Below are 72089 nucleotides of genomic sequence, written 5' to 3' on the forward strand. Positions count from 1 at the left end.
GTGTGTGTGTGTGTGTGTGTGTGTGTGAGTGTGAGTGAGTGAGTGTGTGTTTGTATATATGTGGCCCTGTGATGGACTGGTGACCTGTCCAGGGTGTACCCCAGCCTTTCACCCAAAGAGAGCTGGGTTAGGCTCCATTAGATCCCTGTGACCCTAAATAGGAATCAGCAGATATAGATAATAGATGGATGATATCCCGTGAAATTGTACAATGTTTTATTTTGATATTTACTAATGCTTCAACACTCATCTCGACCAAAGATGGCAATAGCAGTGAAAAAATTTAAATCTAATCTCACAGATTTATTCACACAAACTTAAAATGGGGTCCACAATGAACATTTTAGCTGCTAAACAACATGGCAGCAAGCCACTGTGTGCTTGATAGCGTGGTGATGTTAAAGAGGCTATAGCCAGTATTTTTATAGTAAAAATCTATCACATAAGTTGAAAAGATTGTGATCATGTGAAAGGGGCAGCTCACAGTAATGAACCTACAGAAAAAGATTAGCTGAATCTGATGCGCAACTCTGCTTTACAGGGTTTTACAGCAAGTTTCAGTTCATTGTTTAGCTGTATGAACTACACTTCTAACATTTTGAGTCACTCCCATTGCTTTTATAGCTTAGTTTTAACTGTAGCAGGCAGCTGTTTTCAGCTAAAATGCAACCAGTTGTGCAAATAGTTGAGCATTTAACAGCTAAAGAGCCAGATATTTCCACATAGTTTCCTAACAATCAATATTGGTCTTACACTCGTTAGGTGGATAGAAACATAACTCCAAATGAAAACTAACATTGTACCGTCACTATTATAGGTTTGCTACATCAGCTTAAAATGTGATGATATGCTGTGTTCACAACTCGTGGAAACATCTGTTATCACATGTTTGACATTTAGGCACCACTGTGCCTAAGTTCAGCCTCACAGAGCTGCTAACAAGATTTTTAATCTTGTTTAGCAGTATTTAGCATCTAAACACTGTGCACGCACAAAGCTTCACTTTACAATTACATTTTTTAAATATTTTTTTCAATTGAAAAAATTAGTTTGACTTTTTTTTTTTTTTAAACCTTGTTTGGCAGCAAATAATTGTTTTTCTGTAAAGGATATATTTATAATAACAGCTAAGTGACCACAGTGTCACGTCATAAGATTGGCACATAAAGCACAACATGCACCCAGAGGAGAGAGCATGTCTTTATTAAAAGTACAAGAGAGTATCTTAGAGGTTTGTGTTCCCTGGATACACCACATCTATTTATTATCAGTCCCCTCGCTGTGACCCTACCTTTTATTTTTGCATGCTGATTCATCTGCTGTTCATCTCTGAAAACCACACTAGATCTCTAGGTTTACAGTGCCACACTACTTGGACGAGAGGGAGCGTCTGAAATTGAATTGGGAGTAGGTGCGAGGATGTGGCACAAAATCTGTACGTGCTTAAATAGTTTATGTAGGAGTTTATGTAGGCTACCGTAAAGGATTTTCAAACATCACTATTTGTGGCTGGTGTCTATGTCCCTTCAAGCTTAAAGGAAGTATACAGGGGTACTTTTCTTCACCTTTTCAACTAATGGCTATTTTTTTAATCCATCACCCTCAAATGACATCTCATTAGACATGTGAAGATGTGTCATCTCCATAAAATCAAATATTTGGGTTATTTCTGGTGTTGAACTGACTGAATCTTTTGCTGAATTGGCACAGCATCAACAATGGCTGCCATTCAGAGTGTATGTATATGAATACGGCAATATTCAGCATGCTTGAACCCTCCTGGGTCTTTTAGTGAGAAAGATGATGCAACAGACATGCCCACAGAACCACTTGGGAATCTGGGTGGAAATATCAAAACTGGCCAGAGAAACACATGGAAGAGTAGGGTAGGGGTGAGCTTTTCAGGGATAGTGGCTAGCTGTGCATGTGTTTGTTGCTTGTGGGGGTGGCGGGGGCAGGGTCAAATGCAGTCGCTTGATATCTATATCCTAGCAACTGAGAATGAGTGATATCTTGTACAACTGCAGCTGGGGATTGGTCAGAGAGCTGGCAGAAGCCCCTCCTATTTGTAGGGTAGCCTAAAAAAAAATACCTAAATTCAAAACATCTCTCAAACTTTCTCCACTACTGCACTGTAGCCTCCAGCACTTTAATCCAGACCTATTAGTTTATTTATTTGTATTAAATTATTTTCATAACTTATATTTATTTAATGTAGTTCATGCACAGACATTGATACGTGTGCTTTTATGACAAGCTGATTATTTTGAAGATTTCAGCAAAGTGAAGTTTGGCATGACAGCATGAATTCACCTTACACAGCTGTGCAGTGTTACCCAGAGTTTACCTTTCATCGGTAAGTACCTATATATTGTATAAACTGGCGAATTAGTGTTCATTCCTATAATGATAGGCTCTATTTAATGAATATGGACTTTGAAAAATTTGTATTGAATCTTAGAACATCTTAGATAGAATATATTGCATGGATTACATTTGACATGAGGTACACATATCCAAATAGCGTATTTAGTTAACTAGTTTATATTTATTATTATTTTTTCAAGCATTAACAAAACCAAAATGGCCATTTAGACCATTGCTGTCTGAAGGTCCAAAGTGACCTGAGAACAGTTGTGTCTGCCTAGATTGTCAGCTGCTGCTCTGTCCTGATGTATTTATAAGTGTGGGATACTTATAGCAACAATGCATGCGAAAGGGGCCTTTGGGGCTGAAGTGGCAGACTGACGACATGACATCCCCAGTAGTTGCTACTTCTGATATTTATTGTAGAAGACATTTGGTCGTGTCAGTGCAAACACGTGTAATTCATAAATTTATGATTTTTTTGCAGGTGCTTAACCCAGAATGAAAGATAAAAAAATTACCATTTAATCAGATGCATTTCATTCAATCACAATCACAGCAAAATACTGGATATTGTAAATCTCATATATGTGTCTGGTATAGGTCTACTAAATTCATGATGATAATATGATGCCAGGAAATTGTAGTGCTTCTTTGGCATCTGAAGTTATGAACTAGTATAATTTACTGTATAGCACAGGTAAAAGAATACACACACAAAATGTGCTGGGATTGACACACAAAATGGCCTAGAGAAAGACTATCTATCTATCTATCTATCTATCTATCTATCTATCTATCTATCTATCTATCTATCTATCTATCTATCTATCTATCTATCTATCTATCTATCTATCTATCTATCTATCTATCTATCTATCTATCTATCTATCTATCTATCTATCTATCATCATTAAACATTAGTTCACTCAGGATCATACTCACATATTGCTGACATTTAGTTTTAATATTTTTTAAATAATGACTCAATAATATTACTAATTTAGATAGCCTACTGCAGTAATTGCCATACACCAATATACTACAACAAAATATAACAAAATGTACTGTCTTTTTCATCAACCACATTTCATCTGAATGTCTTTATATTAAATTTATTATTTTCTTATTTTTTGCATATAGTTTAACTTTTAGTTTGTTTGTGTGCATGTGTGTGTATTTCGGGCTTTCATTAACTTTTATAAAATGCCAAATTGTTCTTGTAATTGTGTTTAATAATGGGGTGTTTTAAAATCATTAGTGTCCATTACATTTTGCAGCTATGAAATGGAAAGTTTAGCCTCTGTGGTCTACAATAATTAATTTATTGGGCATTGATAACTACATGTTAAAAACTTTATCTATCTATCTATCTATCTATCTATCTATCTATCTATCTATCTATCTATCTATCTATCTATCTATCTATCTATCTATCTATCTATCTATCTATCTATCTATCTATCTATCTAATCTATCTATCTAATCTATCTATCTATCTATCTATCTATCTATCTATCTATCTATCTATCTATCTATCTATCTATCTATCTATCTATCTATCTATCTATCTATCTATCTATCTATCTATCTATCTATCTATCTATCTATCTATCTATCTATCTAATCTATCTATCTAATCTATCTATCTATCTATCTATCTATCCTTTGAGCAAGGAATGTTTTGGTTCAAGTATAAAGGTATCTTTTTGACCCTCTGATGCTCCTCTATTGTTTTCTTTGCATTCCAAGACAAAGGACTTTGCGTCTGTCCTTTCGCCCCAGAGGATTTGACTTCAGACTATTTCACTTATAAGAGGAAGAGAAACTCTGTGTGTGTGGGGTGGAGGGAATGTTGTTTTGCAGTCATGTCCCTCGTCCAGCCGGGGCTGACAGATGAGAGGGAGGGGGTCTTAGGTCTTTGAACAAGTGATTAATAAAGACACTGGAGAAGGGCCCCAATTGGCTGGGCTGTTTGTTTTGATTGCATTTTCATCGGTCGGTGTGCCCAAAGAGACAATGGCCATCCTGGTTTAGTGCTGACCTCTGCCCCAGTCCCGTCTGGAGGCACTGCGCTGTCTTTAAGTGGATGCTGAACAGCCTTTGCCTAAGGCTAACTGAAAAACTCTCTGAGTAACCAGACACCCAAAAAAGACAAACAAAAGTCAGAACAGGGATAAACCTATTTATCTGAATGGTGGTTCAGTAATATAAAGCTCTTTAAACTGTGAAGAAAGATGCAAATAATCAGATTCTTCTTAAAATTAACTTTGAAGACTAAAGATAATGTGTGCAATGATATACTTCTAATTGCTATCTGCCTATGATGTCTGTGATTTTAAAAATTCATTCGCATGATTTTGTTGTTTCTGCAGCGACAACCATTATTTAAAAAAAAATGTTGATATTGCATGTGGATTTTTTTTTCTACTGCGACTTTCCTTGTCCTTCACTTAGAAAACTGATGTAAGAGTGAAATTAAACTGGTCTGAGAAGGTTTAGTATGCCATACTGTATCAAATATTTAAGAAATATACATACTTTATGCTAGCTTTTGAAGACTTTACTATTGATGACAATCTAGACAAAACAGAATAATCAAATAACTTTATAATAATTCCAGTGAATTATAATCAGTTTTAGTGCGTCAGTAATGAAAAAAAAATTGTGTGTGCTTTATGAATTTGATGAATAGTAATGTAGTATTAAACTGCATCATAGATATATAGGAACTTTTTGGATTTAAAATAAAATAAATAAAAATCACCATCATCTGCCAAATTCCCGCGAGACTGTGGTTACCATGACAATCGGCAAAGGTCTCGAAAAACAGCCTTGAGTGGACTGAGACATGATTTATTAGCTACGACCGTGCAGGTAATATGTTAGTTTTTTTTACAGAATATTTGAGGATGAATTAAACTCCAGTGAGCACAGCTCATTCTGCGGGAGAGATTTGGTTTAGGGCAGAAACTAACACGATGAAGGGAACGGAGAGATAAAACTGCTGATAGCTTTGCTAGGAAGCTTACCGAACGTTAGCTAGCAGTGTCGTAATGGAATTAGCTAGCTAGGTAGGCTAATTCTTGCTAAGTAGGCTGGAATTAAGATAATGCCAGTTAGCTAATTTACGTTAACCTTATATCTTAAATAACATAGCTCAATATAGTCACATTAGTAACTCAGTGACTTGGTTCACTTGTTTTTCACAATACTTAGAAGCAACTTTATGATTTAACTCTAAGTATGTGCTTGACGTGTGGTTGACAATGCACATAAAAATAATTTACCTGTCAAGTTTACAACTCAAACGAGCTCTAGTGTAGCTTTTAGCACAGAAAGTAGCTAGTGAACGTTACGTTTTAAGCATCCATTGCTTCAAGATGAGGCTAATAGCTATGGCAAAACTCTCTAAACTGACTACTAGATTTTAAATGGAGCCAGACGGAATGGTCTGTTATTGTTATGGACCACATCCACATTTTCATATTTGAAAACTTAATTGAGTTGAAAACTTATATATCTTAACTTCTCAGCCCTCCCTCCTACATAAGTCAAATTATTTGGTTTATTAGATATGACTGTGTTTATAAGTCAGGTATTAATATCATTCATCACGCAGTGTTGGGGAATTCCAAAACCTAAAATAGTGCCAGCTTCAGATTATGCCCCCCTCCCAAGCCCATCCAGCTGTACACATACCAAAAGTTGCAGCAGTCCTATCATATAGACTGTTGGGGGAATTCCGCCTGTCTCAGACTGCAGCGTGCGCCACTTCAGCAGGAACAATGGCAGGCTGAGCTCTAAAGCAGGTGTAACGTTACAGGGTAGCGGGTCAAAGTGCCTCTGTCTGAATGGTACATAATCACCATTATGTGTAGTACAAATATTCTGTATTATGCAGGCTGACTTCTTCACAATAGAAGTGCTCTTCATGAATGGCTGCCAGCAGGACTCCTCCTCCTCCTCTTTTTCTCCTCTGGCTGGGTGGCCAAGTCTCAGCTCTGCACATCAGCATTTATGATGAATATTTTCCTCACACTGCAACTTCTAAAGCTTTCAAAATAGCTATGCCTTTTCTAAAATGCCAACAGTACTGATCATTTTGAATATAGTCAGTAAAATTATTGTAAAATGTCCTTGCAGGCTCAGGGACCCTTCATCTTGTTTGTCCTGGAGAGAGAGCTCATTCCTCACTGCCATGTCCCAGAATCAGTCAGCACCAACAACTGACTTCTTCAGCCAAGATGTATTCAATCAACTCTTTGATATGCTGGACCAGTAAGTGAATACTGCTAAAAAAACATTGTGATCTAAATGTAACAAAGCCCAGATTTTAGTGTGCTGCAAAAATGTGCACAGTTTTCAGTGTTACCTATGTCTATCATGTTTTAGATCGGCAATTCATTCAGTCCAGCCAATTGAGCTGAATTTCACAGACAGTCCAACAGATGGATCTGCAGGAAACACCATTCAGATCAGTATGGACTGCATAACAATGCATGAGCCAGATGAGACTCTTTCTGTAAGTACGTAGGATTGCTGTTGAGATAAAAACTATATTTTTTACTTTTTAGTTTTGTTTTTCACTTTCAAATTGTTTCTCAGATTTACCATGACCAGTCAGAGAAATAAGTACAAGGCATGATATTCACAATCATGCTCACGACCTCATTTAGTTAAGCCTTTAATTTTCTATTCATTGCAAACTGAGAAATATCCTTTTGTTTGTTTAATTAAACAAAAAACTCCAAAACACACAAGTTGCCACAAAACCATACCAAATGCCCTGTAATCAGAGGAAATCTTAACATCTCTTTAGAACATATGGTTTCATTTTATGGTTTTATTTTGTACACTTGGTTTCTGATTAATAAATGTTGTGTCTGAGATTATTTTCACTCTTGAGTTTATGGGAGTTCCAGCGGTGAACGTCCAAAGTACTTTCTGTTCTATATTAACAATGGGCTTTCCCCAACACAGCTGTAATAATGTGATGCAGAGCAGCTCAAGAACCAGAGAATAAGGCCAGTTTATCTGTTTTTTGTCTGAGATGTTGTCTGTGAAGTGATGATATTATCTCGTTTTGCATGAGTCGTGTTTGACCTGGGTGGCCCCCCCTGAGAGTCTTTTGATGTTAGAATGTGCGTTAAGCCAGTCTTATAAATGACTGACTGAGTGAATTTGTTTTTCTGTGATTTATTTAAGACCAGGATGATTTAAAGCATGGATTGTGAGCTTGCTTTTTGTCACACATAATAATGAAGTAAAGTAAAACTGAAAAATTCTTCTTGGTATTAGATGAGAATGTAGTGTATGAACTCCCTTGTGTTTGACCTGTAGTGAGGGACATATCTTTGTCAGTTCTGCTACTGAAAATGATGTGCATGTTCTCCTCCCAGGATAGGAATGCTGTTGTCCAGCCAGGATGGAAAAAAGAGCAAATTAAAATTTTGTTCAAGGAGCTGAGTAATGTTACCCTGTATATTCCCCAAGGGGGCTTGTGCTCTCTTGAACTGGTGATTAATGGCCCCACCCCCACCACCCACTTTCCTCTGCACCAAAGAGGGGTGCGGTGTGGTGATTGGCATGCCAGCAACTCAGGCAGCATCCGTGTGGGTCTAAAAAGCTTGTTGCAATGGCTGTTTGCCAATCACCAAGCCCCTATCTTTATTACTAAGTCAAGTGTCTGTTTTAATGAAAAGCCATGGTGGGCAAACCCACCTCCACCTTCCCACCCCTTTCTACCCATGTAGAGGTGTGCCTTTTTCATGAGTCATTAGAATACTGCTCACTGTTTAGTGCCTTGGGGGACTTATTGTGTAGGGTTTATGTTTAATCTGAAATTCCTTTTTCTTCTGGATTTTTTTTTTCTGTAGCTGCAGGGCAACAATTTAACACAGCACCTGCCTCTCCTGCAGAGGTCCCAGCTCTCATCTATCAGTACGTGTCTTGTCTATGTAAAGTGGGGGTGGTAACAAGCGTTGAGGAGAAGAGCAAGAAGAGGGTAGAATAACATGAAGGAATGTAGCAGAAATAGTGGCTGGAGAAATGCTATATCCTATCCCAAACAGCTGATTTTACACCCAGATAATGCTCTGATCAGCTGTGCGTGGACGACACAGTGTTGAGCAGAGGGAAAGAGGCCCTTTTCAGACAGGGGATAGAGTTTAAACAACTTTACAGCAGAGTAGCTCAGTTGACACACGGCTTCTCTCAGATCTAATTACATGTTTGTGTTTAGACTCGTACTTTTTTTCACCACACCTCTGGTATCTTACGTGATAGCTGTTGCCCCATAGTTCAGTGTCAGAGCAGTTTTCTCTGCTGTTTCCTAAATTTAATAAAATTTCTTTAATCCTAATCCTCTCATCAGAAAAGGAAGGTGCAATTATTTCCAGGAATTTAGTTCAATTCAATTCAGTTCAGTTCAGTCACGGGATCTGCAGGAGCTTATCCCAGTTCTTTTCGAGTGAAAGGCAGGGGTACACCCTGCACAGGTCACCATCACAGGGCCACATATATACAAACAACCACACACGCTCACACTCACTCCTATGGGCAGTTTAGAATTACCACTCAACCTGACATACATGTTTTTGGACTATGGGAGGAGAACATGCAAACTCCACACAGAAAAGCCCCTGCTGGGTTTCCAACCAGGAACCTTCTTGCTGTGAGCCATGCTTCCCTCAATTTAATTCAATTTATTAGTTTATTGTCATTGTTACAGAATAACAAAATAATGATGGTGCAAACACAGACCCTGGCATATAGTGCAACCCTTGAAAACCTAGAAAAAATCAATCAAGATCCAGGAAGAAACTATTCCAGCTGTGAAAGCTTCAACCTGCTGTGACTGTGCGTATCTTTACTATAAAACAAAGCAGTATAAAGTTATTATAGGATATTTCTTTTTTGTCAGCTTGATGAGTCATAACATTCTCCTTACCTGAAAAATATCTTCTGACCTCCTGCACTACATGTTTTTCTTAAAGGTTCAGTAACAAGATGCACAAATATATGCTTAATATCAGGTGGGCTTGCTGTATTTAATCCAAAGTAAATCTGTGCATTCAGTACTAAACATAATAAGCTCTTCTTTTATTAATGTTCCACCAGTCTGCCTGCAGCACACAAAGCAGTGCTTTTGTTAATGCATAAACAGTGTTTATCATGGTCCGCATGAATAGCTGTTGAGTCAGTAAGTCAGTATGAGATGTGGTCTGCCTGTGGATGTGGGGATGTGACAGCAAGAGCCCCTATTGCCCTTATTGCTTGTATTTTTTTTCCGACGTCTTTCTTACATTTTAAGGCTTAACACTACTATTATACACCGGTATTACATCACGCCAGGCTCAACTGAAAAACGTGTGGGTCACACCCTTTAAGGGAAAACGCATGAATAAATTCTCCAGCAGTAATGCTATTAAGGAGTTTGGCCAAAAACCTCAGATCTATATTGATTTTTGAAAAATATCTGATTTTATACCAGAATTTTCAAACATTAGCAGGAATGTGAGAATTGAGACAAATAGTAGTTTTAAAAACTCTTCAGCTGTACTGAAAAATTCAAGTTTTTCATATTTTTGCTATTTTGCTTTGAAGTATGCAGGGTCACATCATTTTAGCGGTATTTAATATCAGAAATTACAAGAAAATGTTAAAGTACTCCATCATGATGGGGCAGGCTTTGGTTAGAATATTTATTAAAATATATTTTTGTTTGTTTTCTGGGTTTAATTTTTTTCTTTTTTGACCAAATAGTTGTAGGAATTATAGAACCCCAGAATCTGAACTAGGAATTGGGAACTAGTCATTTTTGTGCTTTCATATTTAAATTTTCAGTGCAACTCAAGAGCCATGACGATGAGGCAAATTAGACTAATAACACATTAAGAAGCAGTGACTTTGTTTGAGATGTAATTTTAGCATGGAACTCCACACAATGCCATTGTGTTATTTAAAATTGACTGTGAAGTGAAAGTGATATTCAAAAGGATGTTGGAAAGCAGACATGCAGAGAGTGAAACCTGTTTCCAAAATAGTGGTGATTTGTAATTTGGTTTTATTAAAGTATGTAAAGATAGTAAAACAAAATGTATTTTTTTTCTAGCCATTTACACATTAGCAACATTAAGCAAACTCTCCAACTTTAATCCTGCTTGTGATTCTAGGTACAACTATGTTTTTTTGCTGTCTCAATGAACACCACTCAAATTGTACAATTCAAGGTTTGTGATTGATCACTCATCAATATTCAACACTTCAGACTTCATCCTGAAAATTATCTGCCTGTTGGAAATCACTAGTGTGCAGAATCCATGGTGATGAGACCAAAACTATAACTATGTTTGTGTGTGCAGGTTAGCTTTTCGGGTTCCTAGAATCATTTTGTATTTGACAATTGTGCTTAAAGCCATGACAAAGTAAAAACATCCACTGTACTTTTATTGCAAGCTTAAATAGAAATCCACTGGATTCTTGTACAGTATTTAGGCACTTGTGATAATTTTGGTCAGCTGTACTCACTGTGCTGAGAATTGCAACTGCAGCCATTTAGTGACAGGGTTTTAAAATTCTAGCTGATCAGTCTCTTAATACCTTTCGTACATCTGAAATCTGTAATTTTATACTTTCAATTTTCTGGCAGCATTAAAAAACAAATTGTCCAAAAGGTATGTTTAGTTTTGCCACAAGCTGCTTAAGTTTATTTTTTTTAAAACAAGTGTTTTAGGATTTAGTGACAGTTGATTTTTGTGGGTTTTAGGAATTGCCACCCAAGTGACACTCTTGTCTCTCTCTCCATTGACTGCTTGTGTCTGTCAGTGTAGATGAGAGCTCACAGTGTTTTTAGGGCAGGTGTCTGTGCCTTCCCAGCCACTGCAGCCACTGCAGCCACTGCAGCCTGACATTTGATACTGAACTAATCTAGCTGACTTAAGGAACAGGCTCTTTAAAGTGAAAAACTTTACTAAAGCCTCTTTTGTCTGAGCCCCTGGATCTGGAGATCTTTAGCTGCTGGCTGGTGTGACTCTGTGCTTAGTTTCCTGTTGCTGTTGCATTTGAGGTGATGCAGTTAATAGAGATGCTTGCTACATTGGCTGTATAGTTTGCCAGGCAATATGTTATCTGTGAACATTCTTATAGGTTTAAATATAATCCACAGGCTAAAGCTAATCTTATGGCTTGTGAATGATTTTATTTTTGAGTCAAACTGACCTATTGTAGTATTGGTTTACTTATTAATTCATTATTTTGTTTCTGCACTTGACTGTGTCTTTCCCTCCTGGCCTGCTTGATTGCAGCCACTGTTGGATATTTTACTGCAGCCTCACCTTAACACTGAGTACTCTAACTTCCTTTCAGGTGCCAATGTTGTTTTAACATAATTAGAAGTTTGTTTAGCTAAACTAATTATCACCCTCAAAAGGTTTGTTTCTTTGCTGAAGCCTGGGTACCTTGAAAGGCCACTGCATTGGGCTCTTTAAAGTGTTGATTTGGCTTTTGTGGCAGGCTGACCTGTAGGCCATGACCCCAGGGCCTGGACCAGGGTGTGGCTGATGATTGGAGACACTGACTTCAGGTCATAGTTGTGCTTTAGACAGCTTTCAAAACATTTGAGCCTCCTGGCTATGTAGTAATAGAAATGATGTATGCCCTGCATACAGTCTGCCATCTCCTCCCTTGTCATCTACCAGTGCAGCTATTATGGTCCATTGTCACACTGTCCATGTTTGCATCTGCAGTATAACTCCCCTAATAGAGGATTACAAAATTATCACTTTTCTCATTTAACTAGTCAAATTTTAAAGTTTTAAAAAAACAAAATGTAAAATATTTCAAAGCTCAATAACCGCAAATATAGTTTTTTCCACAAATAATCACTAGGCCAAATTACAGAGAGGCTATTTCAATTTGCTCTTTGAATATAGATGAATTGAAATAGAATGTAGAAATTACAAATGTAATTATTTTTACATTTATTCTTACAATTGCAAGAGAGCAAAATTGCAGCGCAATTATAGTAACTGAGACACAATGCATGTTTCCAAAACAGATCTACATCAGTCATCTCTGATAGATACAAGCTATCTACAGGAGTCACATTGTTTTTCTTGGGGGCTCTGCATTAAGATTGCTTAAGGGATGCAGGAGGGAGCCATTCTTATGCTAAGTAGTTACTTACTCTAGATGTTGCAGAAACTCTAGGAACCCCAGACTACAGCTCTAACTCTGGGGCTTGCTGTGTCATGGATTTTTGGCTATAAATACTTTTACTTTATTATACTTTTTAAAACTTTCCTATTATTGCCTGTATTGATGGAATTTCCAAATTTGGAAATTATGTTTATATCGTCAACCTATGTGAATGCAAAAATGCCTTTTGAATGTGAAAAAAAACTTTTTTTAAAAACGTAAAATGCTAGCATAAGATGGAAGCATTTATAACTTTGTTGAAGTTAGTGTAAGTATAAGTGCTCCTGCCAAGTTGATAAAGTAATGTATAATGTTTAGCTTCAGAAGAAGTGTGAGGAGACAGTGTTTCTTCTGGAGATGGGTGTGGACTCAGGTATTGGACAGGTAGCGCCTTAGACCCCTCCCCTCTCTTCCAGGTATATATGACCTTCCCATAGATTCCTATAGAAGCTTCTGCTTGTCCACTTTGCATCTGTAGTCCACATCACTCCTTTAGAGTGAGGAAAAGAGATTTGTGGAATCCTGGAGCCAGTGGAGCAAACAGCAGCAGCTCTGCTCAATCTCAGCGCCAACATGTTGTACCTGGAGACGGGGACCACAACATCTTACAACGAGGTAAGACTAATGCAGGAGCTGATAATGGGACATCATCCATCGTTCCCATTCCATTAGTTGGTTCCCCAGCGCTCCTTGAGCTGAATGAGTGGTCACATAGATTTAAAAGATTGTACTGTCACTTACAATTTTATGTCAATATTATAAATGATACACAAACTTGGATTTATATGTCCTTCTCTTTATGTGCCTCTTAGATACATGATTATTCTTGGTGGAATCCTAAAGTTTGATGCTGCCTACATGAAAAAAGACACGAAAAAACAAATAGCCTGTTTTAAGCAAATAACAATTACCATAGAAAGCTAAAAGTAGAGAACAATGTTTTACACTTGATAGTATGTGTGTGTTTGTGCGCACATCTGTGTGCGTGTATCCAGTGAGCAGGGAATGCAAACAACTGGAAAATCACTTTATTTACTTGTGAAATGGCTGCTGTTTGACTGGGCATTGATTTAGTCCATTGATGTGAATGACTGGTCGTTGAATAAGAGTTTTACTTGGTAGAAAATCTGACATAGATTTGGATTTTCTACAGTGAGGAGTTTCTTTTCTCTGTGAGGAGCCTATCAAGAAAAACTTTTGAAAATATAAAGAATGGAAAATAAAATAAAAATTATCATCGTGCTGGTTAGAATAATGAGAAATAATTCGGATACCTCATGTTTGTGTTAATTTAAATATTTAGGGAGTTAGATGATCATGGGATCAGGAAGTTTAGCTTGAATTTTGGTAACCGAGTGCGTCTCCACAAGATGTCTGACATTTACATTACATGTTATGGAATTTCCCAGAAAAAACAAAAAAGTGGCAAAAAGTTGTTGATGCATCAGTTTGCAATAAATAAATATTTTATTTAAAAAAACAGATTGTCTTTATTGTATCAGCCCACATAAAAATATTTAGTTTGAAAAACAAAATTCGAGGCCCCATTCCTATTTTCATTTTTGAAAGTGCAACATCATGACTGATGGATCTGTGTGCAGAGCTTTATGGTAAACACTTAAAGTAATTAAATAAGAAAAGGATTTTGAAAGTGTTTTCAGCTTTTTTAATAGTACAATATTACAGTACACAATACTATGATAGTGCAGTTATTATTCTGCCTGTTGAAATGGTTGAAAAGTGTGTTTGCATTAATTCAACTTAACCATGATGTGGAAAGGAAAAAACAGGTCCTTTTAGGGTTATTGTATTTTCGAGTAGAATCGCTTTGTCAACAACAAAACTGTTGTTTCAGTCTAATCTGAAGTAATATATGCTTTAGTTTCAGAGTTGTCTGTTGGTTCTATGGCTTGACTTTTTTTTCTCTCTGTTCTAGTTGTGTTAGCGAACTATTGTGTTTTTACCAACCAAATCCAAAACCAAAACTTTTTGCTGAGCAGGAGAGTGGTGACAGATTCTCAGATTGCAGGTTGCAGATAGCAGGTGTGTCAGGTCACTGTCTTTTAAGTTGTTGAGTAGGGGGTCTTTAAGTAGTGTCCAGCTCAACCCTCCAGTGTGTGAGGTATCAGGTTCCCCCGTCCCCAGTCTCCTGGGAGCCGGTGTAGCCATTAGAATGTGGCTGGCCAGGCGCTGCTGTTTAGTCCAGGATCGTAATTGCTTTAATGGTGTGTTGATGTAGATACAATCACCTGCTCTGCCCACCCCAGCAGGTATAAGGTGTAGATGGACCCCCACCCAGCCCCACCTCAACCCCCAACCCTATTGAGCCTTTAATGCCTCCCTCCCCTGTGGTCACTCATCACAGTCCCCTTGATGCTCTTATGTGCTGGCCCAAGGAACATGGAGCAGGTCACCAGAGAGTCTGGAATGGAAGCTGTTCTCCCCTCAGGCCAGGTCTGCTCTGGTTCTTGTCATCTATTGGTTGTCCAGGTTCTGGCTTTAACACTCCTAAAATTTTAGTCATAATTGGGACCATAACAGGAGACTTTAGTGTTTTGTCTTTATATCTAAATTATATAATTTTATCTGTTTTTAATATTCCAGTGTAAAGCAAATTAACAGCAAATTTAGAGTTTACTCATCTATTTAGTGTTCATGGAGCTCTGTTGGGCTACTGTAATGTCTGCCTGCCATCAAAGAGTCTCTGATGCCTTATCTTTAGCTCCCATTCCTAAAGATACTCAGACTAACATACTAATCAGATACCAGTCATCACCTCTGAACTGACAGAACCCTTGGATGCATTCATGTTTTGACAGGATTGTGGAAAATAATCACTGAATGCATACTGTACACTTGCACATTGGCCTAGCAATAAATGCAAGAGCAGGTATAATTTGAATGTGTTAGTATGTCCTACCAGATGTCACTGTGTTTGCATTAGCATTAACTTTTGAATTAGGGCTGCCATGTGAATTTAAAAAGATCTGATACATGTTCTGGATAATTCAGATTTCTACACTGGCCTCAAGACCATCACTATGAAGGTCAACAGTCTCTTTTTCCTGATAGCCCGAAATGCTTACCCCAGCGTTCACCTCAAAGAAACAAGCTTGAAAGCCTCAAACAGACAGCACAGGCTTTCAAAAACTTTATTAAAGGCTGTCAAGGATGTCAAGGCTGTAGTTTTACTGTGTTCCTGGTTAGCAACCTGACATCCCAAAGACTTAAATACAGGCATTTTTAAGAGCAGCTAAAGTGGTTATTAAATGGTTGCTGTATTATAGTGGAATAAGATCTGATTGAAGGAGACAGAGAATTGTTAAACTCCTTCACACAACCTTTTAAAAAGCTGATATCCTACTTCCAGTCAATTAAACATTAAAACATGATGAGTTAAAGTGAGGCTGTGCTGTGCCTCACTATCTGGTCAATTATGTCTTTATCTTCATCTTCATCTTTGATCCTTATATTCATTTAGACCATGAGAAGCATTATCCAGGGCCCTCTATTTAATGGGAAGTATTCTATGTCAGGCATTCTGCTTTGTGTCCCTGCTTTTATCTATGTTTAGTCTTTGGCCAACGTCAGCCTTTCTCTAGAATAATAATTTGACATTGATAATTAGGGCCTGTCACATCCACCTTTGCAGCTGCCAGCATCAGGTATTGGGGGAGGCTGTGTCATCTCTGAATGGCTGAGCGCCTCAATGCAACTGCACTGAATTGCGCCATAATTCAAAAGAACCACTGATATCATGATCTCTGACTCCTTACATACGGGAAAACTCTGTTCAAATAGGAAACTGTGTTATAGTGTAAATTCCCGTGCAAAGCAGGAAGTATTTTCTTTCTTTCCCACGTAGACTAAAATAAATAAAACAAATCTTGAGTCACAAAAATCTCGATTAACTGATAAGCTTCTGTTTTTGTTAGTTACATCAGTTTAGACCAATCATTTTTCTCCTGGGGTCATTTGGGATCAGATACACAGGGCCACTCTCCAGCCCATTGAGTTTAAACCTTTAAAATGCATGTGTGTAATTAGCCCATTGTAAGGGAGCGTGTGTTGGGGGAAGCCTTTCGCTACTGAAGGCTTGAGGGTCTTCACCAGACACGTTTTCTTCTTGTGTGTGTGTGTGTGTGTGTGTGTGTGTGTGTGTGTGTGTGTGTGTGTCTGTGTCTGTGTGTGCCTGTGTGTGTGTGTGTGTGCGCATGTTTACCCACCTACCTTATAAATCCTTTAATTTTAGTTGCCATCTGGCCAAGTGCTCATAATGTTGTTCCACTGTTCATAATGGATTTGTTGGGTTTCTATCTGAAATGTTTTGATATGATTTTATTATGATTTGTGCCATAAATTAAATTGAATAGAACAATTTAGTTTAAGGTTAAGGTATGGTTAGGATTAGGCAAGTACTCGTTATGGTTATGGTTATGGTTATGGTTAAGGTCAGGGTAAGTTTCCAGGAAATTAATGTAAGTCAATGTAAAGTCCCCACAAGGAATGAAATGAATGTGTGTGTCTGCCTGTCTGTTTTTCCTTTACAAAACACTTGTCTCTTAACACCTGCATACCCAGCTTTCTTGTTCTTCAGACAAGCTATATAAGCCCTGGTATCATTGTTTCCGGGGGGGTTAAGAAGCCTTGCGCCGCACACACAGTGACCCGCATCCAAACAGCTAGCTTCCCTGTGGCTCTGTTGCACAAATATGCTGAGGTTGACTCAAATGACCTCTCTCAGGTGTGTCTGTCTGACTGTCTGTCTGTGATTCTGTGTGTGTGTGTGTGTGTGTGTGTGTGTGTGCGTGCGTGCGTGCGTGCGTGCGTGCGTGCGTGCGTGCGTGCGTGCGTGCATAGATGCGTGGGCAGCAATATTATTTCATAAGTGACTGCGTTGGTTAATACTTATAGAGGATACCTAGTCTGTTTTGTTGGTCATCTGGCATACCACTAACACCTGGCAGTGCAGTGGGTGGGAGCTGGACAGCTGTGGTCAGGCGTGCTTGAAATAAACAAGAGACCCTGGAGAGATTAATGGGTGTCTAAAGAGTGAGAGCCATGGCACCTCGTCCAGGAATGTGCCATTTATAAATGGAAAGGAATTGGTTGAATGGCAAGCAGAGCAAGCAGGAAGGGACTGGCAATGACCCGGGCGTTTGCCCCATCCTCTTTAAAGGCAAATATTTTAATTCCATTCCTCTTGTCTGAATATTTTTGACTGTGGAAAAGGAAATCAGTACACTTTGTAGCAAGATACTGATCTAAAAGGCAGCCTGAGCAACTGAATTAAAAAAATCAGATTTTTGCTCTTCTGCCATAGTATCTGTATCTTTATTTCAGATTTCTGAGGACAGTGTTAACATGTTGGTTCTGGAAGGAGCTAAACCATAAACACAGTTCAAAATGGTTTCTTCTGTCTTCCTCTTTAAAACAAGATCAAGTTTTGTGAGCCTTCACTGTCTTGAATCAACGTGGACTTCACTAATTTTACACATCATATTATGTAGTAATTTACCAACTGTGTCTTCTTGTAATTTTATTGTATAAAGTTTGTTAATGACAGATAATTCCTACAAGATAGTCATGTTGTCATTGTTTATTTAATGCAACATAAAACAAGACACATCAGCCCTTGTTGGTTCTTAAAATATTAAATGAAAAAGTTTCACACACTAGTGTGTCAGTTCCATGTTAATGGTTCATCTGCCCTGTTTCATATTGAAGCAAATTCTCCTGTAATGGCTGACGACATTCCTTTGTTTTTCCCTTCTCCCCATTCCCTCCATTTTATCTCCAGTCACAGTATACAAACCTGGGGCTCCTGAACAGCATGGATCAGAACATTCAGAATGGAGGCTCAACTTCTACCAGCCCCTACAACAATGACCATGCACAGAACAATGTGACAGCCCCTTCACCCTACGCCCAGCCTAGCTCCACCTTTGATGCCCTTTCTCCCTCACCAGCTATCCCATCAAACACAGATTATGCTGGTCCCCACACCTTTGATGTGTCCTTCCAGCAGTCCAGTACAGCAAAATCTGCCACCTGGACGGTAAGACAGGTTTATGTTTGCTTAAACTGTTTTTATTTGCAGAGAATTCATCTATGGGTGAGGCAATAATCAAAAAATCTTTAAATTGCATTATGTGTAGAGAGCCCACCTCCTAAATAATGCACAAGATTACAGATCATGTAATTATTTATCATAATCAAATGGTGGGTAAGTAAACAGTGACAGTATTATATAAGTGTAACAATTTAGCCAAGATAAAACTACAGTTACATGACAATTCCCATAGGTTGTGTAATGTGTTGATCAATTTCAGGTAGAGTCAGGTAAGTTGTCAGTTACAATGTACCTATTGTGAATGGACCTTAAGAACAAATATAAACATTGTGGTGCATTAAATGTTTTTTTTTTTTTTTTTTTTCACTTTCACTTCACTTAATTGTGTTGATAAACCCCACACATCAGGTACTCAAAATATACACCAGTATTCTCTGGCATGTATCTTTTCCCAGTTTTACATATGTTTATTGTTCATAGTTCATATGTTCTGAACCGGTATATGCTCATCTAAAAAATATGGACCATAGAGAACCATTAATGGTGGTCATCAAATGAAGCAGTGATTTGTAGGGGAAAAGGTTAAAGAGATACTTGTATCCATTCTGTTCCCTTATCTAACTATCTGTGCTCTAGGCAGATTTAGACACACATTATTTGGAAGTCCTGTGTTGCACAACTACATCTGGCAAGGAAGAATGTCACTTGAGATGTATAGCTTCAAATCAAAACTCAACCCCAGGCATTTCTCAGGCAGGTCTCAGACACTACACTTCATTTGTTGAACGAAGAACAACTGAAGAGCATGATGTCACTCCATAGACTGTCACAAAGTTGAATTAAACTTTAAGTACAATACAAAATATATAAAGAATATAGATAAAGGGTAAAAACTGAAAATCACCTATATGTTTATATCCCTCACATATTCCTCCCAATGGCTCCCACTGACCATGTTCTTCTAGTCATGTTCAAATGAAGTTACACATAACTTGGGCAAAGTTCATGGGTACTTAGTTGATAACAGAGGTAAACAGATTTAACAGTTGGTCCAGGTGTGGTGATGTCCTATGCAGCTAGATGTCACCATGTGATGCTCATTAAACCGACACAACCAGCTCCTCCTGCTCTGTCATTATGCATGACAAGGCTGAGGACAGCTGTTGCATTGGAGCCCCACCTGGTTGTTTATGGGTCTAATCTGCACTGCTTTGTGCAGACACCATAACAGCCCTGCAGGTTCACTGTATTAATGCACCCTAGCGGACAACACGGCTGAAGGGGTTTTGTCCCTGTATGTGTGACCTTTGTTTGTGTAGAGATTGTTTTTATACAGTTTGGATAGTACAGTGTGACGTTGAATAAGGAGATGCCTGGTCATTACACACGGCAACGGTTAGTGATGAATGAGAGTCAACAGGTTACGATTACACTGCATCTTGGGCTGTTTGACATGCTGAAGATTATATGATGAACCTGCATTATGGCAAGTCATTATCAACTTTGGATGAGACTTTTTAAATTGAAATTTAAAATCAATATCATTAGCGTAAGATTGGTAAATAGCAGTCACACAAGTCATTCATATCAAATGTGTCCAACCTGTTGAGCTTAATGCAGGGAATGTAATGCAATGTGCCTTCGAAGTAAACCGCCTGAACTCTGGGAGTGCTGGGCAATCTCATCTTATTCCTTGGCCACGCCGAGTGTGGGATTGTGACATTTACCCATTTCCCACACTGCCTCACTCATCCCTCTCATTTTCACAGTCCAAAAACAAAAGTGTTTGTCTGATGTGCAACTGTGAGGAGGTTAAGATTGTGGTTTGTTAGAGGCACGCCCCATAGCCTGAGCCACACTGGTTTACGACACATCCCCATCATAGACACATGCAGTGCAACAGACTGTATTTGCCACAGTCATAACACATGATGCAAGACTGGTTAGATTGGTTTGACTTAATGTGGAATAGTAGTGGATTGTGGAACCCTATACCTGAAAATGCAGACCAGTGTGATCAAACATAATTCATTTTATTGTCGAGTTAGCCTCAAACAACTTGGAAAATACAGTATGTTTGCAATTTTAAAAAAAAATAGAGCTAAAAAAATAATTCTAAATCCAAATTTGAAGGGAATATCTGTTTTCTGTGATACAGTGTAATTGTCCTGATTGTTTCTTAACCTAATTAAATGGAGTTCAGTCTCCCAGCATCATCACATTAAGCTCATATGAAGAAAATTTACATATAAAGTTACTCTGCCTGTTTTGCTGAATTAACTACAACAATGGTCCTTTGGTCATATCAGACCCTTTGTTTGATGGGTTCTATTTTTTCTTTGTTCATGTTAACGAAATATGAATAATTAGTATTCAGTTTTCAGTTTTCTCATTTAATGGCCAGTCTAAACATCAATGCATCATTTATCAGTGATACTACACGTAACAGCCAAATGCTGTCATTCTCACTCACCAAACAATATTTTGTCATGGTCATGATTTTCTATAATGGCTCATAGAGAGTCATTCTCCCTGTGGTCAACAGCAGCTCTTTAAAGAATAGTGATTATAGTGTTGCCTCCCATCTCGAAGGAGGCTCCCTCACCTGATCTACGGAGATCTTTCGCAAAGCTCCCATAATCTCAACTCAATAGCTTGACTTCTGGACTTCTGGACTGATGGCAGAGAGCCACTAAATATGTCACCAGCATAGCTTTGCTCTGTGCATACATCTGCAAATGCCCCCTTTTGAAGGGCTGTGGGATCTTCCACAGGACTTAGTGGACTGTGTACTGTGCTTTTTGATGACTGTTCTTATGGAGACACACCTAATCCCTAACCCACACCTTAACCTCTTCCTGTCTAGGATGACTGTGACACACAGGAGTAATACGTCAACATTTCCCAGAATTGTTCTCACACCTTGTTGGCATTCATGCAGTCTCCATGGTGTTCCCTGTGTTGCCACTTAGAGAAAGCCCTTGGCCAGGTCAACTAAGTACATGGTTACACATGTTTTATCTTCATTGCTTCATTAAATTAGGAGTGTCACAAATGAAGCGGCTGTTGTTGGCGACTGATGCATGTATTGTATGGCTAAAGACTGCTTCTGTTTGCAGTTTGTATTAACTGCCACCATATATACTAGTCAAAAGAGAACAGTGTCATGGTTTGGGCTATCAGTGGGGCTCTATAGAGCCCAGGGGATTACAGTAATGGATTGAGGGCATGTAGATAATACTTGTGTAAATACTGTGTGCCTCTTTCCTGAACCTGTGCTCTTGGAGTGGGCCTTGTCTTTTTGTGAGAGTTAAGCTTGATGGTTGCATCTCACATTGCGCCAGAGGAGGAGGAGAGTCCTTGAATGCTCAAAGAGAAGAGTGTTCTAGCGAAAGGCAGCAAGACACAGCTTGCCCCAGGAACATCTGTGGGCCCGTCCCACGCCTCATGAGATGGGGCTGAGACTTGTTTGTGTCAAGAAGCTTGTCATGACTCGCCCATCACAGGGAGACAAGCCCTAAAAGCTACAGATGGGAAAAGGTAGAGGGGAAATTTAAACAGGCAGAGTTGAAAAGGTTTTATGATATGGGCTATGGGATTTCTCCATAATTGTTGTGGAAAAGCCCATTCTCTTACAGTTTAGATTACAAGATTCTTTCTTTACCCCTATCAAGCACCCTTATAGAGATACCTGCAGCGGTGATTTACCTCATGGTGTAGTTATCTAAATACAGAAAAAAGAAATGAGTCTTATGAGGAACTGATGAGTATTTCTTGCATAAGATAGTCAAATCTTCACTGAGTATGTTAGTGATCTTTACACTGAAATCACTGTGATGAATGAACTAATACTTTCTTGAAGAATATGTAGATATTCCAAAATTCGGAATTAATCAAGTGTGGTTATACAAGTCACTCATAGTTACAGTCATTTAGAGTGCAAGTGCAGGCGTTCTTTGTAAAAGATAAAATATGTATATTTGGCTCTTTCAGTACTAGGTACATAAACATGATACCACATGTCAGTTTACAGATTTGCCTTAGGACAGACGTCATCACTGAAGCTGGGTGGTCAGGGCTTGAGCTGACCACTGGAGTCTAACATTTGTTTTTTTATTATTATTTTTTGGTAGAGGCATGGTTATTGTCTAAAGCCATTTATTTATGATAAAAATAATTTTCCTCTGAGAAGCAGGTGTTTTACTTCTGTTTCAGAGAAAACATGAGAGGGGAAAAAAACTCCTTTGCATTATTGTTGAATTAAACAGGTTTGGGAGAAGCTCTAGGCATGACATGACATGTCAGGTATGAAGAAGACAAGACCAGAGGCGCCAAACAGTGCTTGTTTAAGGCCTGATGTTTGTCAGGACTTGACTTCTGCATGCGCCCGCAGCGACTGTCAGGGAGAGAAGAATGCTACAGCTGTGGGCCTGTCTCAACCTGTGCTGCACGGGAAATGTGTGTATGTGTGTTGAAATGCAGCATGTGTTAGAAAGTAATTGTACACATGCAGCACTGTGCAGGTATCAGAACAAATTGTGTGTTGCATGCTGTCAGAATAGTCTAAGAACATATTTTTATTATTCCAGCTTAGTGTCTGCAGCACTATCCAACCTCACTTCATTTGTTTCATTCTACTGAGTTATTCAGCAGCAGGCAGAGTAAGTTGTAAATACAGTCTACACTGCAGGTCATTCAATAGTTTTTCGCCTCTCTGACACATGTGCCAGTTGGGCAATGTGTCACGTGTTATTCTTGCAAACACTTTAGAGAAGTTTTCTTTCAAGCAATTGTGATTAAGCAGCTCTGTATTGTGCTCTGTGTGTTCCCTAGCTGTGTAATTCACATTGTGACCAATGAAAGGCTCATAATTACATGTTAACACCTGAGCACCGCGCCCTGTGTGAGCCACTGAATCCCATCAGTCAACTGGATTTACTCCACCCTGAACAGTGTTAGCTTTAGCCGGGCACTGCTTTCAGCATTCAGCAGGAGCTCCTGCTCTCACTGCTTAGCAAACACAGCACCAGCAGCCAATGGCTGCGTGTTCAAAGTTTGTAGCTTCAGGGCTGGGATGGTGCTTTTGTGTGTGTGTGTGTGACCAATTACAGATTTATACCATTGGAGTGAGGACCTTTTTAGCACCTTCAGAGGGTAAAATACAGAGTAAAATTAGGTTTAACTTAAAATTTAGGATATGGGATGTAGTTATGGGTTTAGGGGCAAGTGAATGTACTATGTCAGTGAGTGTCCTCACTAAGGTAGCTGTGTGTAAATTTCAGACACTATGATAGGATCTAAACAACTCTGATTGCATCTTAGTGCTCAGAGTTGTGCTGTTTTAGCCTTCAGCTACCCAAAAAACGAGCACACTATTCAAAAGACACACTGACCCTTTAGAGAGCACTGCTCTTTCTCTTTACCTCATAATCTTCTGGTCTCTCTTTCTTTTCTGGTCTTTCCCCCTATCTCTCTGCTTGGCTTCTCCACCTCATTTAGCTGATTGACAGAGGCGTACGGGGAGTATCAGGTTAGGAGCGAGGGGACAACTACAGCCATTCATCTTAGGCTTTTTTTTTAAACATAGATCTTTGGAAAGCTACTTTGATTTTAAGGAAGAATCAGTTTAGCCGTTGTGTTGACATACATGGCCCAGAGCTTGAACTGTGCTCATCAATCCGTTGTGCTAGCAATCATGTTGACTACATCTGGTTATGCTTGAACGGCAAATCAAAACACTTGATACTGATTTGGTATTTTTTTACCTGTTTGCTTTAACCTTTCATACACTCTTCAGCAGTGCATATTAGTTGCACGTTTTATAATGAGGTCACTTGAGGAAGGAGTTTAGTTGAGTTTGAGATATTATTAACCCATCTGTACTGGTGAATCCCATCTCTGTGTGAAATGCAGAGCAGCAATTTGTGTGTTGGGTGATCAAGAATATGGGAACGAGACGAAAAGGTACTGTTTTGGAATTGTACTGATGAAAGAAAAGGTAGCGCCTGGGGAGCAGAGTAGAAAATGTCCGTGCCAAGCTTGTGTAATATTTGAAGTCAGCACAGACAGGTACTGGGATGAGCTCCTTTTATTTGGAACCAACCTTAATAGAGGTGGAATTTTATGTTGCATTGTTCTCAAACACAGCCCCAAGCAGTTTTCACAATGTTCACTTTTCTTCACTCAGAAATGAATCTGATAGGAAAAATTTCCCCTCCATCCTCCACCCACACTCAGTGTCTCCCTGCACATAGAGGATTTAAAGCGCTGCTGACACAGCATGTGATTTGAATGGTTTGTTTATACAGTTGGGTTATGCCTATTAGTAACAATTCAGTCTTTCTGATGGCTTACTGGTTATCAATTCGACCAGTGCCTGGGATCAAGGTACATCTATTATTTATGATTCCTGGCTTACAAACTTGAATGGGTGCCAGTGTGTGTGAGCAACCTTCACATTTTGGCACCAGATGGGTCTTCTGACTCCTGTGATTAGTCCATCAGTCCTGTACTCTAGAAGCTCAAACTGAGTCATTTTCTTCCAACCCCACAAGGAAAACTGCACTCAACCTTGTGTAGCGTTTGCTCGCCAGCCTCTTCAGAAGCCCTGTTCTGTATGATGATTGGCCAGTAGATGCTTTAGTAGAGCACTCCTTCCTTGAAGATGAAAGCCAGGCCTAGTTTAATTGCTGCTGGAGGGGTCCATTTTATCGCACTGCTCGGAAGTCCCACAGGCTCTCTGAGAGTTGATCTTTTGAGGTTGCTAATACACACTCATGGCAGCAAAATGTGAAAATATCTGTGTGTGTATGTGTGTGTGTGTGTGTTTAAGCAGAAAATAATCGCAGTCTTGCTTTTAACCCCTTTTGCTTTAGGGGACACCAGAAGTGCACAGTTCAGGCAACAGGTGTTTCACAGATTGATCTCTATATTTACAATCAGGAACGTTTTTATCTAGAACAACAGCCACTTTCACATATTACCTGAATCAGTTTGTCTGCTCACAAAGTATCCCACCATGACATGACATTTAATATTTTGTGGTTTGTCTTTTTGTCTTTTGCAGTACTCAACAGAATTGAAAAAGTTGTACTGCCAAATTGCCAAGACATGTCCCATTCAGATCAAAGTCCTGACCAACCCACCACAGGGTGCTGTTATCAGGGCCATGCCTGTTTACAAGAAGGCCGAACATGTGACCGAGGTGGTGAAACGCTGCCCAAACCACGAGCTCAGCCGCGAGTTCAATGATGGTCAGTGCTTTGAATTATTAAAAAAATAGATTCCCACTTTTCACTTCAGTAATAATTGTTTGCTGTCGACATTTAATGACATGACTCAATGTTGGTTCCAGGTCAGATAGCTCCTCCAAGCCATCTGATCCGCGTGGAGGGTAACAGCCATGCCCAGTATGTGGAGGACTCCATCACTGGAAGACAGAGCGTATTAGTTCCTTACGAACCTCCCCAGGTGAGCTGTCTGTCATCCTGGAGCAAGGCCAGCTGAATGCCCTGTCAGTGACACCTCACCACCTCAGCCTGACTGTGACAGAAAGCGCGATGACAGACTGAGGTCTCTGAGAGCCCAGCCTCTCATGTCCAGCCACTCAGTCCTGACATACAGCAACTGCTGCTTTATCTCCACGCAGGCCCCAGAAGAAAACTGTCCCAATTGTCTCTTCTTTTTTTTCTTCTGTTATTCTGTGGGTCATATTGGGGGGGTAGTGATACAATTTGATTTAACTGATCGAAAGGTCTCATTTAAGTTCAGTCCAGTTATCAGTTATCTTTTTCAAAGCTTTAACTCTTCATTAGATGCAATGTCACATGTTACAAATGGGGCTTCCACATTTTATACAGTGACATGTAATGGCTATCAGAAAGGTCCCAGTTCGGTGACATTATAACTTAAGACTCTTACCACTGTGTTTACTTATTTAAGTAATTGTTTACCTGTTTTTCTGCAGTAACCTGAGAGAACCGTAGTTAAAACAGCTCGATTTCTGCAGGAGAAACCTTTTGATTTACCATTCTTGTTAGTGACTAGATAATTGTGAACTCAGTTTTCATAGCCAGTTTGTTGTTGTGCCTGTTGAAATGTATTTTTTAACGTGTTTTCCTTCATTTCTGTGTCATTGGCAGGTGGGGACAGAGTTCACCACAATTTTGTACAACTTCATGTGCAACTCCAGCTGCGTGGGTGGAATGAACAGGCGCCCAATTCTTATCATTGTTACCCTGGAAACCAGAGAGTAAGAGACATTATATTTATCTTGAGTGTTTGTCTGTCTGCCATGTCTCCAGTAAAGCTGTGAAATGTTTGTAACCAAGGCTGTGCCTGCTCTGTGTCCCTGTCCTTCTACCAGTGGTCAGGTGTTAGGCCGTCGGTGCTTCGAGGCCAGAATCTGCGCCTGCCCGGGCCGAGACCGCAAGGCAGATGAGGACAGCATTCGCAAGCAGCATGTAACTGACGCCACAAAGAGCAGTGAGGGTACGAAACGCCGTAAGTAGTGCTGGGGCTGGTGATGGGCTAACAAGCTTTGGTCATGCTGCCAGTGTCAAGGACTCTCAACCACTGCAATCACTAACACCCAGTGCTCAGTGAATGCCGCCAAACTCTCTGCTACATTCCTACCTTTTTCCCTCGCTTGTTTGCCTCCTGCTCTGCTTTAGGCTGAGTGTGCAGGCCATTTTTACTCACTCCTCTTTTCTTTTCAGCCTTTCGCCAGGTTTCCCATGGCATACAGATGTCCACCATTAAGAAGAGAAGATCTACAGATGAGGAGATTTTTTGTTTGCCTGTAAGTTTTCCTTTGCTGCCTCAGGGAGTTGTTTAAAACATTGTTCTGAGTGTGTCAGTAGTCCTTACTGACTTCTGTCTTTCTTTTTTCTTACAGATCAAAGGCCGTGAAATATATGAGATTTTGGTAAAAATCAAAGAGTCTCTGGAACTCATGCAGTTTCTTCCGCAACATACCATAGAATCATACAGGCAGCAGCAGCAAACTCTACTTCAGAAACAGTGAGTACAGATTTATAATAAAATCATGCTTTTGTTCTCCGGCATATAAAAGACAGACCTACATTACTTGCAAGGTTCACCCTAGAATTAAAGTGGACTTGATTACTTGGCTGTCAGCATCCAGTCTCTGTCTTATACTCGGTGAACTGCTTGTTTGCTTGCACGGAAGCTTTTTTTTTTTTTTTTTTTTGGATGGGATTGTTTTTGTTATGAATAGACTACAGTGATTTAACTGACTTAACATGACTGACTTGTTTCTGCAAAAGTGAATAGCACAGATAAAGGCTTAGCATGAGCCTTTTTTTGATTCAATGTGTTGCTGCCACTGAAGCATTGAAGTAAAAACTGGCAATAATTGCTTGAAAATGGATGTTATTCAGCTGCTGAGAATTTCCCTACAATCCACTCAATGCTGGCAACTTTAGTGGGTGAGCCTTGCATCAAGTAGAGCTGTTTTCCCTCTTCTTCTCTCTCATGGGATATGAGCCAAAGCTGATGAATCGTGACAAATGTACCTGGCTATGCATTGTTAAGGAGAAGCTCCCAAAGATTCGTGGTAACGCCTTTGGGTGCTCTGCCAGGTTTGCACAACAGCACCCAACAAAATCCGTGCTTCAGCCTCATCTGTTCACTTCAGCGTAATTAAAACTGTCTCAGACACACATGTTCACACACACTTTTCCTCATCCACGCCCATTTCACTATAAGCTATGGAAAAGAGAAGATGGGTGTAAATGATAGTTTGACAGGCCTCTGATGATAATTACTGCTTATGTTGTAGTTTCCCATTAAGAGACTGGCAGACAGCCTTCCAGTGAGATAGTGCAAGCATTTGCTGTGTTTTTACTTTATTTTTGCTTGTTGCTGTTGCTTCCTTGACAATCACTAAAGCACTGGAAGTAAAGATTCATTTTAGCTTAGAGTAGATTTTTAAAACATTTTAGAATCTAAATTGGAACTTTTGAAGAAAGATTATTAGAAAAGAATATTCCTCTTTAGAATGTGGTGTATTTGCCCTTTTTATTTGGTTATTTGCATGTTTTCTATTTTTCTTTGTATATTCTTAGGATCTTCACAACCAGCATAGCTTATGATTTTTTCTGTAACCTTTAACTCCTACAATGCTTCCCTCCTAGCCTTTGAAATAAAAGGTTCTGTCAACAGTGAATGTTTCAGACCTTTTCTTTCCTCTTGGTACATGCAAAATAATGTTGCTGCACATTCCGGGAGTGAAACGCTGTAATCTGTGATTTCCAAGTGCCATCTTCTGGACAACAGCATTAGTGCAGAACATTGATACTGTGTTAGGTTCCAGGTATCTATCACACAAACTTTGTGCAGGTCCTTTGGTGTGTATCTCTCTCCATTGTTGTTCCTTTCCTCCAGTAACTTTTATTAAGCTACTTTTCTGAACCTCTGGGCCTCTCTGGGGTCACTTGCTCATCCATCAGTGAGCCCTTATTTCTGCTCTCTCTCTTTTCTTTCTGGTTCCTCCCTGCAGTCTGATAAAAACCCGTCTTGGTAGCCAGCTCCTGGAGCCTGCAGGGGAGCAGAGGCGGTGCTGCAGCTCCTCCTGAATCTCTGCACCACATTCCTCCTCCTCTTCCTCTCCTGAGTTACACGGACCTCCTCTCTGTCTCCTTTTTTATCACTGATCTACTGACTTTCTGCCTTTGCTGCGATTCTGTATTGAAGACTGACACTGAAAGTTTCTGAGATCTGTTGCTGCTGCAAGATCATGGAGTAAAACTTGTATTGAGCCATTGTGCTAACTGTAGCCCTACATGCTGGACAGACTCTTTGCTAGTGGCTTACTGACAGTTTTCTTGAAATTCAGAGATTATCATTTTTGCATGTAGCATTTCTGTCCATAAAAAGGAGATTGTGTCATCTGCACTTTGTTCAGGTCAGATCATGTTTATCATTTCTTTGTCGCATAGAAGGTGATTCTGAAACATCCGTCCCATTCAGCCTTTTGTTGTGGCTGAAGTTGGACAGGAACTAAGCTTGAAAGTTTGTTTTTCTTTCTAACAGAGCTTATTCACCTGTGCCTTTTGTCTTTGCATTGTCACAAGAGCTGGAATCTATCTTATTGGGGGGGGGGGGGGGGGGGTGTTGAGGTTTGAGTACTGTAGAGTATTTTTTGCTAATATGCAGGTCATGTTTTGTATGTTTTATAGTTACTGCAGGACAGTTTTTAACTGAATCATGAATCATGAACTGATGTTCACTTGGTTTTGTACAGAGCAGATTTAAACATTAAACTCTGTGACCATTCTGTTTGAAACAGATCATGTTATTTTTGTGGCTGCTGCACCTGTGTCTTGTCAGAATCTAATAAATGGCTTTTTTCTTCTTTTTTTTTTTTTGCTTGAACTGTGTCCTTTTCTTTTACTGTTCTATTTCATTAAAGAAACATGGTCAGTATGAGGAGGAAACTGATCACTTTAGTTACTGTAATACTCTGTAATGTTATTCACAGTTATGTTGCAGTCATGCTGTTTGGAGACATTACTGTTTCCTGTAAAGAACAATACAGGCCAGGCCTGTGTCTGTAGAACAGTGACAATAACAGCCTGTAACCTTCTCTCGCCTGCCCTAGGACCTCAGTGCCGTCACAGCCCTCCTTTGGCTCCAGCTCCCCAACTCACGGAAAAGTCAACAAGCTGCCCTCTGTCAGCCAGCTCATCAACCCTCAGCAGCGTAATACTCTCACCCCATCCAGCATGTCTGGAGGCCTGACTGACAGTAAGTGTGCCCTTTGTTTCTTTTCCTGTCTATCTCAGGCTGTACACATCCCCTCCACCAGTTGTCCCGTCCCTCCTGGGCTTATTGCATACACAGGACAGCGTGTCTGGGCAGGCAGGACGGGACCTGATCACCTCTCAGCTCACTTACTCCACTTCCAACCCCCCCGCCCAAAAAAAAAGCATGTGATCCCTGTGAGATCCCCCGTTTAGTTGAAGTTATGTAATATCTAAATCCCAGAGCAGCAGGAGAAAAAGCTTACAGTAGCTCCTTTTGTCTCTGCAGTGACTCCTATGATGGGCACTCACATCCCGATGAACACTGACATGAGTTCATTGAGCCCCACACATTCACTGCAGCCACAGCTGCCCCTGGTGCCTTCCTCCCACTGTACTCCCCCTCCTCCATACCCCATGGACAGCAGCATCTCCAGGTACCTCATCCGACCACAGCGGACACGTTTACATCTGTTTTTTCTTTCTTTTTCACTTTTTTTTTTAAATTCACTGTCACCAAACTTAGTTACCTGCTGTTAGCCAAAAGAGCAAAAAGTAAGTTAAAGCACAGCCTATGTAGCTTAACCAGGCTGTGAATACTAAATATCCAGCCAGCTACTTATATTAAAAAAAAAAGCTACCTTGAACTAGCAGCACGCCAGCAGTTGTCGAGCTTGTTAAAACAGAGGGCGGGCACTGGTGACAACTCCACTCTTAAAACTGGCATAACATTTTATGAGTTGTGCTTTAATAATTTCATAATCTATTTTATAAACATCATGTATTTGTTCTTTTTCTATTAAGATTTATTCCTGATCATTTATTTCTCATGTGTATTATATATCTAATTTTTGAATACTATGGGGCTTCATACATGCTCCCAGTGTTATTTTCATTATGGAGATGAAAATGCAGGTCTAAAATTGTGCTTTAAACTGTTTGAGTTATTTTTAATTGTATTAAATTGTTTTCCTTAACTTCAATAATTCACTTGGAATCAGGTCACATTTTAAGCTCAAAAGTAGCTTTCAATCCTAATGTCCTACATAAATACTGATTATTTTGTTTTTCTTGTACAGAATAAATCTGAATAAATCAGTGTTAAAGTAGGTTTTCAGAAGAAGCCTTCAAGTTAACACCATTTGAACCTTCCCTTCCTTTGTTCATCCCACAGCTTCCTCATACGGCTGGGCTGCGCTGGCTGCTTGGACTACTTCACAGCACAAGGTCTAACCAACATCTACCAGATTGAGAACTATAACATGGAGGTGAGCCCTTGCCTATCCAACACGAGTCATTTGATGGGTTAGAAAGAAGAGTGGCTCCCCGTGCGAATTCTAACGCTCCCCTGTGTAATGACCATTAGGACCTGTCCAGGCTGAAGATCCCTGCAGAGTTCCAGCACATCATCTGGAAGGGCATCATGGAGCACCGACAGGCCATGGATTTTTCCCCACCTCCTCACATAGTGCGTACCACCAGCGGGGCCTCCACCGTCAGCGTGGGCTCCTCTGAGGCCCGAGGTGAGCGTGTCATCGACGCTGTGCGTTTCACCCTGCGCCAGACCATCTCCTTCCCACCACGTGATGAATGGTCTGACTTCTCTTTCGACCTGGATTCTCGCCGCAACAAACAGCAGCGCATCAAGGAGGAAGGAGAGTAAGACGACCTCTGTCCTGTTCTCAATGTTCCCATTTGTCATTTCACGCCTGCTTCGGAACATTTCATTTGAAAACCTGGTATTAGTGCAAATACTGCTGAGAACAAAATAGATTTTCATAGAAATGCACTTATTTTTGTTTTTCTGGTTCTTGATATCACTGAGATTAATGGTGTTAAGCAAAGGTGCATTGGATTTTGTTACGATTTCTTGAGAGCACTTAAGAAACGCTGAGGATTTGACAATTTTGAGTTTTGAGTTTCAAGTATTCACAATTCATTCCCATGTTATACCATGAAACAATCTTGGATTAGTGGGTTTATTAGGGCTTATTTCTGCTATGGCCCATAGCAAAAGTGTATTTTAGTTTGTAATACTTTTTTTTCACCACTGTGGTTGTACAAGTTAATCAAATATACTGGTTTTCATTTGTGGCAGAAGTCAGCATTGATTGTATACATTTCAAACATTTCCTGTCAGAAGTATTATGTCAATTTATGGGCAATTTATTTTCTACTGTAGCTTCTATTTTTGCTTTTTTTTGTCTTGTGAGACCAATGCATCGTCTTTTTGAATCATGTTGTGAAGTATGTGTTTGAGTGACAGATGGACGTGCATTTACTGTAGCCATATATAGCTTAATGCTCTTGACCCAGTACTATGACTGATGTGGTTTTGTTTGCTCTTGTGTTACTGCTGTACAAAAGTGGTTGCATTGATTGCATTTTGAAAGCAGGCTTTGCTCTTGCAGTGGATGCCTAGCACAAGTATTTTTTTTTTTTTTTTTTTCTTATTCAAAAACCATGTTTTGGTAAGGGTTTATTTCATTTTCTGACTGGCCAAAACCTATAATATAAATGTATATAAATTTGTATAGTTCTTTTTTGAAAGTCTCCCTAAAGAAAATGCATGATTGTCATCATGGAACAAAGCATACTGATGTGAATATTGCCTGGTAGTTATTGCCAGCAACAACAATGTATTAGTTCAGAAGAGTACATACGGTATGTGTGTATCCTACGTTGGCCCATAGCTAACGCAGGATACACACTTTGCTACATGTAGCCTGCATTTTTAGAAAACATTTTTGCATTTTCATATTTTTGTACGTTTTGTAAATATGTTGTTGCAGTATACCAAGGGTATTTTGATATAAATCTTAAATAAATAACCATCCTTGCTGTATTGCATGTTAATACTCCTTTGTGCTGAGTGTGGCTTCATTGAAATACTACTCCGTTTTAGCCCAAATGTTTAATGGGTGAGCCAACATGTTAAGTTCTCAAAGAGAACCTCTCACTGGTGATGTATTAAATTACGAGAGCAAACCTTTAAAGTGCCCACAGCCGTGATGACCAAGTCTGGCAGCTGGTTACAAAAACAACGTTACAGACAATTTCAAATTATTTTGCCAAAGCAAGTGTCTTATTCATACCTTCTCCTGAGTGCCAAATTTATATAGACTCAAGGATTAACTTTGTTACTGTAAATCCAACCATTTACACACAACACAGAAATGTGAATGCATGTGCAAACACACAACTCAAATACCCACACATGTGGGCTAAATAGACAGCAAATAGTCCTCTCATGGCTCAACTTACATTATGTACATTTTCAGAAAAATAATCATCTCTTTAAATTCTGTGACATTTTATACAGACTGTGAGATACAATGTGACCAGTCTGTGTGGCAGAATCAAAAGTTACTCAACCTCAGCCACATGAGCCACCTCAACCTCCATGGTCTGGATCACCTCGGGTGCTTCCTCGAGCTTGGCCCCTGTGAGGGCCTGCTGGGCCAGGACATAGTTCACAACCTGCATGATGCCCTGATCTGACAGTGTTGCCACCGAGCCGTCGCTCACACCCTGAACAGCCTGCACGGCCTCCACAGCCTCCACCGTCTCCTCTGTGATCAGGACTGTCTCGATCTCCTCCGAGGACGTCTGCTGTGCCGGACGGAGCTCAGGCGGTAGGTCGGATGCTAGGATGCTGACGGCGTGCTCCACCTGTGTGCCCTGGTTGTGGAACTGCAGGGTGTCCTTCTCTAGCATGATTTTTCCAGGGAGATTGTCCCCGTGGTACTTTGCCATGTGTTTACGTAGAGTGCGTGCATCAATGTGGGCCTCCTGACACATGGGACACACGTATGGTCGTTCTCCTGTGTGTGTCCGGACGTGACGCTTGAGAGATCGTGCATCGGCCCAGGCAACACCACAGGTCAGGCATTCAAACGGTTTCACTCCTAAAAAAAAAAAAGGAAAAAAAAAAAAAAAGAACAAAAATCAGCACTGTCTAAACTGACCTTATATAAATGAGCTTCCACAAACTAAATGAGAGTCTCACCCTGATGGTTGTTGATGTGGCGCCTGTACTCTCGGAGCTGAGTGAACGTTCTTCCACACTGCTCACATACTCTCTCCAGGTTCTGCTTTACTCTGCCTTTCTTCCCGTGCGTGGCCTTTTTAACGTGTCTTCTGAACAGAGCCTTCTCGAAGAACTCCTTCCCACAGACATTACACCTAAGCAGACGAATAAACGTCAATAACTGCAGTGATAGGCTGAGCGCAATGCTATCAAAAGTACACTTCTATTAGGACTTACTTAAAGGGCTCAGCCACACTGTGGGACTTGACGTGGGAGTACCAGTCCTTCTTCCAGCTGTAGCACTTCCCACACACCTGGCACTGGAAGGGCTTCAGACCCATGTGCTTGTTCATGTGCTGTTGCAGATCTTTTGCTTCATAGAACCTTTTATCACAGCTGCATGAAAGATGAAGTAAAAAGAAGAAAATACATAGATCTCAATTTGTGCCCTGGCCAATGGAACTGGAAGTTTGAGTCTTTAAGGAGAGATGAGCAGTTACTCACTGGGGACAAGCGAATGGGCGGACGTCAGGTTTGGGCTGGTGCTTCTTCAGGTGTTTGCTCAGAGCTGAGGCTCGATGGAAGGTTGCTCCACATGTGTTGCAGAGGTACTTTGATTCACCTATAGATGTATTTTATAGTTAACAGTTTAAAAACAGTGACTGAATTTTACTAATAGTTTCCAAATTTTAAACATAATCAAAAAGAACAGTTGGGAATCCATCTCTCAGAAGTACGGGTGGAGTTACTACAAAAAGAATACACTTGCTACAGGACATTATAAAACCATGCATGTCAGCCAATCAAGAAGGAAGATTTTCAGGTACACATTGTTCACTAACTGGGGTGAACTAACCCTTTAAAAGGAAAACAGACCTGTATGAAGGCTGGTGTGCTCCTCCATGCTCCGCTTGCTTACGAAAGACTTCTTACAGTACTCGCACTGGAACTGTTTGGTGACGTCGTGCAGCGCTCTGTGCATCTTCAGGCTGTGTTTGTGGGCGAACGTCTTGCCGCAGGCCTTACAGGAGTGAGGCCGCACGCCCGTGTGATTCAGCATGTGGATCCGCAGGGAGTACAGCTTGGGTAAGGTCTTCCCGCAGATGTCGCACACAAATTCTCTCTTGGTATGCGGCGATGAAGTCTTGTCGTCCAGGTCGTCTTGCACCTTGTCCGCTGTGCTCGGATCTACGGGGGGTTTGGTGACGGGTGCTCGCTGGCTGCTCTGCTGCTTGTGTCGGGCCAGGTGGGCACGAAGCGAGGCGGCGTACTGGAACTCCTTACTGCACAGCTGAAGGAGCGCACAGAAAAACTATGGTCAGAACATCCCTGACAGAAGCTTAATAATTAAATGAGACACTTGGACCGACAGTAATACTCACGCTGCACTTGTAACCTCGGGCTTTCTCGTGTTTTAATGTGTGCATGATGAGAGAGTAGCGTCTTTGGAAAGACATGCCGCACTCAGAGCACGTGTGCTCTCTATCCACAGCACTCTCTGCTGGGGTTTGATCCTGCTTGCTTCCAGTCTCAGGCTCTGTCACTGCTGTCCCAGCCTCCTCTGTCCTGACCTCTCCCACTGTCCCGCTCTCCATAGCGCTGGCCTCTGGTTCTGTCCTGGGTTCAGATGCAGACGGTCCCTCCACTACAGGCTCCACCTGATGTTTTGGTGGTCTTCCCCTCTTCCCAGTCCTTGGAGCCACCTGAAAGCATGATTATGTTGATGTTTAGCCACTACTAGAAGTTTGTTTTTTACTTTTAACAGAACATGTGCGAGTAAAATGGCATGTACCTTTGGTGTGGTAACACTCGCTGAGGCTAAACCTTTCTCTCCCTCCTCTTCATCCTCCAGCCCCATATGGAGACGAGCATAACCGCCCTCTGCAATAGAGCGCTGCCGGAGCCGTCTTTTGTTGGAGTCATCTGATGTTATCTCCTGTCTGTCTGTATGGTTTTCATCAGCAGAGGGATCATCTTCCTCCAGTGGTATGAACTCCTCTACTTCCACCTCCTTCTTCACTTTGGCTGGACGTCCTCTTTTGCGTTTTTGGGGTGCGGGTGCTGATTCCATCGTCTCCTGAGGAAACGTCACTGTATCAGCAGTGGCTGCAGACGCCAGGCTGACAGCCTCTGATTCGCTCACTTTATCTGGGTCCACATTTATAACAAAGACTCCTGCTTCAGCAACCTGCGGCTGCTCCATTGCCAGGCAGGCTGACACCACGGCGAGGGACTCGCTGGCTCCGGCCTGTCCGCTGTGGGTAACCACAGTCATCGTCTCCCCCTCCATTCCTTCTGCGCTGCCTGAGATAAGGGTGACAGTCTGTCCTGGCTCAGCCTGCCCACCATGAGTGATCAGAGTCACAGTTTCATTCTGTTCCTCCTGTCCACCTTGCACTTTGTCTCCTTCTGCAGCTTCAGAGACGACAGTCATCGGCTGCTGGATGTAGGCCTCTTTGGAAGGTGCAACAAAAGCCAAAGGCTCGCATGCCACAGCAACACCACTGGTGGTGACCACCGCCTGGCCGTCATTCTGTATGGTCACCATAAAGGTGCCGGACTCATCCTTTGGGCAATCCTGAGAAGCCGGTTGGCTCGACAACACGGTGTGCACGTTTCCTCTTTGATACACCATCAGCTTCTGCTCCTCCACCTGCTTATGCACAGACTCACATATATGCAGCACCTCTGTCATCAGCAAATGTCGGGCAAGGTTGGCAATATCCGCCATGATGCAGAAATTAAAAGTAAGCATGGAAGTGTATGCAAAGTCCAGCAGCGGGAGAAAGCTGGCTTTGGTGAAACCTGGAGAGAGAAGATCGAATGTTACAGCTGATAAATCTGCAGAAAAAAACAAAACAAAACAAAACAAAAAAACAACAACAAAACAAAAGCTTACCAGAGAGGTCAACCACAGCTTCATGTGTAGACACAGCCCCCTTCTCAAAAAAGAGCTCATTGAAGTATTCACTGCAGGCTGCCAGAACGGCTTTGTGTGCACGGAACTCCTCTCCTTCGATCAGCAGCGTGATATCACAGAACTGATTGCTGAGACGCTGCTGGTTGAGTTTGTCCAACAGTGTTTGGCTGTGCTTGGGCAGGAACTGATTCACCTCGCCCTTACTGTCCACCTGAAAACACACAACACGCCAACAACGGGCCCATTAAGAAAATACTACTACTGTAGGACAAGCAACATCACACCTCCACCATCATTAGGACTGACACCCACAAAGACCAGTTCGTGCTTGGCGGTCATCGTCTTGGCCAGCTTGGATCTCAGCTGCGAAGACGAGTCAGCGGAGAACAAGTTGTCATCTCCCTCTTCCTCCTCCTCTTCCTCCTCTTCCTCATTCATATTGGCAGCCGCCCTGCGTCTCCCCTGCTGGGAGAACGGTCGAGGTCCAGAACCATCATCTGCACTCCGCCTGCTCTGACAATGAGCGCACTCTCTGATGTGGTCTTTCACATGCTTCAGGATCCCTGGGAAGGAAAAAAAAAAAAAAAAAAAAGACACTGGTGACCACACCTTGGAGGGTGTAGTTTGTGGTGGTGTAAGAAATGGGTGGATGACAGCAAGTGTGTCAGTGCAGTGAAGTACAGTGCTCTGTCAGAGCTGCCTCATTTTCACTTCACTACGGCGAAAGACAAAACATAAAAACACTGACACAGTTTTTAACATTTAGTTTTAAAAGAAAAACATTTGTGCCAAACGAGTGAAACACAATAGAAATATGAGCTGCATTCATGCATCAGTAGACAATCAATAGCTCCCCTTACTGAGTCAAAGGCCCAACAAAACAAAACTATTTCTCCAGCCACTAGATGGAGACAGAGTGTCTGCGTATGGCGCACGTCTCTATGCGTCAGGGCTGTGTTTACGCCGGTTTTCTGGGGAATTAACGTTACGGGCATCAGACTGACCGAGTCCACCTACTCGGGACTCGGCTCCAGGGTCTCACCTCTCCACCAGTACTTCTGAGAGATGGACTCCCAAGTGAGCTGCTGGTTCAGGTGCTCCCCTCCCTCCATGATGTGCGCCTCGTTGATAAGGTCCTTCCTCCGGCCGTCCTGCAGCACCACCTCCAGCTCCGTGAACTCATTCTGGCCTTTCAGTCGCCGCTGGTAGAACAGAGTCCCGTTTCGGACCACGTAGCAGGCAGCCGCTTTGCGTATTTTCCTCTTGGTATTACCAGGCGTCCCCGGGGCGTAGGGCTCCCGCTCGTCGGTCAGATAGCGGATGATGGCCAGGTAGCTCTGCTCGCACGACATGTCTCAGCCCGCCGCGCTGCCCCGGCAATTACTGCTGTATCTCCGAAAAGAGCGTCCTCTGCGGGTGATTAAATTAAGATAGAATTTTTATGCGGAGTTTAAACGCTAAATAATGTGAAATTAAAATGCCACAACAGCATTTTAAATTGTTTCCAAGGGTGGAACTGCACTTCGCAGCCGTGAGAGTAGACTTGCCCGAACAGACAAAATGGCTGCTACACAACCGGATGTTTCGTAAGGAAGGGCGGAAGTGCAGTGTCACCATGCTCCCTCGGTAGAGGGCGCCATGTCCAAATTTATAACACGTTTATTTCCAGCTGTTCGTCGAGTTACACTGTTTTAATGAATGTTTCCACTTGTCTGTGTGTCATAGTTTATACGACAGTTTGTGGTGTCTGGTGTCTCTGCAGTTAGTTACTTTATTTTGAAAACCTGCAATAACATGAGTGATGTTTCACAACATGAATTTATTTATTACTTTATTTATGTTCTCATTAATGTACAAATTTATATTGCACCTTAAGGACTGCTTTTTATTTCGTTGTACCCTGTTGTACAGTGACAATAAAGACATCCTTGATCCCGTTATTTAAATTCACACACACACACACTGTTTGTGTTACCAGCTTAAGCACAGTGTGGTTGCAGTATTGGTGATTTTGGCCTGCAGTTACTCAGAATTGGATTAAAATCAGATTTTGTGGTATCCCTTATTGGGAATGTAATAATGCAAAACAGCCCTTTATGTGACTTTAACTTGTTTTTCAGTTAACATAAATATTACCCCTTAGGAAATATTTTCATTATCTCAAGGTCACAGGGGGCTGGAGCAAAGCTCAGCTGATCCATGTTGTCTGACAACAGAACAACCCCCAATGCAATATCTGTTCAAGTGCAACTCCTGTAATATGTGCAATAACTGTGAATAACAACTGTAAATATACAACACTCACTCAGAAGCTCTTCTGCTCTCTGGACTTAACCTACTCCTGTTTCTATTTGTATTCCTATACTACTTTCCCCACCTATATTGAATTAATCTATGTACATATTGTGTGAACTGTTGTGACAAGCACCCTGAGAGTCACTGTACCGGACTCAAATTCCTTGGGTGTCCAACACACTTGGAAATACACCTGATATAATTCTGATACTGAGCAAGAGGTGTGGTACATCAGTCTATCACATGACACATACAGAGAGACAAACACTCACATTCACACCTAGAGGCAATTTAGAGTCACCTGTAAACCTAACCTGCATGTGTTTGGACTGCAAATACAAACCTGGAGCCCTATTGCTGTGAGGCAACAGTGCACATCCAGGGGTGGACAGTGAAAGAGTGGGCTCTAACAAGTAATAAGCTGCCCGGTCATATATCCTTGATAAGAAAGGACAGGGAAGGTTCTACCCGCTGAGGAGACTGAGGTCATTTGAGTATAGGGGACACACCTGCTCCATCCCAAATGTATGGTCAAGCTCTACCGCAAGTCCTTCCTTCCTGCTGATGGCAGACTGTACAACCAGCACATCTCCCAGTAGATACCCCAGCAGACCTCACATTTACATCACTGTGAAACAGTAAATATTTACCATACCAGAGCACATTGCCTTCTGTTCTTATAGTTTTATTATATTGTAATTATACTTTTATTGTAAATGCCTTGTTCTTTATTTGCATTATTGTTTTTTTTATCTGCTGTACCCTTTAGAGCATTGTCAGACAAATTAAGATTTGTCTTATCTCATCTTATCTTATCATACCACCCTCCTAAATTAAACTGCTTGTAAAAAGTGTCAGTCATGTGCATGTGTGTGTGCGTGTGTGTGTGTGTGTGCACACAGGATGGCACCACCCCATTCATACCATAGAAAGGCTTTGACCCATATTCAACCAGTCATCCTCAAACATCAGAACATGACTTTTAAGTTGCTTTATTCTGATCCTACACAAAAAAAAATAATTCTTTGAGTTTTACTATATTTCAGTGAGAGACTAATGGCATTTTATGTAAACAAACAGCACTGATTTCATATTAAGTTGATTTGTCTGTGATCTAATGCTGTCATCTGTTGGATTTGAAAATACATTACTTCAGTTCTACAGTTACAGAAAAATGCAGACTAGCTTTTCAAGTGACATGGATTTTGAATAGACTAAAGTATGACACATCCTAGGTGTAGTGTCAACATGTAGTTTGGTGGGAAAAAAAATAAAATTGGGCTAAGCAAAAAAAAAAAAAAAAACTCAAGTATGGCAAAGAAGGAAATGAGCCTATAAAAAATCAGTTTTAACTTAAACACCCCCAACCTATTTCATTCAAGAACGTGGGTAATTGTTCCAAATTTCAGGGTCAGGAGAGGGTCATTTTCATCCGTAGCTTATTGTTACTGGTCAGCCTACCTTACTGTAGTAACCTAGATGCCAAACATCAGCTTTAGCATAAACACTGGCTCCTGTGTTTATCCAATCACTTTGCAGACCACAACTGAAAAAAAACCCCAAAAAACAAATATGCAGGATGCAAGCTCAAGTTTGCAAACTTTTTTTACATTAGCTTTTCAGTCTACACAATTTGCTGTTTTATGATATGCACTAATAATATAACTGTTTCTTTTTCCAATGATCAAAATTGCAAGTAAAATGAGGTTTTGTTTCACTTGCTGTATGACAGAAGGGCCCGACACACAAACCTACCTGCTGGAGAAGTGACACTGGAGCTACAACAACACCAGGGAGAGAGCCAATGACCATAAATTGGTAGGGCAGAAGTGTTTACTAACAGATTCAACCTATCAGTACTGTTCCCATGTGTCGGAATTCATCCACCATCATCCCAGCTCCACAGTAAATGCAGTCATTCCTTGTGAACTGGTCAACAAACTGAACATTCCAGGCCTGGCGTCTTTGTGTGTTCATGGATAATGGATTTTCCCACAGACAGACCACAATAGGTGAGAATAGGTAACCACAGCTCCTCCATTCTAATCCTGAGCACAAAGGGTTTGCACTGACACAATCCTCTTCACTTTATTTACCCATGAGTGCAGCAACATCTCCAACTCCAACATAAAAATTGCAGAGAAGACAATAGTAGGATGGATCTCAGACAATGATGAGACAACATAGAGAAGAGGTGATACGACTGGTGTGAGGTGTGAGGACAACAACCTTGTCCATAACTCCTCCAAGACTAAGGTGATAATTGATACCTGAAAGACAAAGAGCAGTGAACATGTCCCCCTCCACATAGATGTAGAAGCAGTAGAGTGTCTGGAGAATGTGAAGTTCCATGGAGTCAGTGTTTCCAACCAGCTATCATGGACCTCCAACACCTCAGAACTGGTCATAAAGGCACAACAGAGGCCCAGCTCTCTCAGAAAGGGAATGAGTTCCATCAAAAGCATCCTCACCAGCTGTGTTACTGTGTGGTTTGCACTGCTGTCAAGTGTGGGTGCCTGCATTAAGTAGTGAAGGCAGCCTAGCATTGGGTGGGAGCTCCCTAATTTCAACACCATATATGTCAGCAGACTGAGAAGGAAGGCGAGTAGTGTGTTCTTGAATATTACACACTGTTTGAACTACTGTCGCCTGGAAAATGGTTCAAGTCATTAATATCCAGGACACACAGGATGAGGAACAGCTTTTATCCTAGAGCTATTGGCTGTGAACTTACACACACACACACACACACACACACACACACACACACACACAATAGTCTGCAAAACACCACAGCGACTGCAGTGCGTGGGTGCACATATGCACACATGTCCTTGTCTTGTACCTACCTGCTACCCATGAGTACATGCAGAGCAGAGCCACAAATTGCACTTAACTACCTCACTCTCCATATTTGCCCTGGAGGCTCACAGACACAGGCTCAGGGATCCAAAAATTCTCAAGAAGGTAGAAACCTCACAGGTGTGGAAAAGTGCTGTTGACTGGTTTTCTGTTAATAAATCAACAAATAAATTAATCGACTACTTCTTTTAGTACAATCTGGCAACATAAACATGTAACCTTCATTTCCCCTCAAAAACAGCTTCAAGCTGCTGTTCTATCTCCCACAATGAAATTAAGTGAATCAGCTCCAGCTCTTCCTTTTATTTGTGACAGATTAAAGAGATAATTTTTAAAAAAAAACACTGATCCTTGAGTTTTTGTTTTTTTTGTTTTTTTGCTAAAACTTAAAGGAATAATCTGTCCTTAGGGGGGGCGCTACAGTCTATATGTAGAAGGCATTATTCATTTCACCTCCTCACCACAGTGTCACAGAGTGACTGTGACCTGGAAGGGAGGAGCAGCACATAATTTGTTACACATCCATGTGTCACATACCAGCCCTGACATCAAATACTGGTCAGCAATGGGTTTCACCACTGCATTCCTTCTTTCAGAGTTATACCGACTGGACCAGTTGAAGTTAAAGTGACACATTTGTCTTTTGAAGAGGACATATTTATTTATTATCACTAACTTTGTGCCTTCTCTCTCGTGTAGTTTGTGCTCTCTCACTGTCCTCTCACCTTCTGCTTATAAGGGATTTGTTAGGTTCTATGTAAAGTTCTTTGAGTTGACTTTTACTGTGATTTAGAGCTATACAAACAAAACTGAAGTGAATTGAATTATTGTACCTATTATTGTTGTGTGTAAAAAAAAAAAAAAAAAACTCTCAAAATTTCATACATAGAACTGCAACTTGTGCAATAACTTATTTGTTTTGGAAATTTTAGATAAATTTCCACCTGTTCCACCAGTTTAGCTGCTTTTTTCAGCTGCTGCAGAGTCTACCTCTGTGGACTGAACTAAGCCCCGGCCACAAACCTTGACTCACTGAATAAACTGGTGGCTCGCCCTACCACTCAATCCACCAACTGTAACTCCTCACAGCTTTTTTTATGAACACCAAATAACTATGTACAAACTGTCTTCTCATATATTAAGAAAAAAAAAAAAAACGTGTTGGACTATGATTATTTTGCATGTAACCTTCCTATGAAGAGCTGATTTGATGTATTTAATTTTTCATCCAGAGAGGCAGAGATTTAACGTTTCTCATATTCTCAGTTGCTGTTGGCAGGCACCTCAACACGTGTTGCTGTTGCTGTTTGTTTTGCTCCACTCACTCGACACTCTAGGTTTAACAAACTGTCACAGGTCGCTTGAATGTCTTATCTACCACTCTTACTGATCGTATTCAAACTTCTTTCCCAACAAAGCTGCCTGCTAGTGAGGCGATTGTTCCACCATACATTTCTTCCACCTGAGCATTTCAGTCAAAGGTTTTAGCAAACTGCAATGCTCACATAGCTCAGCTGTACTACATGCTAAAAAGCTTTAAGGCTTAAATGCAATAATTGATGAGATGAGACAGAAACAATAGTTTGACATCCTTAGTCACGATCCTGTTAGTCCACGATCCTTGAAGACAGCTAACAGATCAGGATCCTGTTAAGATAGATAACAGATCAGGATCCTGCTAAGATAGATAACAGATCAGGATCCTGTTAAGATAGATAACAGATCAGGATCCTGTTGAGATAGATAATAGATCAGGATTCTGGCAGGATAGATGAGAAAGTGATGCTACTGTCATGTCTATAAACAAATATGTGGCTACTGCCTGGAGCAAATTATTTTAGCTTTTGCATCGTAACCAGCAACAGGGGAAACAGCTAGCCTAGCCCTTAATGTAAAAAATCTCATTCGATAGAAGCTGAAGCAATCAAATGTTACCAATTGTAGCTAAGAATGGACAAAAATTATTAATCGGTTATCAAAAAACTGCTGATTAGTTTTTCTGTTGATTGACTAATCACCTTTTCACTTCAGATTCCACTCCTAACACACAAGAGAAATGCCAATATCCTCAAAATCTTCTGTAGCACAATCCCTCAAAGACCTGCAGACATTTCCCACGTTTAAATAAACATCATTAATTTCTAAGGGCCTTGGGCTTCTATCCTCCTTCATGGCTCTGTCGCACTTAATCATCTTCAGGTATGTGTTTAAGTGCTTATTGTGATTAAGTGATGATCATGTTGTTTATGTCAGAAAAAATGTAATTTCTAATTTCCCATATTTTATTCTGAATGCATTTGTCCTTATTACATCTATAATTTTTCACTTCATCAGCTTCACAGTAAATGATACAGAGGGAGTTTCCTAAAAGCTTCGCCCTAACAGGGATTTGTATGTTATTTTATCACAGTTACCACGGTACATTTTCACTTAAAAGCCTGCTGATGTTTTAGGCACAAGTAGAAAATTACTGTCACCATATCATTACTTCTTTTTGGATTTACAATGGATCTATACATAGTGAATTTATTGTGACAAAGTTACATTTTAAGGCACCTTACATGACACGCAGGCATATAATTCAGTTTCATTTCAATTCAGTCTATTTGTATAGCACCAAATCAATACAATCATCTCAAGACACTTCACAAAAAACCCAACAAATCCCTTACGATCAAGCACTTGAGGCCAGCATGGCCTGTGGTATTTTACAGCAGAGAAATAGTACTGATCAGAGCCCGTATTACCCACATGGTTAGCCATTTGGCACTTAGTTGTATATTTGCTGTTGAATCTTTTTCTGCTCTTAGTTCAAGCAAGCCAGTATTGGCTGTACGCAGAAAAAATTCCCAGAATAAACACTCTTTCCTTTTGATCTGGAATTTTTTTTTTTTTTTTTTTCAATGAAAAGGATCTCACGCATTGTGAACTTATATATACACATTATATAACAATAATATATCACAGTTCAGAACAGACAGAAACAGGACATATCCATCCATAAATTATCTATACCAATTATCCTGTAGAGGAAGAGCAGTGAAGCTGACTGGTTATACATTATGTATCATTTGTGAGATATAAATTTTGGGTTGCCATTAGAGGTGGAATGTCCCATTAACTTAGTAAAGTTGGATCTAGGTTCCAAACACACACATACCAGTTATGACACATATATTGAGATTTTTTATGCGAAATTGGCAGAAGGTCATGCGATCCCTGAATGATTAGCTTGAAAAGTGTCCTTGCTCCAAAACTAAACACACTGTTCTCACTCATGAAAAGTAGGTACTTAAGTCAAATAAAAAAAGCTCAATAATTACTAAAACATTTCCTACAATACTGATAAATGTTGAGTAATGATGAGTAATTTTAGAAAAATGTATTTGTGCTGCATTTGGGTCAGCTCTCATCTGTACAAACGTCCTCTTAGGCAACAGTAGTTGGGTTATAACACAAGTTGTGCCAAAACACAGAGCCTAAAATATGTTAATAAAAAAAAGAGCAGCCATAAGGACAGACAGATAGGTGCAATTAAATTGATTTGGGAATTGGGACTGATTGCTGATTTGGGAATGATTCCGTTTTCTACAGCTGGATTAGAAGCAGTGGGATGTCTGCTGAAAATAATAATTCAGAAAACCTTTTCCACTGCCAGCAGGAAACCAAACAAACCTGTTCTACCATTTGAAAGATAACATTACCATCCACCATCCCGGCACACAGAAACACACAGTCTGCACCCCCTAACTGTGGCACTCCCACATGAGAAAAAAAAAAAAAAAATCTTTTATGGAAACATTACATCAAACTGCAGCAGCAGCCGCTCCCACTGGCAGAAACACATTCAGTGAAATTTTGTATTTTACAGCAAAAACCTAAAGAATAGATTTCCAAAACTAATGAAAGGGGTTTAACCTGAGCATAAAGTCTCAGGATGGAAACAAAAACAACAGAAATGTGTCAGCAGAACGCACAGGAAAAGTGGAAGTGCAGATGTAAACACTTTGTCAGAACCTGAAACATGTGGTCTAACTGCCAGCAAAGGCTTACGTGAGTCTAATAAACATAAAGGTTAAACCATGTTGGCTGAGGAGAGAATAAAGTTATTGTTATAATAACTATATTTATTATTATTGTTAATAAAGTTATAATAATAATAATTTTTAAAAATGTCAAATATGTTTCCTTGCTTGCGAATGGTAGTAAATGCGTATATTATTGACATCAATTAAAATAAAAACATGGTGACAATATTTTTGATCCTCCTTATCTGCTTAGTGACTACAAATTACCCACCACATAAACACATGTTGGGGAAGCAGTTTAGACGTCTGAGTTCAACAGTAAATTTCTAATCTTAATTTACTGTCTTTGATGCCACCATTTCTAATCTTCTATCTTTCCTGTTCACTAATGGCTTTGAAGTGGATCTTAAAGGCAGTCAGAAAGGTCTTGTGTCTGACCCAGAGTCCTAAGCGAGATAAAGGTGTCTGTTCGTCTAAGGACAAACACAGCTGGGGAACCAAGTAAGTAGAAACTGCCTTATCTCTCATTGTCTTGCTCTTGCTGTGCCCAAGGCCAGACACAGTTGGCTGGCAAGCTGCTGAGGCCCTTCTGGCACTGGAGTACTTTTCCATTACACAGTGCCTGACGCTGCACTGAGAACCTCTGCACCAGCTGTAAATATGCGGACAGGCAGGGACGATCCAGGCAAACCTGCGGGTCTAAATTTGCTTCCCAGTTTTATCACTTTGCGGATAAAACTCAAACTCAAATAATGCTAATAATCATTATTTAGTATTACTCCTAAAGATGAGGGGTACATGCAAGAGACACATAAAAAGAATCACTCCAAAAGGAGCTAATACATACATACATACTAGCCTACATTTACATGCAGTATAAGTCAAGTAAAGAATGTCAATGAGTGTCCTATGAGCACTTTTCTATGACTTATTATGTATTTTCTATATCCTGAGAAATCCCAGGCGTGTATCTAAACTCGGGGTCACAGCTGGGTTCCACACGACTAAGACATGAGCACGTGCTTGATGGGGAGAGAAGAACCTGTTTTGTGTAACAGAACACTGTCAGAATCCAACTCTTTCCTTTGCCTGGGCCTCTGGCCAACAGACAGATTAACATGCTGACAAGCTTCAGTACATCTTTTACACTCACAGCCTCAACCCTTCACCTGCTGGGGCATCCAGTAAAAATGAAGAAAAAAATCCCGACACTTTTTAGAAATCAGACTTTCTGCTCTGTGGCAACATTTGTTTTATTCTCAGGCTTTCAGGAAACGCAGCCACAAGCTCATCACAGCTAATGAGAGAGACATAAATGCCAGTGGAAATATTGTGGTGTAACATTTCCCGCTAAGAGTCTGAATGAGTGGAAACACCAGATGCTGGCTCACTCGTCATGGATCCATTCAGCTCTCTCCATGGCACGCCATAAAGTGTCTAATTTATTCTGTACTGTTTCACTACCAAGAAGTCACCACTGAAGAATCCAAGAGCAATAATAATGCTTTTGTCTGGAGGTGTGCTGCAAGCAGAGAAAGTGAGAAAGCCAAAGGGAAAGCTGGGAACCAGTAGGTCACTAAGCTCACCTTACACCTCTTGTTCCCACAGTGTTTTGGCTGCCTTCCCAAATCACACACTTTTTGTTCCACAAACCCAGAGGGGAAAAAGTGAGTAGGCTGTTATTCTTAACTTTAAATCTCAACCAGCTTCTATTATCTGACACCATAAATTTGTGATCATAGGACGAACATTAGTTGACTGTGTAAATAGAAGTGCAAAGCCCCCTCCTGACACTTCAATGCAAAGAATCTTTCCCAAGCGTCACTGACTGGGTACTGTAGCACTTGGGAAGTAGAGGATTCCCATCAGCCTTTTGTTTATTCCCACAAAAGTATTGTTGATAACTTCTTAGTACATTAACTGAAGTAAGTGTAAGTGTGTATGATCTTATTGGAAATCTCAAATGCTGCTTGAGATTTGTCAGTCAAGTGTGGATGGGTGGGTCGCTGATGAACACTCGAAATCATGTCCACATTTCACACAAAATAAGAGGTTACTGACAGGACTAGAGCCAAGCCTTGGCAGAGAACCAGCCCACACTATTAACCTGTGCTATGCCCAACAACCCACAGGTTTACACATGATTCGTTGCATTGTGGAACCGCAACGACTATTTGTTGATCTCATACCACCGCACAGAGACGAAGCTGTACAAACTGTCCTGTACGTGTTACCACATGTGGTTTCAGGTCTAACTGAGGCAGGCTGTCAGCATTTTCATGCGGTTCTAAAAACAACCCTATGGTGATGGTCAACTTAATCAGCCACTAAAGAGCCTCTATTATAGTTCTGACAAAATAAGACATTCATCGTCTTAATCAATGAAAACTTGAATTCATTAGAAATAAAAAAGCAATATTGTTCATTTCAACAGATTCATTACTGTGTGAGAAGTGAAACACACTGCGTGCTGCCAAGACACATGCATGTTGTTTGTTTCTTGTGGTCCCATTCTGCTTGTTTGCTTTTAAAGCAACTTTAATTCATTGTGCCATTACGCTGTTTCTGAAAAACACCCAAGGCCTCACTTTAATGTGAACAACACCAATTAGATCTGCAGAAAAACCAAAAATCCATCTATTAAAGAGTTGGTTCATCAGAAAATGCAGACATGGTACTTGTGGTCAAACGTTTTAACTCAAATAAGTTTCTAATGAAGAAATTGTTCCTATTAAAATTCCAAAGAATGGGATCAGCAATTTAACCAGGGAGAAAATGGGCACTGATTCCTGAATGATATGGTGATACTGAATTTTTAAATGAAATTCAGGGGCCTTTCTGTGTGGAGTTTGCATGTTCTCCCCATGCCTGAATGGGTTTTCTCCAGGTACTCTGGTTTCCTCCCACAGTCCAAAAACATGTATGTCAGGTTGATTGGTGACTCTAAATTGCGGCCCTGTGATGGACTGGTGACCTGTCCAGGGTGTACCCCTGCCTTTCACCCAAAGAGAGCTGGGATAGGCTCCAGCAGATCCCTGTGACCCTAAATAGGAATAAGTGGGTATAGATAATGGATGGATATGTTTTATGAAATGCTGTACAATGCTGTAATGAAGACTTGGTAAACTGAGCTCTGGTGGGTCTATTCTGCACTGTGCCCCTTATTGTGAGACATGAAAAGAGGCAGCTGTTTTTGTCCTCAAGTGAGAGCAATGAGAGCAGGCAGAGGCTCCCTAAAATAAACAAGCTATCTGTGCAGCCCCAGGGCTGGGTCAGGGTCACACCCGATGGTGCTCACTTACTTGGGCTCTCCCCGCCTGAGTCCAAACACAGCCGCTCACTTGTTCGCTGGCTGAGAACTGTGTGTTTTATTTGAATTAACACAGTGTGTTAGGAAAACGATCAGTGGCAACGCTCGAAAAACATCGCTGTGCCTCATTTAATGTCTATGAAGAAGTCACAGTGTGTCTGAGAATAACTTCAAATTAGGTAGGTTTCTCTCCATCCTTATTGTACTGCACAGAAATTGTTTTTGGGGAGTAAATAACTTAATATAAAAAAATATATATAAGCACTTCAGTGGAGGTAACTGCCAAAAAAAACATAGAAAACCAACACTAATTTCTAGTCAGTTTAGAGGATTTCCTAAATAAATGTGTCTCTTATTAATGGTCCTTCTGTGGGTCAATTAGTGTTCAAGATATTATGAGATATCTGAAAACTGTAAACCCAGATTTAGAGCTAAGAATACAGGCTGGATTTGGTCATTAGGTTTAAATAGCTTAGCATAATAGCAACTCTACAGCCATGCTACATGCTAATGCTACTTAGAGCATGCTAACATGCGCATGCTCACAATAACAAGGCGAAAATGTTTCCCAGGTTCATCATCTGAATCCAGTATGTTTGTTTATTACTGTTTGCTAATTAGCACTAAACATCAAACGACACTAAAACAAAAAACAGTTTATCAATATTTCTAAATAAAAAAAACAAAAAAAAAAACTAAGCGTGTTCCATGAGTTTGCTTTCACCATTCAAAGGAAAATTGGTATCCATGACAAAACTTGGTAGAGACTGAAACCATCTTGATTTTAACAACGTAGATTAGGCCTGTCATCATCATCATCATCATCATCCTCACCTGGATCTGCCCATATTCATAAAACACCCTCAAAATGTCTCATTGTTTTAATTCTGTTTATCACAGACATGTCTGAACTACCAGAAATATGGGAAATGTTTAAATTTAAGTTCATAAAAACCAACATACAAAATCTCTGCACACAACTTATTATCCTTATCTAAACATATAGAGTAAACAGTTCAACATATATTAAATACTTTTTTCAGTCTGGTTTTAAATGAAATTTTCTTGGGATTCAGTTATTACATTAAAATGCTTAAGGAGGATAGCTCGCGATTTGATGGTGTGATAGCAGGGAAAACAGGGGTGCCACTAACACCAACAATGACTTTGTTTTTAGCTCCTAACTCATATAACCTGTGCATTACTTGGTCAAAGGCTCTGTAATATATTCTGTAATGTATTGTAATACAAAGAGTCTCATTTTGGTATTGGTGTCAGGAGAAGGTTAGTAACTATATTTAAATATGTTTTTGCTTCATGCAGCTCTGAGTTCTGAAAACAGTGAGCACATGTTCGGGAACATTAAGACGAGTTTCAGGAAGGATTTTCAGCATGAATGCACTAACCTTCTTTGAGAAGCAGAGCTCATAGCTCTGGTGGCACAGAAGTCTCACTGGATAACAACTAATGAACTCAGGCATCTACTGTACCATCTGGCTTCAAGATCTGATCAGAGAGAAGGACGTGCTCAAGGACTGTCTGTGAGTAGGAAAACAATACATGCACATGTTTTTATTCAGAGATGACTGATGCTTTTCATTGAAGGGGAATTATGGTTAAGTCTTCATGTGGTCGATTACTTTCTATAATAGATACAAGTGCTTTTTGTCTCATCATTTACAATGAGTGTTCTACACTGTTTTCTGTCAACCAACATACACTAAATGCAAACAGACATTAAATAGTAAATAGTTTACCTCAAGATTGTCACAATCCCCTCCCAAAAAAAGTTGAATATTATTTGACTGTAATCTGCTAGTGAGTTGGCCAGTGGCTTATTATCTTTATTTGTTCCAGTTGGAGATTTCCACTGTAATATCTTTACAGGTCCACTGTGACTGTAATTCATAACTATGGAAATAATACATAGGATTCATTTAAATATAAATACTTCAGGCATGTCTTATTTTGTTCAAAACAGAAGCAGGTTTACATCAGAGCTTAGATTTTTCTTCTCTGTGGGGCTTTGTTGCTATAAATTTATACTTAGCTCTTAATGATACGGTGGTTAACTATAGATTCCAAACATGATTACAGTAAGGAGACTTCAATAGCTTCTTGGCTCCCCCTATAAACTCTAATTACAGCCAGAATGAATATTGTTTTGAAAGGATCATTTTTCATCCAGCTGTAATGAAAACGTGTTGGACAGTGGAAAGGATAGAGCAGGACAATATATCCCCTATCTTTCCAGCACAGGAAAAAGGCTTCCACCACAGGGACAGCAGGTCTCAGAGGGCAGGAGGCCTCTGAAGGCGTGTGGCTCACCACTGGCCACTGGCTCTGGGGACAGCTGTGTGACGCTGTGGTGTTTGGCCCTGCGCCCCAAGACAGCAGTTACCATAAACAAACAGTGCTGAAAGCTACTGGCCCAGTACCCAGTTCTTTTCAAGAAGGTACAGCGGGCCCGCTGACCTCCAACCAGCTCACTCCATTAAGCTTGAATAGATTTTAACTGACTTTGGAAAGCGGAGCTGGTAGTGAAATGCTGTGAGTCCTTTCTAACACAAGTGGGATGAAAAAGAGGACTAAGTTGCTAGACACTATTTTTCCATATTTGCCCACTTACCTTGAATTCACATGCAATTAGATCAGTTAGAAGAAAAAAAAAAGAAAAGAAAATCACATTACATACTCAGAAACCTCTCAGGAGCACCAAGCAGCCTTTCATTAAATTGGCTGATGAAGTCAGAAAGCTGGAGGATATTGTTTACAGAGTAAACAGCATTGAAATTTTATGGCAGACAATGGCAATGAATCAACATAAACGATGTCAATAGGCTTTACAAAACAAGTCAAACTCAAGGTCCGCTTACTAACTTTTGTGTGGCTTTCAACACATGGTCTTCATCAGAAAATTGCATTTGCTTATTTCTCATGGAAATGGATCTATTAACATGCCAGCTAAACTATAAGCAGTGCTTTCAACCAAGTTACCTAAGATGTGAAATATGAAAGAAGAAATGGATTTGTTGAAAGTTCTGGAAAAAGATATTTATATTTGCTGGATCTTGAGGAGGGATTGCTTTAAAAAATAAAAATAAATAAAAATTTCCAAAATGAAAACAAATGTAAATTCCTTAAGTAATATGAGAAGATTGAACATGAGTAGAGCTTGTTTTTGGACTTGAGTTTATGTGTGACTAAACAAATGGAAAAAGAACTTGTTCAATTGTAGGTGGCCTTTGTTATCGTTGGACAGAGCTAGCTCACGGTTTACTGCTGGATTTAGTTACTTACATGCCATTTCAATTAATATTTTTATATTTAATGGACAATGTACTTTTACATGAAATGAATAATCACACAAAGTCGTCTAATGAAGGGGATGGTGTTATTCCCAGTCTGACACAGCACGGTTACATGAGTTTCAGTACAGTTACACAGCTGTAATTGCCAAACCGAACCTTAAAATAAATTGAAAGCAGGTGAGACACATTTCACTGCACACAAGCCTTGTTACTACTGATCCTAAAAAAGTCTGTCATTGTTTCCAACAGATGCATGATTATTTCTAATTTCAAGACAATACACCAATCTGTCACAGCCCACAGCTCACTGAATACTATCTGAGACTGAAAATTGTGTGCTGTTTTTTTTTTTGTTTTTGTTTTTTGCCATTAAGGTCATGTGACTATAAGATCTCAGAGCCAAGCCTGAGGCTGTGTTTTCCACCAGCATGAACACAGCATCAAATAATTTAGTTTGTTTTGCAAAACCATGTTCACATGATGCCAAAGGCCTTCCAGTTCCTCCCTGCACCTAAATGAAAACACTTGAGCTATCCAAAGTGTCCAGTGGAGGACAAGTCCCCTGCAGAATCCTCTGTGTTATTGTTTATTTATATATGACAGTTAAACACATAACAGTTATCTTTACATGAGCAGTCATTTTGCATGCTAAAACACAGTGATTACACAGACATGCTGTTATTGACACTTGTAAATAAATGTACCAAAATATGAAGCAATGATTTATGTGTAGTGTTAGTATTATGTTTTTGCTTGAATGTATGAGTAAATATGTATTTTTATGTTTAGGTAAAATGGTGCTGACAAGTCTACAAGTTCTCATAGTCACAGTCAAAGTCTGTCATTCTGCAAAGGATGTACTTCCATTGCCGATCTCTGCAATAAAGTGAAAGACAAAATTGTGTCAGTTTAGCAAACATAAATTACAAACATAGATTTTATTGGCTCTTTGTTTTTTGCCTGATCTGCCAATAACATCTGTTCCCACAGGCCTCACAAAAGAGATATGTTCTTCCAAGTCAGCCATAAGAGAATTTTTTGGGTCAATCCTACATCCAAGCTGTTGGCACATGGGATCACAAGTTATTCAGCTGTTTTCAACAAACCTTAGCACTCCACTAAAAGTGGTCTGGGCACCTCGGACGAAGTAGCCATAACTTGGGACCACCAGCTCTGCTTCTTCTCTGTGGTGTTCAGGAATGTCATTGGTTTTCCTGTGGAAAGTAAGAAAAGGTTGAGAAAAAGAAAAAAAAAAAAAAACACATTACAGTTATAAAATTACAGTTATTCACTTTTTTTTGCCAGGAATTAGATGAAAAGATCAACAACACTCTCATGTCTCTGTGCTTAATGTGAAGCTACAGGTTAGCTTAGCACAAAGACTAAATACAGGGGGAAATCACTAGTTCAGAGGTTAGACAAATCTAGTTTTACAGGACTATTTCTTGTCCAGGAGCAATGACGTTCTGAGATCTTCACTAGAAACCTCACAGTCAAGAAACAGTATGGCACATAACTTCTGTAAAACCAAGAGTTTGTCATTTCTACACTTCATCCATCTACACTGTGTATAAACAACCAAGATGCCAAATGTTACTTTAATGGTGCTTAAAAAAGTTAAGCCAGCTATTTCCCCCTATTTCTAGTCTTTACACTAAGCTGTCTCCTGTCTTCTGCTTCATACTCAGTACACAGAAAGCAAATAATTACATCTCCAACTACATCAGGCTATTGTTTCTTGATCATATTGAAGTGAGAACATACATGCAGGAGTATGGACAGCGGCGTTTGTAATAGCAGCAGTAGAACCGCCATTCCCGATCAAGAACGGATTCAAAGTACTTGCTTTGTACACCCGCTACAAGGCCATTGCGGGAGCAAGTTGAAGTCCTGCAAAGATATGACAGTCATTTAGTTAAAAAATTAAAACATTCAGTGTTAATTTATGGCAATGACACATTTGTCAAATTATACCCCATATGCTTTCATCAAATCTAATCCTTTAATTTCCCTGTATTTCAACTTGAGAGGCAAAAAAATGGAAAAACATTAAAAATGTGTGTATATCTGGTTTGTGCATAGTGCAGTTTGTCTGTGACCCATACACACACTAAACCACAATACATATAAGAATACCAGGTCAGAGCAACAGGAGCTGCAGCATGTCTAGACATTTGTCATGGCAACATGGGCACAGCCTTCAGCCATTCAGCCAGTGGGGGTAGTTACTCTCCAGGCTAATGTCCTAGCCAGCTTAATTCAAATGGCAATGATAGAGAATGTTCACAGTGTTTGTCTGTGAATCATTGGGCCAACAGTGCAGTCGAGCCTAACTGGATAGAAATCTAAAGAGCACACATATGTTCTGCTCCAGCTTAGAAAAAGTAATCTGAAGCAGATACAGCTGCATCAGCTATCTGTTAAGTGTATGATTCAAACTGCTGTTGACAAAGATGTCAAGCTACGATTCTCCCTCCAAACAGGTCGTTTCAAAGTTGATCCATTAAGTCCTATAATCAAATCAACCTTTCTGTGCACTCTCAATGGTTGAATATGTTTACTTGAGGTTGTGGTATTTGGAGTTGGGTAAAACTGGAACATTACTTAGTGGATCTGCACATAAAGGAAGTTCATCATAATAAGGAAATAAAGGCAAGGACAGGATTGTTTTTCCTTTTTGTTATTCAGTGTCAAACAGATTCACATCAACTCACTGTATCTACTGAGGATTTTTGTTCCATATTCTTTTTTTACTGCCTAGTTTTTGTGAATGGCTTGACTAAAGCTAAAGCTCAGTAAAATGCTGCAGCATGTGGTCTATAAAATGGAATGGGATAATACTGAAGGGTCATTGACCCAGCCAATTGGATGGATCTTAAATTCACTGGAGGTAGTCAAGTTCCCAGGAACTGTCAGCTGAAGACACATATGGCTGTTCTGAAGTGAGATGGTGATTCATGCAGGCCCAGGAGGACCTGGCTCTGTTCCTCTGAATGAGAAAACAGAATTCAGATTTTTATGAAAGTAACAGAACATACATATGTGAAAAGTCTTAAGATAAAATCTTGGTTTTTAGCACGTTTGGCAGGCTATAAGAACTGGGTATTGCATATTTTAATGTATTGAATATTTTAATATTTGTGCACAAAAATGTTGAAAGACATTTTATACTGTGCTTTTTACTGTCAACATATTATGTAACTCATAACTTATTTCAATATTATTTATTTGATTAATATTATCTATTAGTCTCTGTTGACCAAGACTGTTTTATACAGTTTGTAGTATAATATTCAATCAAAGAAAAACATACAGCAACAGTTCATCAGACTGAACTCTGTACTTCGCCATATGAGAGAAAACTGCATCCTACAAAGGAAACTATTGAATTTAATCTGAATCTGTCTTCCAGCTTGCTTCAGCTCACAGATACTAAAGTCAAAGCAGACAGCGGGCGGTCAACAAGTGAATAAAACACTGATATAAGGCGGAGCACCCACCACTCCATCCCAGCACGGTTGAGGTCGTCCCACCAGCAGTCACTGGGCTCCCCGAGACCCTCGGGTGTGGGCTGGCACTCAAATGCCCACAGTCGATCAGAACCATCACTCTCGCTGAAGTAGCTCCTGGCGGCCACGAGGACCTCTCCATGGGGGCACTGGAAGTTGAAGCCCTGGCGGTAGCCGTTGACCCAACCCATGTCATGGTGGTCGTAAGACTGAGCTGCCACTGTGGTCAGCAAAGACAACGCCAGCACCACCAGAGCCGAATTCATGTTGAAGAAATCAAGTCTGTCTGCTGTGCTGCCTCACAGCTGCCTCAGTTTAAACTCCTCCAAGTCTTTTGTTGTCCAGATGGTTTGCATCCAGGAGTGATGTATCATTTGCTGCTCACAGGAAAAATTCAAAAGTTGACCTCACCCAACATTTTAAGGTAGACTTTGAGACACAGCATTAACAAAGACTCACCAAAGATGAGGGTTTACCTTAAAAACAAGCCAGATATTTACTGTGATGTTTTATTTGACACTGGGGACTCTTGTGTTAACCATGTAATTGTTAGGGGTGGTAACTTTGCAGTGTGATTACATGTTTTAGTTATTTTTGGATAATAAAACAGTTTTATTCTATCATGAATATTATATTATATTATTTCATCAGAATGAAACAAACCCAAATTCTTTATAGTGATAGAGTGATAGTTCTGTTGTATGTATTGAAATGCTAGATGAATTTGACAAGATTATATTTTGCCAGTATCTTAGTAGCAATAATTTGATGAGATTAGGGGAATGAATATTTGTTCTTTAAATTGTGATTTACGAAAATGAAATTTAGTAAGTAGTCATGTGGACACGCTACAGCCAATAACAATAAGGCATTTTTCAAACATGTCACAAGCTCTAAAAACAGTGTCAACATTTTAAGATAGGTAATATTCTGTACCAAGAAATCTCATGCAAACCCCAAAACCAGCAATGAATTGTTGTCTAAACCTTTTCTTTTTACAGTGATTGTCCAATCATCCTTTTAGAGGCTAAACAAAAACTGAACACTAAGACTATCTTCTATAACATTCATCCAGCCATACAGGTTGGGGCTGGAGCCAATCCCAGCTGACACCAGGTGTGAGGTGGAGCACACTGTAGGTAGATCACCAGTCAATCACAGGGCTGACACACAGAGACAGACAAATACTCACACCTACGGTCAATTTAGAGTCACCAATTAACCTAATCTCAAACTGCATGTCTTTGGACTGTAGGAGGAAGCCGGAGTACCCAGAGAAAACCCACACGGACACAGGGAGAACATGCAGACATCCCTCAGAAAGGCCTCAGGGTTAAATGGGATTTGAATCCAGAGCTTTCTTGGTGTGAGGCCACAGTTCTAACTACCACACTACCGTGCTGCCCGCTAGCAAAACATGCCAATACAAAACAATGTGACATGTTCCTTGAACCATGAACATGCCTCTGTAGTTTATTTTGAGTTAATCCCACATACAACCTACTTTGCTGTCAGTGCCAAATGTATATTAATACACCACAAAAAACAGTTCCTGTTAAACAGATATTTATCAAATACTACCACTCGTATTTTTAAAACTTTGACTCAGCATTTAAGACAAAATGACAGAAAAATATGCATATTAAAGCCATATTATAATACACAAATCTTAAATCTACAAAATTAACAAATCTTTTAGATATTTAGTCTTCTCTCAGGTCAGTTCTACAATATATTAAAATACTACCTAGAACTAAATGAATAAGAGAGCCAGAACACTACTTTGTTTTTATCCATACAAACATAGGACCATCCACTACAATCAATAATTCACATGGTTTGTCCATAAAGCTGTTTCACACAGACGGAGATCACTAAGTGCTATCACAATGCATTTCATTAAATCCCTCAAAAAAACAAATAAATCGGTGCAAAATCACTGATTCACAATCGTCACTGTATCACAGGATAACAGCTATGAGATTTTCCACAGCTTCTCCTGTTCCTGTGAAACAGTGTTCGTGTAAAAGCTGTCTGGCAGACAAATTAGGCTCTGATAGAAATTTAGCTCATTTTATTCCTGGGGTGTGGTGTTAGAATAATTTGTGCAGGTGTTCCTTTCAGTCTTGCTTACATAATATATATGTCCTGATGAAAGATTTAGTTGGACTACTTTTTAATCTAAGGACAAGATGCCACTTGGATTTAGTAGACCATTTTCACAAGACTGTTTTTAAATGTATTGTACCACAATAATATTTGACATATTAAAATGTGTCAAGTATTACTACGTAGAAAATTTGTAAAATCACTCCAGAAAGCAGCTATATTCAAAGACATTATACATGTATCCACTGCTTATGATCCATAATCAATGGATACATAGTAAGATGGACTAAATCTCAGCAAGCTCACAACTAAATGAGCCATTTATTTTCCTTCTCTTGTATGCTATATCGATCTGAGTATACACTTATAAATTATGTAAAGATGTGTAAATACCTAAAGTAAATAACACATATTAACTGTGTAACTGTAGGTTGTAGAAACCGTGGTGCTCAGAAAGTAAGTTCTTGTTTTGTACTACTTTTTGTAAAAATCTAATTAAAAACATATAAACAAAACTGAACTAAATTGTGGTATTCTACATTATATTTCAACAGAGCTTAGAAGAAGAAATTCAGCCAAACAAGCAGACAAGTATAGTTTATATCCCCGTGCCATCACTGTGATGAACACTAAATCCATGTTTGTTTAGACAACAAAATCCCCCAGCGCAACATCTGTCCACAGTGCAATAACTAAGTATGCAAATATGGACTTTTCATACACTCATGTATTGTTTAGTTACATTGGTATTTTTTCTGGATAAATCCTCTAGCCTTCAGTTTCAAATTTTTTTTCATGTCAAGTTTTTCATTTACAACTTTGTTTTTCAGTACTGAAAAAGACATACGCCTTACATTTGGCTCCATACAGTTACATTATGCACACTGACTGTTTTAAATGGCTTCTGGTCATTAAGACAACCTATTAGGCTCTTTCATGTGGCTTTGTTTAGCAAGAAGAGAAATCCATTTTATCGCTCTGTGCCTGAGAATCTGATCCCATGCAAGAGATCAGCCTCAAAACATCTAAAAATAAATAACAGCACATGTTCAGAAATAGTGCCTGAGTCACTGCAAGAAGAGTTCCACAAAAGTCAAAATGGAGCAGAACTAGAATTGACACTATTATTAAACTATTTATAGATGCTATTGCCTATTTAAAAATCTCTATTTAGAGCAGTGCTATTGGCAATTACAGAATGTAGGGCTTCATTCACAATACTTTGATCTGACTGTGACATAGAGACTGACTGTGTCAAAGATTACTGTGTTTCAGAGGCAGCTGCACCTCTGATTGAAGGCCTGTTCAACTTAACATCTTTGTGCAAAGCAAAGCTCTGAACTGCCTTTATATCACATTAAGGTGTTGCTGATTTGGCAAAACCTTCATATTGTCTAACCCCTGCTTTCATATAATCCGAGTCCTACAGCAACACTTGCTCATATCCTTCTTGCAACTGATGTGCAGAAAATCGCATATCTGCAACAGCGTAAATGCTCCAATCATTTGGGCCCTGTATCAATCATCAATCAACTTCCTTTAAAATAGAACACAAGTGGAAAAGATAATTAGCAAAACATATTTTTCATACTTTGGTACAAGAGGGGAACAATAAACATCCCACTGACAAAAACACTAACCCTGATGATATTTGACAGGTTTGGAAAAGGTTGTGGCCAAAAAAAGTCTAAAGTTTACAGCCATGCAACTGTGTAAGGATATACTTAGACTCATCTAAATGCGATGTTTAGCATATAATACCATGTTCACTTTAAATTAGCTTGTTAGGTTGCTCTAACTGGATAAAAACATTTTGCTCTAATGCTGATCTAGATGAAAAGTCAGGGAAATAATTTCATTTTAGCCAGAGGAGGAAATAAAGGAAAAAATAAAAGCCATCAGGATTTCTCCTCTGAGCAACCTAAATACAGACTTTTATGGCAATCCACACAAAAATTGTTGAGGTATTTCAAACTGGACCAAAGTTGTGGAGTGACTAACCAATCACCGCCCCTAGAGCCATGCTGGGTTTAAAAAAACAAAACAAAACAAAACAAACTTTGGTCATTAAACTCTGGTCATGGTCATGAGGAATTCATGTAAATAATGCTAAAAGAAATGTTGGTACTATAGCTGATATTTTGGCAGAGACAGCTACAGAATAGAAAACAAAGCTGAAGTTACATTTATGTTAAAGTGTTAAGGGTAAAAACACTGAGGTGAAAATGAAGTGAAAAGTCCCCAGGCTGCAGTGACAGTCAAAAGCCCCATAAGACCAGTTTAACAGTCCTTTACTGATGGCTGATGATTGTCCAAATGTCTTTTTGTTCCCACAAGAGAGAAAAGTACCAATGTATTTATTATGATAGGAAATAAAAATATGCATATTATCCCACATGTAATATACATGTCTGTCGTTTCTTTCAAAAGGATGTTTGAATATGATGGCACATAATGATGCAATGATACAAATGAACATTGAACCATGACATTCACACAGAGAGAGGATAACAGGGTTTATGGATAGGTAAACAAGATGCTAGACACAGCAGACAGCTGTTTGTTTACTGTTTTCTGAAACCTAAACCAAGTAGTTGTTACTTCCTGTAAAACAGGCCATAATGTTTAACTAAGTCTAACCTAATTGTTATTTTTACTCAAACCTAAAACTTTCACAAAAAAACAATGCTATTTTCAGTGCTTTCCAGCAGTTTTAAAAGACGCCATCATCATCATCATTAGGGGTGTCAGATTAGAAAGCATTCACATGTTGGCCTGCAGGACAATGACGAACAATGTATTTAGCCTTTTTAATTCAGAGGACTTGTTGCAACAGGTTCAAGCCAAGACTTGAATTTATAAGAGACAAAACTGGGCTGTGACAGACATGCATTTTCCAGGCAGGGAGGTGCCCATCACTAATTATACAAGACAAGAGGCTTTGGGAGCCTGTCGTTTTAAGATAGTGACTATAAACCAAAACATCTATGGTTTCAGTCCACAGGGGATCTTTATGTATGTCATTCCCCAGCTCTATCTTCCCTCAGATGAACAGATTTTCTACTGCTGAATTCTGATTAAGGCAAAAAATAGTATAGTATATTTCTATACTAAGAAGTGCAATATCATTAATACAAAATCTTGCTGCATGGTTTCTTAGTTATTGTGGTGTCTTTTTGCATTTTTGTACAATTTGTGTTTATCTGTTTTAGGCATGTATTCCATTGACATATCAGTCAAAGGTCTGGATAGACTGTCTCATATAATTAACTGTGTGCAAACATTTGACTGGTAGTCTAATATGAATGAGTGCACCTTAAAAAAACAAAACCAATTCGTCCGCATCCAAGGTTCTAATTATGAATGAATAGTGTGTTCACTTCATAAAAGCACAACTATCCCTGGTATGCAATGTTATGCAACTGACACAGTGAGGATGTCAACAGGTCCCTCAGCATGGACAGTTTTCCCATAGGACCTTTGCTGTTTAATACTGATGAAATTAAGGGGCCAGCCAAAAGGACACCATAATAACGTCTACAAAACAAATCACTTTGCTTCAGGCTGTAACCTCATTAGAACAACGCGTGTTGGTTGCTTGGAGGATGTGTCTGAGCCCTGGGTGGTGAGGCAGGCAGGCAGAGATAAGCCTCGCTGACAGTAGTGATAATGGGAGAGTGGGAATGATTGCCTGGAAAATAATCACCCCCCAAGTATTTCAGGCACATGATACCCTCATTTATTTGGCTGTATTGATGCCACAACTTCCCCATCAGGTTTCAAGGTTATGTCAGAGATGATATGCAAGGATCAAAATGTTTGATCTTAATACTGTCCAGAACATGGTGTACTTATTCATTACAGTTTCATTAAATGGACAGAAAGGGCACACAGAAACTACACACTGACCTTGGTATAGTTATCATTGCGTATCATGTGTAACTGCACATATCTATGTCTCATATTTTGACACTGTCGCTCACAAATCGAGCGAATGTATTAGTTCTGCATGAAAAACCAGTATAGTTCAATAACTCTGTCTCATCTCCTCTGACAGGTCCTGGAAAGTCAGGCTGCCAGGCCAAGAACAAACTCATTTTCACTGGCTCAACATCACTGCAGGGATCTAAGCATGACCAATGCCATTTCCAATTCCCATTTCCAAGACGAAATGAACTTTTTTTGTATGTTAGCTTTTTAAAGACATATATCCCTTTGTAACACTGAACATCTGGTACCTGGAGGCCCCAGAGTGTTGATTGTATTTCACTTGGGATATTAAAGCTAATGTTGGCCCCCAGCTGGTCAACTGTTTTTAGAACCTGTCCCCACAAATAATGGACCAGTGATCTGTTTCTTATACAGAATACGCTGACTCTTATACTATCTCTGACTCTTATCGCTCTAATTTAATGGAATATCTTTGCACAGTGCCTACAGAAGCATTGGTAAGCTAATCCACAGCAGAGAGAGCAGTTTGCTGTTAGTGATCATAAATCACACAGGGGAGTGGAAAACATGCTAAGTGACTATGAATCTGCTGTATTGTTTTTCTTCTTCTGATGGTTTCCAATTACTCAAATGACAGAAGCTTTTTCACTAACCAAACAGTTTACTTCCTTCTTAAGAAGGAACGTCAAGCACATTATGCATTTGCCCAACATTCAATTTGAGCTTTAGCATGACCACAGCTGATGATGAAAACTGGTTAAGAAAACTGCTGTAGTATCATGCTTCACTGTTAAGAATATTTCCCAACCCACCGTTTTTAAAACTTGCATGCAATCTACCTTCTTTATGACTAGATCAACTGATTGCAAAACATACTGATTCATTTGCTTTCATTTCTCATTTTCAGATTGCAAACCTACACTGCACGATATGTTCTTCACTGGGTTTGGAAAACTAGGTCAGTTGGTGCCAACAGAGACTGGGTAATAGCATGTCAACACAGCTACTGCACTCTACTGCTGAATGTGATTCTTAAAAATAATAATAAAAAGACCCTTTACCCCAAATAAGTTCATATTTAGTACTTTTAGTGCTTTTTTAACACTACCAATTTATCACAAATTGTGGATGAAGTAAATGAGTTCTGTAATGTTTTACACAGTAAACTAATTTATTCAGTAATTAAAATGAAATGATAACTGATAGATAATGGATGGATTATCTAGTTAAATACATATATTTGATTGTACAATATTGAAATCATACAATAAACACCAGCAGGGTTTATGATTCAGAAAGGCTGTTATATTTTATAACTGCAATAAAAACAAGTTACTGCACTTAATCCAATCCGCTGCAAATAAAAAGTATATTGAAGCTGGACTGTGTGGTGATTTATTTATCACTCTATGATACAAAACAGACCTGGTGATCAACTCTTGCTGTGGCCACGCTATGGAAAATAATGTGACGTGCTGTTCATTGATTTTGCTATGTAACTCATCAGATGCTCCCCATTTATCCTGCAGGGCATACTCTCCATCAGCACGCTCTACAGCAAACATCCTCTACTTCCTACTCTGCCTCTCTGTAATTGAATAAAGAGTGGCTCTTGTGGTAATGCACAGAAATATACTGATCAAATGACAATTTATATAATCCCATATGATCTGGATATTAACAAACCTATTTTGTTTGTGCAAAACAAAAATACAAACATATGTTACATTCCTAATGTACCAGTGAACATGTAAACGAGGCTACAACTGTGGTAAATATAAAGATTAAATAATTATCCATATTTTACATACAGTGTAATCAGTCCTCTACTGCACTGCCTCTAAGCCAAAAACCCTTTCACTTAAACTAATATTTTTTATACATTTTTTAGTCTACAACATAATCATTAATTTTAATTTAATCAATACTAGTGTTGCACAAAACTACCCAGTCCAAAATCAGTCACTTCCACTACACACTATATATTAGTTATTAATTTATGATTAAATAATTTAATAGCTTCAACCAACATGAGCAATAAGTGTGTGAGAAACTAGGACAATCATTTTAAAAACATTCTTGATCAGTCATTTCTTGGACTGTGTTCAGTCTGTGAATATTGAAGTAGAAATATGAAGTACAGCGGCCACAGAGGAATGCACAGTGAGCGAAAGGCTCCTGCGCACTAACACTTCTGTGACAACATTCTCACACTTGTTTTTTTACAGCCATCATCTTCTGCCTCTGCTGTACATGAATTTTACTTTGTGAAGGGAGCATCAATATTTTCAGTCAGATTTCTTCCAGTGTAGTAAATGTAAGTAAGTGCCACAGCTTATTCCTTTTACGGTTTCGCTCTCTACCATAGCGCCAAAACGCGTTGTGCGACAGTGATTACGGTCCGTGTGGAACAATAATTCCTAGACGGAGCACTTCCGACAACCCAAGTGAGAGTAATTAAACGAATCTTCGAGGCAAAGAATTTGTTTCGAGCATTTCTTGTAATGGAATTAATTGATTTCCTCGAGGATTCGCTGCAGCTCTACTAGCAAGTCAATAATTTTAAAAGTTTCAGATATTTCCCTCAGGGGTTAGGAGAGATCAAAACATGGCTAAAAGGAGAGTGTGTATCCATTATGGTGTCAGAGCCAGACCAGGAGGCCCAGCATGGTCCCTCTAGGCTACTGCATAGACACACTATTGTTGATGAGCTCAAGTCCAGCGCAGAGGCTGCATACCAGATTCCATCCACGATTCCATCCACAACCTTTCTCAGAATGCTGCACCTCCTGGTAATCTTGGCAAACCCTTGATCTTTGTAAATATAGGGCTGCCATGTTATCACTGTAGAATCAATAGTCTTAGAAAGAAGTATAATAAATTGTTTACTTTTAATATTGTGAAAACAGACCAGCAAGTAACACTGGGTGTTTTACTCATAAAACAGAACTACTGATTAGCCTTACTCAAATGAAGTAAACAAGTTAGGACTTAGTGGTTAGTACTGTTAGCTGTTCCTGGTCTGAAACCCGGCAGGGGCCATTCTGTGTAGAGTTTGCATGTTCTCCCCATGCTTGCGTGGGTTTTCTCTGGGTTTCCTCCTACAGTCCAAAACATGTATGTCAGGTTGACTCCATAGGAGTAAAGGTGAGCGTGTGTGGTTGTTTGTCTATATGTGGTCCTGTGATGGACTGATGACCAGTCCAGGGGTATAGCATTTCTTTCAGTAGATTACATAATAGAAAAAAAATCTGCTTTATATCAGTTTATTTTAATTGACACTTAACATATCTTCTCATTTTACAAAAACATGTTTTTCTTAAACTCACTTTCTTCTAAGAAAAGTACTTTGGTTGTAACTGAAAGGGTTATGATTAATAATTTCTTTCATGTTTGTATTTTGCTGCCCATGATAGACTTTTAACAGCAAATTAACAAAACCAGTGCCATGAAAATAGTGTGACATCAGTGATGTCACACTATTTTCATGACTTTTGACTTCTGGAAACAATATTTTTGGAAGTGTTACTTTTGTTTCACAGCTAGGCTAGATATAGAGTGAGTAGAGTGCACTTCTGTGGGGAAAAAAATCTGTAATAGGTAACCTAATTTATATATATAGATGTGTTTTTCTACTTCAGTTTATGATTTCAAAGCATGAGCTGACAAAGCACTGACTAATGCTTACTGGGCACTGATTTCACTGCTCATATAACAGTTTAATAAGAAACATGATTAGCATAGCAACATATTTTTAGTCCTTGGCCTGCACAACATTTGGAGCAACTCTCCAAAAACATTCCTTCTATGCTTCTAGCATGGATAAAGCTACAGGATATACTTGATGCATACTGTCTTTGTCATTACCATCTGACCCATTTGTTTGTTTATGACAATAAACAGAAGAGCTGACAATACACACAAGAGCCAGACTATTTAGACTATTACATTACAAAACTTGTGTAAACATTTTTTAATTCGCCCTGTCCTAAAACCAATGAAAGCATATCAGAATGGGGTATTATAATGATGAAAGAGATGAGGGGTCACTGTCACTGGACTAATAACTAAAGTTTCAAGGTTTACATTATGTATGGATCCAGAGAACACAAAAAATTATTGATTTCTTTTGCCTGACGAAAAGGCAAAAACACCTGCAGCAGTGAAACCTCAGGTATTAAACAAAGCAGTGGAGAGAGCAGTGTAACTTTGACTGTGGAGGACGGTGGGTCACCACTAAAGTTACCTGTGCTCTGATACAGTGAAATACACTGCTACTAATGAAGAACAGAGCCCAGAGACTGATATAGCTTAACAGACTATACCCCATTAAAAAACATACTGGAGAGCATGACAAGGATCGTGCAAACATTTATTCTCTTTCCTAGACCACATATAGTAACCATGGCTGACTGTGTCTTAGAAAGTGTGTGGTTACTGTCCATGGTGTATATACTGTCAAACAACGTTAGGTGGCTTAGCTGTGCACTTGCAAGGGCCTGAGCTGTTGTAACTGATGATACTTTACTTTAAATGAAAGAACATTCAGTTTATGATTACATTAAAGGTAGGATTTTTTTTCCCCCAAAGAAAACAACCAGGTTCAGGTGAGGAAGTGAGGTCCAAATGACATGACCTGACTGCATTACCCATAACAACCAAGTCTTCAAATATAAGAGTAATATAAATCGGTATGGTTCAATTTATACCTTTTATATTATTATAAAATTATTATTATAGAGTCTGTGATTGGATGTTAAGTTTCGTATTTGGTTGAGAGCGCAGAGAAAGAGAGAGGAGGACAATTATGGAGACAAGCACAAGGCCCTTTATAAATGCACATTCTACTCAGGGGCTGAGCCCCCCTAGGAGTCTGATCCTAGACTCGCCCCTGGACTTGACAGACATTGGTTACCAAGGCAATTACAATGTAACTGCAGATATCTTAAATTGACTAGTCATGAATACATTACAGATATCTTAAATTACAGTTTTGACTAGTCAGAAATACATTACAGATGTTTTAAATTACAGTTTTGACTCGTCATAAATACATTACGGTTATTTTAAATGTGAATCCCGCCCGCCTGTTTAACGCTAAAGGCCACATGAGACAACCTGTAGACCTCGCTGTGTTCATGTGTGTGCTAGCCTGTAAAGAACGCCCCCCCCCCCCCCCCTCTCTCTCTCCTCCACCCCCGGCTCTTACGCAAAACGCAACAACGCGCGGTGATTTGCCGAAGCCAGCCCTCCCTCCTCGGGTAACTTATTACAGGAGTTTGCAGGCGGGGCCGCTCTCCGTGAGACATAAATTGTGTGTGCTACAATAATTGAAGTCGGGTACGAAACTGTCCTTTCTCGTTTCCTGCGAGGGACAGTTCACAGTGAGCGCTAAGCCCTAACCCAAGCCGAGCCCAGATAAACCCAGAGAGGGGGGACTACTGGAGTTAACATGTCGGGGAATAAAGACAGTGACGGCGGCTGGAAGAAATTTCTGTGGAACTCAGAGAAGAAGGAGTTTCTAGGACGAACAGGGTGCAGTTGGTGTACGTACTCACTTTCCTTTATTTCACTGAACTAACCAGGCGGCAAGTGTGAGTGAACGTCAGATCAGCGGCAGTGTTTTCCCTCTCCTCCGTGCCCGCGCAGACAGGCAGCACCTGTTAGAGCCGCTGCGTCGTGACTCGGTGTGTTAAACCCGAATAAACCTATTTGTCCAACACCAAACCGGCTTATCTCGCGGGATTAGCACGCTGGACGTGCCACAGGTCGACCGTGGTCCTAGAAGAGGCTCTTTATGACAGTATGAATTATGAATTAATGAGGGAGTGACTGCTCCTCAGCCACACGCTGCTGCTGTTCCCACTGTGACCAGTTAGTACATTGTAATAGGAAATGATCACACAAGGCGTAGTCCCTACTGGGCCATTCATTAATAAAGGACCTTTGTGAAAAAGGTCAACGTGAAGGACATGTGTGATGCGTGTGATGTGTGATGTGTACTTTTCCTCTGAACCTAAAGGCTAAAGTTGGGAGCCTCTTTGACCCACCTCCTCCCAGGGAGAGCAGAAGAGAAACAGAAGCCATTTTATTGCTCCCAGTAACAAGATGAGCAACTTAACTGGGGCTCCTGTAAACGGGTCTGGGCTCCGCTCCCCCCTCCCATCACCACCCCCCACTTTCAATCCAACCCGAGATTACTGGACCCAGCTGTAATCGGTTTACCGCTGATTTCACTACTTTAAGACATAAGGAGCTGGTCTGTTTGATGAGATAGCTACACACCATTATACAGTACCCGCTAAGCTCGTCAAGCCCTTTTACAAAGTACAGGTGACAGGTTTTTGGATGTGTGGAGCTCGGTTCGTCCCCACGCCAGATCACGACACCCCCCCACACACACCACCACCACCACCACCCCCCCCAAACTCAAGGGCCCTGTTGTTGTTGTTCTTCTGAAAAAAAAAAGGAGACATGCGTCGCTGTCTGTGCCGGCTCAACGTGCCCGGTCCTCAGACTTCATGAACACTAATATTCCAGAAAGGCTGATCTCAGTACGGAAACGTCGCCGTAAATGTTGTGTGGTGTTAGTCAATGGCGAGTGGAGTAAAGGTATTAGGGTGCGTATGCTGCACTGCTGTTGCGGGGACAGGGATGTCGCACTAACTAAAAGTGAGCGACGTTGCCACAAAAGCAACAGGTAGCTCGTGATCGTGATCATCAAAACCCCTTCGGATCATCAGTCTAACTGCTTTTCATTATTATGGTTATTATTATTACGGTGTTAAAGTGAGATGCCGCTGTTTCTAATGAGGAAATGACGAGTGTCAGTGTGTCATTTTCTCCACGGCTGATTTTGAGGGTCGGGACTAGGCACCGTGGTGCACAGCTGCTGTGGCTCAGCAGGGCACAAGTGCCAGTAGAAAAGTGGGGAGACATCAGAGCAGCGTGGTGTGTGGATGTGGTCACAGTCCCCGCACAGCACGCTGCGCCAGGGCGGTGGGGGAGGTGCTCTCCATTCAAACTGCCTTTCACCAACCAGCAGGCCCATGAATAACTGTGCTAGTTAGCTGTGTGGGCAGTGCTCTTTATATCTGCTTCTGTTGCTTACAAAATGGTGTTGTGCATCCACATGTACTCACACAGAAGTGATCTACAGTTAGTAGTTTAAAGTTTCTCAGGCTATTTTAAATAATCCCACTGCTCAAATCTCCACAGAGGCCCTGTTCTGCTTTTAACATGACTAAGGACAAAAAAATCTCACATGTGTTTTACCTGAGTCCATAACAAGGACTTCATTTGTTTTGCAATCACTATACACCCACACAGCATGTGCCAGTGTGGATATTTTCTTTCTTTAGAAATCACTGCACATAAATGGATTCCTAAAAATTGGCAGCCAAGTGTTGCTGCCTCACAAGGCATCCAGTCTATAGTTTCCCTTTCAACAGGTGCATCAAACAGTCATTCAGCTACGGGCTCCTTAGAAAACACTTCAGCTAGCTGTTGCGTTGGCAGCTTGTGGCAAAAAAAAAAACTAGCTATTTTCATGCAAACGCCATGAACTTCAGGCCAATTTTTCAGTTGAAACGGAGGAAGGAACCTAAAGCTTTTATTTTGCAAAACAAAAAAAATGAAATAAAAAAACCAACATAGCTTGTTTGTATTCTCTAAACAACTTGCTGTTGCTGTTTAAGAGTATAACAAAAACAAGAAAACCTCGAGAATTTCAGTGGAAGGTTTTTATTTATTCATTTATTTATTGTTTTGTTATAACTTCATTTAAAATTTACCCGAATTATGCAAAAGCAGGGGGGCTACGGTTCCAGTAAAGCAAGATGAGTCACTGTTCATTTCTGTCAGCAACACAGCCACCTCTGATGCAGACCCTTCCCCCACCGTGTCACCTCTCACAACAGGAACAGCATTAAAAACACTGCCCTCTTTTAACTGAATTAGCCTCACTTTTTCCTTTTCTGGTTTTATTTATGCCATTGCTGTAGAGCAAAACTATTTAATTAGCATTTCTTGCCCACTTACTTTCTGCTTTGGAGTTTATAGGACAATCTTAGTGTATTTTTTTCATAGCACCCACAGATAACATCCATGTTTTGGCTGTAAGAGATATTTTAAATTGTAAATGTATTCTTGGCCTAAATGGAAGATTCGGTATATTAACATATGTTTCTGATTTATAGAAAAAACTTAAAATCCTGCATTTTGTACTTCTGTTAAAGGAATATGAACATTTCTGGCTTCTTTCAATAATCTCATTCATTTAATTACAGATTTTCTTTTTACTGATTTAACCTACAGTTACAGCCATCTTTTGGCATCGCGCTATGTCTGATTTTGGCAGTCTGGCAGCGCTCTGCTATTCAATCCATTCCTGATGGATATACAGTTGTTGTGACACTCACTTCACATGATTCCGGTTGGTAATTAACTTCCAAATTAGCCACCTTGAAACCAGTTCAGTGGGTCTGTCACATCAGTGCCACTGCCTTATTTCCTGCCACAGAGCGGAGAGTCTGTGGGAGATTCACCTGTCCCACCAGCCTCCCCTCCCTGTAGAACATGCATACAGTGTAATCAAAAGCAGCATCCATGACTCTGTGTGCTCAGATGCTGATGATTGCATTGAGCATGAGGCAGTTTGACTCATACCACAACCACAACACTCCCAGCCCTCATGCAAGGAAGAAAGGAATGTAGAGTTTCTTTTAAACACAATACTTACACATGTAATGTCAGCACTATTTAAACACACAATGTTATTCTGTGTCATCATCTGCGATCCCTTTTCTGACATTGTTCAAATTAGCCACTGCTGTTTGGTCTGTCAGTCACAGCTTCATTAACACAGCGTTATCTCCTGCCACAGGAGAGGTCTGCAGGAGATTGAGCTGGCTCACTGGGCCTCCTCTCTCCATGCCCTGGTCTTACTCTGATACAGACAGCTTTTGCACTTACAACATTTTTCTGTCTATTAATCAACTGATGGTGTGGTAAGTGAAATGTCCAGACAGTTAACAAAAAGTGCTCATGACAAACTCCCTTGAGTGTTTGAGGAACTATTTTTGAATAATTAAGTAATAAAAAATATAATGTACCAAACATACAACAGCAGTGCATCCTCTCACTGTTGCTTCCTAAATGACAAACGATTAAATTTAGTATCACTATAATTGCAGTTTAATCAGTTAATCTACTTCTTTTTGCAGCCCTAATTATTTTGCTCTCTTCCTTCCCTACAGTAAAAATCTTCTTGTTCTACGTGATATTCTATGGCTGCTTGGCTGGAATTTTCATTGGGACCATTCAGGCAATGCTGCTCACGTTAAGTAACTACAAACCCA

At 40.0% G+C, this 72089-nt stretch overlaps 4 protein-coding genes across 8 annotated transcripts in view; 2 read left to right on the forward strand and 2 right to left on the reverse strand.

The window, feature by feature from the left end:
• The first annotated feature begins 2288 nt into the window (after positions 1 to 2288).
• tp63 (tumor protein p63) lies at positions 2289 to 33263 on the forward strand. Of its 5 annotated transcripts, none has more exons than XM_026304826.1 (14): positions 2289 to 2356; positions 6514 to 6648; positions 6763 to 6892; positions 18368 to 18625; positions 25707 to 25893; positions 25995 to 26110; positions 26782 to 26891; positions 27006 to 27142; positions 27358 to 27440; positions 27537 to 27661; positions 30264 to 30409; positions 30695 to 30842; positions 31580 to 31673; positions 31772 to 33263. In XM_026304826.1, exons 1-14 carry the CDS (start codon positions 2304 to 2306, stop codon positions 32066 to 32068), a joined length of 2019 nt encoding a protein of 672 aa, XP_026160611.1. In that variant the 5' UTR covers positions 2289 to 2303; the 3' UTR covers positions 32069 to 33263. The 5 variants fall into 5 exon arrangements, with proteins under 5 accessions (XP_026160611.1, XP_026160612.1, XP_026160608.1 ...); XM_026304827.1 differs by having other exon boundaries at positions 27006 to 27130; XM_026304823.2 differs by lacking the exons at positions 2289 to 2356; positions 6514 to 6648; positions 6763 to 6892 and adding an exon at positions 13007 to 13182.
• Positions 33264 to 33468: 205 nt separating this feature from the next.
• On the reverse strand, positions 33469 to 38707 carry zbtb11 (zinc finger and BTB domain containing 11). Its single transcript, XM_026304822.1, has 10 exons — positions 38398 to 38707; positions 37668 to 37918; positions 37335 to 37566; positions 36228 to 37240; positions 35818 to 36138; positions 35312 to 35726; positions 34940 to 35057; positions 34673 to 34831; positions 34415 to 34590; positions 33469 to 34313 (listed from the first exon to the last, which is right to left on the reverse strand). Exons 1-10 carry the CDS (start codon positions 38705 to 38707, stop codon positions 33772 to 33774), a joined length of 3537 nt encoding a protein of 1178 aa, XP_026160607.1. The 3' UTR covers positions 33469 to 33771.
• Positions 38708 to 53156: 14449 nt separating this feature from the next.
• dpt (dermatopontin) lies at positions 53157 to 57026 on the reverse strand. The gene is made up of 4 exons (XM_026305377.2): positions 56662 to 57026; positions 54926 to 55051; positions 54268 to 54375; positions 53157 to 54037 (listed from the first exon to the last, which is right to left on the reverse strand). Exons 1-4 carry the CDS (start codon positions 56934 to 56936, stop codon positions 53971 to 53973), a joined length of 576 nt encoding a protein of 191 aa, XP_026161162.1. The 5' UTR covers positions 56937 to 57026; the 3' UTR covers positions 53157 to 53970.
• Positions 57027 to 68036: 11010 nt separating this feature from the next.
• Positions 68037 to 72089, forward strand: part of atp1b1a (ATPase Na+/K+ transporting subunit beta 1a) — an 8588-nt gene continuing 4535 nt past the window's right edge. Inside the window, exons 1-2 of the mRNA XM_026304661.2 lie at positions 68037 to 68276; positions 71988 to 72089. The exon at positions 71988 to 72089 is cut by the window's right edge and continues 27 nt beyond it. Of these exons, the coding sequence (XP_026160446.1) occupies positions 68183 to 68276; positions 71988 to 72089 (196 nt within the window). The 5' untranslated portion in view covers positions 68037 to 68182. The remainder of the gene's footprint in view (positions 68277 to 71987) is intronic.

The sequence above is a fragment of the Mastacembelus armatus genome, chromosome 4 (assembly GCF_900324485.2).
Source record: "Mastacembelus armatus chromosome 4, fMasArm1.2, whole genome shotgun sequence".
Lineage (NCBI taxonomy): Eukaryota > Metazoa > Chordata > Actinopteri > Synbranchiformes > Mastacembelidae > Mastacembelus > Mastacembelus armatus.

Bases quoted from the DNA above. Each gene is read 5' to 3' on its own strand.
- zbtb11 (XM_026304822.1), bottom strand. From the start codon at position 38,707: ATGTCGTGCGAGCAGAGCTACCTGGCCATCATCCGCTATCTGACCGAC. The intron at 37,919-38,397 runs GTGAGACCCTGG...TTTCCTTCCCAG, and splicing joins TCAGAAGTACTGGTGGAGAG to GGATCCTGAAGCATGTGAAA. The intron at 37,241-37,334 runs GTAAGCTTTTGT...TTCTCTCTCCAG, and splicing joins AGCTGTGGTTGACCTCTCTG to GTTTCACCAAAGCCAGCTTT.
- dpt (XM_026305377.2), bottom strand. From the start codon at position 56,936: ATGAATTCGGCTCTGGTGGTGCTGGCGTTGTCTTTGCTGACCACAGTG. The intron at 55,052-56,661 runs GTGGGTGCTCCG...ATATCTTTGCAG, and splicing joins AACCGTGCTGGGATGGAGTG to GACTTCAACTTGCTCCCGCA. The intron at 54,038-54,267 runs GTTTGTTGAAAA...ACTTTATTGCAG, and splicing joins ACTTTTAGTGGAGTGCTAAG to AGATCGGCAATGGAAGTACA.
- tp63 (XM_026304826.1), top strand. From the start codon at position 2,304: ATGAATTCACCTTACACAGCTGTGCAGTGTTACCCAGAGTTTACCTTT. The intron at 2,357-6,513 runs GTAAGTACCTAT...ATGTCCTTGCAG, and splicing joins CCAGAGTTTACCTTTCATCG to GCTCAGGGACCCTTCATCTT. The intron at 27,143-27,357 runs GTAAGTAGTGCT...TTTTCTTTTCAG, and splicing joins CAGTGAGGGTACGAAACGCC to CCTTTCGCCAGGTTTCCCAT.